This window comes from Canis lupus, chromosome 21 (genome assembly GCF_011100685.1).
Source record: "Canis lupus familiaris isolate Mischka breed German Shepherd chromosome 21, alternate assembly UU_Cfam_GSD_1.0, whole genome shotgun sequence".
NCBI lineage: Eukaryota > Metazoa > Chordata > Mammalia > Carnivora > Canidae > Canis > Canis lupus.
In genome coordinates this window covers 34,245,888-34,317,976 of record NC_049242.1, presented here as the reverse complement: position 1 = coordinate 34,317,976, position 72,089 = coordinate 34,245,888, and the positions used below count along the sequence as shown (strand labels likewise).

Sequence of the window (72,089 nt, the reverse complement as noted above, 5' to 3'; positions counted from 1 at the left end):
AATCAGAACACATTTATAAAGAGGCTTCTCAGTTGGCTGAGCATAGCTGAGTTGAGAACCAAGAAACCACTGAGACTAAGGCTTTCTCTATTGATTCCACAGGCCAGATCCTTTCTTCATTCTGAAAAGGTAACACACATCATCTGGCATGCCCTTCTGAGCCAGGCAAGAACAAAAGAAGGAAGGAAAAGTTCAGCAACTGAAGGCCACAGAGATTCTCATGACTTGAGACCTGATCTCTTTGTAAAGGCTAAGTAAGTAGAGAAAAAGAATGAGGCCAACGATGTTGCCAGCATATGGTCGTTGGTAACTATAAATACAGATAGGGTCATAGTAGTCATCTCTGAATAATCTGAGTTGGAATCACTTTTTAGTGATTTTTTTACTTTTGTAAGGAACAAAAAAAAAATCTCTTACAAATTTTTAGTTTTGGGATCCCTAGGAGGCGCAGCGGTTTGGCGCCTGCCTTCGGCCTAGGGCGCGATCCTGGAGACCCGGGATCGAATCCCACATCGGGCTCCCAGTGCATGGAGCCTGCTTCTCCCTCTGCCTGTGTCTCTGCCTCTCTCTCTCTCTCTGTGACTATCATAAATAAATAAAAATTAAAAAATAAAAAAATAAAAAAATAAAAAAACAAATTTTTAGTTTTATCTGAGAAATTATTACTGAGGAAAACTACTGTGTTAAAAAGCAGTAAAATTTGGCAAACATTTATTGAATATGTTAGGTGCTGGGAAGGTATGACATTCTATAATTGAATGTTATTTATCAAAAACTTGCATAGAGTAAAATGTATGAAGCTAATTTTTTCAATTTTGATATCCCTAGCTTATCTACTTGGAAAACTAATTTTTTACTAAGACTAGTCTATTCATTATTTTCTCTAACATGCGGTCATTATAACCTTAATTTATTATTAACATACCTAAAAAGTATATTATTACCTCTATACACAAAAGCACACTTTAAAAATGTCATTAATAAATGTATCGTCAGTTCTTTTTTCAGCAAGAAGAGCCCAAGAGGTGTAGAGATTTGTGTTAAAAAAATAAAAGTATTTCGAAAATTTCTTTGCTCCCTTATTTACACAGATGAATTATATCTTTCTTTTTTTAATTTAAATTCAATTAGCCAACATATAGTATATACTTAGTTTCAGATGTAATGTTCAATGATTTAGCAGTTGCATATAACACCCAGTGCTCACCACACCATATGCCTTTCTTAATGCCTATCACCAAATTACCCATCCTCCACCCTCCTCGCCTCCATCAACCCCCAGTTTCTTTCCTATAGTTAACAGTCTCTCATGTTTTTCTCCCTTTCTGATGACTTCCCATGCAGCTTGTACTACATGGTTTACAAATATTTGTTTTTCAACAACCAAAATTGTCCCTCTTACTTTTGCAAAAAAACAGATTACTTCAATATTGCATTAAAGTAATGCATTGAAGATATGTGTTATATACCTTTCCAGCATATATATATATATATATATATATATATATATATATATAGTCACAGGTCTACTTAAGTGCTAAAGATAGGATTCAATCCCAGGTCAGAATAACTACAGAGCTCATACTTCTTTCCCTAAACCACCACATTTCTTTTGCAAATGACAATATAGCGATGTCAACTATTCCACTATGTAAGTTTGAAATCAGTCACTTGCCAAAAACAACAATGGTAAAATAAGAAAAACTCAGGAATCCCAACCCAACTTCAGGAAATTTTTCTTAAATCCATTTCACTAACAAGGAAAAGGGGGAACACTAAAAACCTTTGAGAACTGTACCCTCATTGATGCAGACACCAACCTCAGCAAAGACTAAGACTTAACTGCCCCAGCTTATATACTCAGAAAATGTAAGGCCCACAAAGATCCAAGATAAGCTTCTCGAAATTCTTAATTCACAAAGTTAAAAAAATGAAGGATTAATCACTAAAACATAGTGATTAAATAGGACAAAATAGGATCAAATGTCATAGATAGCTAGAAGTAGAGCTTGGTCTAGAGGTCTCCTTCTTCCTAGTCAAATTCTCTTTTATTCTCCATTAAACATAGAGAAATTGGAAGAACATGAGGTATGACTCCAGTTCAGACCTACAGTCCAGCCTACCAAAGCCAGTCTTCAAACAAGGCAAGCAGACAGTCATCTAATTATGTTTCTAGGTGGTACACAGGATCTCCCTGCCCAGAAATGCCTCCTCTTCATGCCAACCTCCCTGGCTCGAATAGTATACATCTACCCCTTTGTAAAACTATCTGCTTTTTATAAAAACCAGGCCAACTATCAATATAAATATGCTGATGTGGTTCCAGTAAAAACCTTATTTCTAAGGATAGAAAGCTAGAGTAAAGAAGATGACTTGAGGCCCAGCGTATGTTTGTACATAGTGGGAGTTTATAAATGCCCATTGGCTTGAATAGGATTGAATCATGTTGATTTCCCAAGCAAAGAATCCAATGTTACTGCCCTTCTCCAGACTTTTAGCTAGTGCCCAAAGCAAAATCAATTGCTCCAGGAAAAAGCAGGTTTCTAAGGACAATAATAATAATATACAAGTAAAAAGAATCAGAATGTTTTTTCATGTTTAGGACCTAGGGAGCTGTACTGAAGCAAACAAAGAAACAAAAGCAAAAAACTCCCAGAGAACCTGATCCAGCTGGTCCCAGGATCAGTAAATGGGAATTGCTGAACTACAGAAAAGAGGGATTAGAGGAAGTAAGACAAAGCATACCAGTGTGAAATGATAAGGGCTTAGACTATGGCAATGAAGATAGAGGACAGAAAATGGATTCCAAATATATTTCTGAGACTAAAATCAGAAATACTGGCTAATTGATGAGATATTAAAGTAACACAAAAATGACAGTGGAATTTTCAATTTGGGCAACTACATGAATGGTTATTTCACTAGCAAAGTTAGAATATGAGGAAAAAGGAACCATATTTGAGATAGAAAATGAGCTTGGCCTGAGTATGTTATTTCTGGTATGGAAACAGAAAATCTCGATGGAAGTATCTAAAAAATAGGTAAATTTTTAGATACAGGAGAAAGCAGGACTAAAGATAAGGATTTTTTAAAGCCATTAACATGCAAGTGTCTTGGAAGGGAATAAGGAGAAATTAGTTTGGAGGTAAAAAATGAAAAATATCCAATAGTGGACAGTGAAAACAGTGGCAAGACAAATATTAACATGCAAACTTTACTTCTCTAATTGCCAGTCTAATTTTCCCCGTGTCTCCCCCTCAAAAAAGGAATGGTTTACTTTGCTGGAGAGAGTCAAAATCAACCTTAGGAATGAGGAGGCAAGAATAAAAGGGAAATGGGGAAAGAAAGAATTACAGGAGGCTAGGTGTCGAGAGAGATTTGGGGGATTTATGGAAGGAGATGCCCCACAGTACGTGGGGGCTATGATGGAAGTAGATAGGATTGGAAGGAAATTCTTACAAACTTTTCTGTGGCATATGTATGATCATAGTTTTTGAGAAATTTTATTTTTTTATTTTTTTAAGATTTTATTTATTTATTCAAGAGAGAGAGAGAGAGGCAGAGACAGAGGCAGAGGGAAAAGCAGGCTCCATGCAGGGAGCCTGATGTGGGACTCAATCCTGGGACTCCAGGATCACACCCTGGGCTGAAGGCAGGCACTAAACCGCTGAGCCACCCAGAGATCCCCAAGATAAATTTTTTAAAAAGGATTATTGTGAAGTTAACTTTGTTTGTTGTGCTATGTTTCTTTCATTTCAGCACCACTCCAAGCCTGAATCCTGGAGACCTATGCTTAATAAAGAATAAAGAATTATTAGACTTGATAATATAGTAAGAAAGTATGGTTTCTGGAATACTATCATTACATTAAAAAAATACAGTCCCTAGAGTAGTATCACTCAGGGTACATGAATTAAGGGACATAAGAGTTTGAATGTGACATTAGATATTAACTGGATTGGAATGAACTCAATTTACTTTGACTTCTCCTTGCTATTTCCCAAACCTGAGCTCAAGCTCTTATCACTTTTCTTCTATTTCATTGCTCTGTTTCCAGTCTCAGCAACCTCTCTGTCACACCTTGAGTCCAACCCCTTACACTACATATATGAATTTTCTCAGATACAGAGCTTATTATGCCACTTCTTGGACCTTTGGGGACCCTTCATTTTTTTTCCAGAAGCAAATCCAAACACATTACTATTCTAAGTGGATATGGTGGGTTGGCATTCAGCATCCATTAAGTGTGTGCCTTCCTAAACCATAGAGGATGAAAAATTAAAACTGCCTTTCCCAGATTGTCTACAGCTGGACTTCCAGAATCAAAAGGGTCTACAAATGAATACACATCCACATAAGTAAGAAGGCAAAAAAGGAGGAGAGACCAACTTTATGCTACTTCAGCTACTGATACAGGCAAGTATGATCATGGAGATACTGGGCTTTCCGGCAGCAAAGCTCCAGAAGCTAGCCTAGCTTCATAGATGTTGAGAAGCAATTATAGTCATAGCAGCGATCAGACTTAGTTTTAAACACTTCTAATCATCTTATAAGTACCTAATTCCCCATATTAAACTTTTTCTGTTTAAAATATGTGGAGAGGGGGATGCCTGGGTGGCTCACCGGTTGAGCATCTGCCTTCGGCTCAGGGCATGATCCTGGGATCCGGGATTGAGTCCCGCATCGGGCTCCCTGCATGGAGCCTGCTTCTCCTTCTGCCTGTGTCTCTGCCTCTCTCTCTTTCTCTCTGTCTCTCATTAATAAATAAAATCTTCTTAAAAATAAATAAAATAAAAATATGTAGAGAGGTTTCTGTTTCTCTTGAAGGGAACCCTGACTGATTGATACAAATTACATTAAAAACATTTTACGGGACGCCTGGGTGGCTCAGTGGTTGAGCATCAGCCTTCAGCTCAGCGTGTGATCCTGGAGACCCAGGATCGAGTCCCACATCGGGTCCCCAGCATGGAGAACTCCTTCTCCCTCTGCCTGTGTCTCTGCCTCTCTCTCTCTCTCTCTCTCTCTCACTCTCTCTCTGTCTCTCTCATGAATAAATAAATAAAATATTTAAAAAAAAACATTTTACAATTTGGCCTCCAATCCTCACCTCAAACGTTGAATCATTCTTATAAAGATACTTCATGCTATAACCACACAGGATCATTTGCCATTCCAGAATTTAATCTATTCTTTCCTCTCTCATCTTTGCAAGTGCTGTTCCTTCTGTTTTCATTGCCCTTGCTCCACTTCCTAATTTATTAGTTATCTATTGCTACATAACAAAGTACCCCAAAACTTAATAGCTTATAACAACATTTATTATCTTGTGTTGTGGGTCAGAAACTGGGTCCTCTGCTTCAGAGCTCTCACAGAGTTGCAATCAGAGCATTGGCCAGGGCTATATTCATCTCAAGGCTCTATTAGAAAGGAATCAACTCCAGGTTCATTCATACTGTTGTTGGCAAGATTTAGCTCTTTGTTTGCTTTTGGCCAAAGTTTGCCCTCAGTACTTTTCCATTGGGGCAGCTCAGAAAATGGCAATTTGCTTCGTCAGAGCAAGCAAGAGAAAAAGCCAAAGATGGTGATAGCAGGATGGAAATCATCTTTTAGATCTAATCTTGGATGTGACATTCTATTACTTTTGCTATTATTCTATTCATTATAAGTATCACTATGTCCAGACCATACTTAAGGGGAGGGGATTTGCAAAAGCATAAATACCAGAACTCAGGGATCACTGGGAGCCATTTTAGAAGGCTGCCTCCCATCACATTAATGAATCTTTCTCATTCCTTCTCTTTGCAATTTGATTATATAATGCTTATTACATAATGCTTATTAACCAATTATCATTGGTTGTATATATACATTATTTTTTTAATCTTTAGTACTTGTGCAGCACATGCTAAGCTAGCACATACTTAGCTGGCTCTCAGTAAATGTTGTTGAGTGAATGAATGTACATATTCTTTGGGATTTCATGAGTTGTAAGTCTTACCTTTATCCAGGTATTTATACTAAGTGTTAAGATCATTCACATAGGGCCAACTGTTCCTGTCTGCCTAAATATTGTTCATATTGATGTCTTTTAGTATAGAATGCAATTGTAAACAAACCAGAAGAATGCAGAAAGGTTATTGTATTTGAACTTTACTCTCTGAGTTGGCTATTGACTCACCATTGGGAGCAATCTCATTAATATTCATTTTAACAAGGAAACTGCAATGTGTTTTGAACCATGGTCAAGTCAAGAAATTGAAGTCCCTCAACAATCACAAAGCCAATAAATATTCACCAAAAAAAAATGGTTTCTTGATGTTTATTTTAGTCTTTGAAGTCTAGGATAGTTTCCTGGCAATCTGGAATTCTGCATACTAAATACTAGTGTTTTCTAGAAGTTAGATCCCTTTTGAAACATTTCCAGACTTTATTATTTACTACTCCAATTGTGTTGTTATTTTCTCTTTTTTAAAGATTTTATTTATTTATTCATGAGAGACACAGAGAGAGAGAGAGAGGCAGAGACATAGGCAGGAGAAGCAGGCTCCCTCAGGGGAGCCTGATGAGGGACTTGATCCCAGGACCCCAGGTCACAACCTGAGCCAAAGGCAGATAGATGCTCAACCACTGAGCCACCCAGGTGCCCCATGTGTTGTTATTTTCTTTGGATTTAGTCTTCAGCTAAGTTGAAGACATTCTTTGTGATCAAAAAAGAAAAAAACAGTTGAGACTAAAATCCTTATGAATATGAAAAGACCTAATAGAATACTCCATGTGCATATTCTTTTATCTGTGAAGATTATCGTTTCATCGAAAGTCAACACCATAAATAATCATAGTAATAGCAAATAATAATAGCAAACTACATAAGACTACTATACCATAACAAAAAAAAATATCTTAAAAGCATATTATGTTAATGTCCATTAGTAGGTTTTTGAAAAGAATCTACTAAAAAGCAGTAAGAGAAAAGAAGACAGTTACATACAAGGGGAAACCCCTATAAGGCTATCTGGGATATTAAGATAGCAGAATAGTTAATATCTATTTTTCAGGACAAACTTTGAAGGCCAGAGGGAGTAGCAAAATACATTCAAAGGGTTGAAAGGGGAAAATCTGCAGCCAAGAATACTCTATCCAACAAGGTATCAGTCAGAATAGAAGGAGAAATAAACACTTCCCCAGACAAAGAAAATCGAAAGGAGTTCAAGACCACTAAATCAGCCCCATAGGAAATATCAAAGGGAACTCTGAGTGGAAAGGAAAGACCATAAGTGAGAGTATGAAAAGTAAAAAATATAAAAGCAGTAAAAATAAGTATTTCTGTAAAAATCAGGCAAGGGATTCCTAGAATAAAATGATGTGAATATGATACCATATACCTAAAACATGGAGAAGAGAGGAGTAAAGAATACACAACTGATAAATTATTGAACACTACATCTGAAACTAATGATGTACTCTATGTTGGCTAATTGAATTTAAATTTTAAAAAAAGAATGGGTTCAAACTTAAGCAACCATCAACTCAATATAGACTGCTATATGCAGATGCTTTATACAAACCAAATGGTAACCACACATCAGAAACCAGTAATAGACATGCAAAAAATAAAAAGAAACAAATCCAAATATATCACTGAAGAAAGCCAAGAAACCATGAAAGAGAGCAAGAGAAAAAAGGGGCATAAAATCTAGAAAAACAACCACAAAACAAGTAACAAAATGGCACTAAATACATATCTATCAATAATTACTTTGAATGTTTAAATGGACTAAATGCTCCTATCAAAAGACATAGGGTATCAGAGTGGATAAAAAAACAAGACCCATCTGCCTACAAGAGATTCATTTTAGACCAAAAGACATCTGCAAATTGAAAGTGAGAGGATGGAGAAACATTTATCATGCAAATGGATGTCAAAAGAAAGCCAGAGTAACAATACTTATATTGAATAGAGTAAACTTTAAAACAAAGACTCTTGGGATGCCTGGGTGGCTCAGTCAGTTGAGCATCTGACTCCTGATTTTGGCTGAGGTCATGATCTCAGGGTCGTATGATGGGGCCTCGTGTTGGGCTCTGCACTGGGCATGGAGCCTGCCTAAGATTCTCTCTCTTCTTTCTCCCTTTCCTAAGGCTCCTCCCCAACATAAATAAATAAATAACTGTAACAAGAGACAAGGAGGGATCCCTGGGTGGCGCAGCAGTTTGGCGCCTGCCTTTGGCCCAGGGCGCGATCCTGGAGACCTGGGATCGAATCCCACGTCGGGCTCCCAGTGCATGGAGCCTGCTTCTCCCTCTGCCTGTGTCTCTGCCTCTCTCTCTCTCTCTGTGACTATCATAAATAAATAAAAATTAAACAAAAAAAGAAAAACAAGAGACAAGGAAAGAAACTACATATAATAATAAATGGGACAATCCAATAGGAAAATTTAACAATTTTAAATATTTATGTATCCAATATGGGAGCACACAAACACATAAAGTAGTTAATAACAAACATAAAGAAACTAATTAATAGCAACACAATAATAGTAGGGGATTTTAACACCCCACTTACATAAATGGATATCATCCAAACAGAAAATCATCAAGAAAATAGTGGCTTTGAATAACACTCTGGACCAGATGGATTTAACAGATATATTTAGAACATGCTATCCTAAAACAGGAAAACACATATTCTTTTCAAGTGTATATGGAACATTCTCCAGAACAGATCACATATTAGGCCACAAAACGAGTCTCAACAAATTAAAAAAGACGAAAGTCATACCATGCATCTTTTTTCACCTTAACACTATGAAACTAGATATCAACAAGAAAAAATATGGAAAAAAGCACAAATACATGGAGGTTAAATAACATGCTATGTATTAAACGATGAATTGGTCAACCAAGAAATCCAAAAAGAAAGAAAAAGTTACATGCAGACAAATGAAAGTGAAAACACAATGGCCTAAAATCTTTGGGATGCAGCAAAAGCAGTTCAAAGAGGGAAGTTTATATATAGGCCTATTTTTTTTAACATTTTTTTCTTTTTTTTTTTAATTATTTTTTTTATTTATGATAGTTACACACAGAGAGAGAGAGAGAGAGAGAGGCAGAGACACAGGCACAGGGAGAAGCAGGCTCCATGCACCGGGAGCCCGACGTGGGATTCGATCCCGGGTCTCCAGGATCACTCCCTGGGCCAAAGGCAGGCGCCAAACCGCTGTGCCACCCAGGGATCCCTATATAGGCCTATTTTAAGAAACAAGAAAAATCTCAAACAACTTAGCCCTATACCTAAAAGAGCTAGAATAAGAAGAATAAACAAAACCCAAAACCAACAGAAGGAAGGAAATATTAAAGACTAGAGCAGAAATAAAGTATATAGAAACTAAAAAAATTTAAAAAATAGAATATCAATGAAACCCAGAGCTAGTTCTTTAAAAAGATGAACAAAACTGGGATCCCTGGGTGGCGCAGCGGTTTGGCGCCTGCCTTTGGCCCAGGGCGCGATCCTGGAGACCCGGGATGGAATCCCACGTCGGGCTCCCGGTGCATGGAGCCTGCTTCTCCCTCTGCCTATGTCTCTGCCTCTCTCTCTCTCTGTGTGTAACTATCATAAATAAATAAAAATTTAAAAAAAAAAAAAAAAGATGAACAAAACTAATAAACTGCTAGCCAGAGTCATAAAAAAAAGAGAAAGAGAGAGAGAGGACCAAGGGCACCAGGGTGGATCAGTAGTTGAGCATTTGCCTTTGGGTCATGTCCTGATCCCAGGGTCCTGGGATCAAGTTCTGTATCAGCTCCCCTAAGAGAGCCTGCTTTTCTCCCTCTGCCTATATCTCTGCCTCTTTGTGTGTGTCTCTCATGAATGAATAAATAAAATCTTTAAAGAGAGAGAGAAAGAGGACTCAAATAAAATCAAAAATGAAAGAGGAGAAATAACAACTAACACTACAGAAATACAAAGAATTATAAAAATTCTTTTATAACTTTTTAATTATAAAATTTGTCCACTTTGCCAACAAAGTGGACAAACTAGAAGAAATGGATAAATTCCTAGAAACATATAACCTACAAAACTGATGCAGGAAGAAATAGAAAATTTGAATGGATCAAATACCAGCAATGAAATTTAATCAGTAATCATAAAACCCCTAACAAGCAAAAGTCCAAGACCAGACAGCTTCATAGGCAAATTCTACAACACATTTAAAGAAGAGTTAATATCTATTCTTCTTTATTCCAAAAAATAGAAGAGGAAAGAAAACTTCCAAATTCATTCTATAAGGCCAACATTACACTGAAACCAAAACCAGATAAAGACATCATGAAAAAAAAGAACTACAGGCCAATATCTCAGATGAATATAGATGCAAAAATACTCAACAAAACATTATCAAACAAAATCCAACAATACATTAACAAAATCATCCACCATAATAAGGTGAGATCTATTACTGGGATGCAAGGGTGGTTCAATATCCACAAATCAAGGATTCCTGGGTGGCTCAGCTGGTTAAGCATCTGACTCTTATTTTGGCTCAGATCATGATCTCAGGGTTGTAAGATCAAGCCCCATGTCCACACCTAGTGAGAAGCCTGCTTAAGAACCTCTCTCTCCCTCTCCCTCTGCCGTCCCCAACTCCCTCTCTAAATATATATATTTATAAATATATATGTGCATATGTTTATATATGTTTATATTTGCATATACATTTGTAAATCAACAAACATGACACATCACAATAAGAGAAAGAATGCAAACCACACGATCATTTCAACAGATGCAAAAAAAAAAAGCATTTAACAAAGTATAACACCCATTCATCATAAAACCCTCAACAAGGTAGATTAACAAACCTCAATATAATAAAGGCCTTATATGTAAACCCATAGCTCACATCATATGCAATGGGGAAAAACTGATAACTTTTCCTATAAGGTCAGGAACAAGAAAGGATGTCCTCTCACCACTCTCATTCAACATAGTACTAGAAGTTCTATCCACACCAATCAGATAAGAAAAAGAAATAAAAGGCATCCAAATTAGTAAGGAAGAAGTAAAACTTTCACTATTTGCAGATGACATGATACTATATAGAGAGAGCCTTAAAGACTCCACCAGAAAACTAACAGATCTGATAAGTGAATTCAGTAAAGTCACAAGATACAAAATCAATGTACAGAAATCTGTTGCATTCCTATACACTAATAATGAAGCAGCAGAGAGTGAAATTAAGAACATAATCCCAGGGATCCCTGGGTGGCTCAGTGGTTTAGCTCCTGCCTTTGGCCCAGGGCGTGATCCTGGAGTCCCAGGATCGAGTCCCACGTCGGGCTCCCTGCATGGAGCCTGCTTCTCCCTCTGCCTGTGTCTCTGCCTCTCTCTCTCTCTCTCTCTCCCTATGTCTATCATGAATAAATAAATAAATCTTTAAAAAAAAAGAACATAATCCCACTTACAATTTCACCAAAACCAATAAAATATCTATGGATAAACTTAACCAAGGAGGTGAAAGACTACTCTGAAAACTATAAAACATTGATGAAATTTAAGATGACACAAAGAAGTGGAAAGACATTCCATGCTCATGGATTGGAAGAACAAATACTGTTAAAATGTCTCTACTGCCCAAAGGAATCTACACATTTAATGTGATCCCTATCAAAATATCAACAGCTTTTTTCACAGAATTAGAACAAACAATCCTAAAATTTATATGGAACCAAAAAAGACCCCAAACAGCCAAAGCAATCTTGAAAAAGAAAAACAAAACCAAAAGTATCATAATTCCAGGCTTCAAGTTATATTACAAAGCTGTAGTAATCACAACAGTATGGTACTGGCATAAAAATAGACACACAGATCCATGGAGCAGAATAGAAAACCCAGAAATAAACCCACAATTGTATGGTCAACTAATATTCGACAAACAAGGAATGATTATACAATGAGAAAAGACAGCCTCTTCAACAAAATAGTGTTAGGAAAACTGGACAGCTACATATAAAGCATGAAACTGGACCACTTTCTTGCACCATATACAAAAATAAATGCAAGATTGATAAAAGACCTAAATGTGAGACCTGCAACCATAAAATCCTTGAAGAGAACACAGGCAATAATTTTGCTGACATCAGCCATAGCTACATTTTTCTAGATATGTCTCCTGAGGCAAGGGAAATAAAAGCAAAAATCAACTATTAGGGCAGCCCGGGTGGCTCAGTGGTTTATTTTTTTTAATTATTATTATTATTATTATTATTATTATTATTTTTAATGATAGTCACAGAGAGAGAGAGAGAGAGAGGCAGAGACATAGGCAGAGGGAGAAGCAGGCTCCATGCACCGGGACCCCGACGTGGGACTCGATCCCCGGTCTCCAGGATCACGCCCTGGGCCAAAGGCAGGCGCTAAACCGCTGCGCCACCCAGGGATCCCTGGCTCAGTGGTTTAGCGCCACCTTCAGCCCAGGGTGTGATCCTAGGGACCTGGAATCGAGTCCCACATCCGGCTCCTCTGCCTTCTCTCTGCCTCTCTCTCTGTATCTCTCGCAAATAAATAAACAAAATCTTTTTTTTTTTAAGTCAACTATTAACACTACATCAGAATAAAGTCTGCAGAGTGAAGGAAATAATCGATAAAACTAAAAGGCAAGCTACTGACTGTGAGAAGATATTTGCAAATGACCTATCCAGTAAACAGTAGCCAAAATATATAAAGAACTTATACAACTCAACACCAAAAAACCAAATAATCCAATTTAAAAATGAGCAGAAGACATGAACAGATATTTTTCTGAAAAAGACCAAGAGACGCATAAAAAGATGCTCAACATCATTCATCATCAGGAAAATGCAAATCAAAACTGCAGTGAGATATCACCTCACACCTGTCAGAATGGTTAAAGTAAAAAACACAAGAAATAACAAGTGTTGGTGAGGATGTGGAGAAAAAGGACGCTTTGCGCACTGTTGGGATACAACTGATTCATCTAGTGTTGAAAACCGTATGAAGTTTCCTCAAAAAGTAAAAAATATCCAGTAATCACACAACTGGGTATTTACTCAAAAATACAAAAACACTAATTCAAGGGATACATGCACCACCCCTATTTTTTGTAGCATTATTTACAATAGCCAAATTATGGAAGCACCCCAAGTTCCAACAAGAGATGTGATGTATATATATTCCCATATATATAGGAATATTATTCAGCCATAAAAAAAGAATGAAGTCTTGCCATTTACAACATGGTTGAATCTAGAGAGTACAATGCTAAGTGAAATAAGCCAGAGAAAGACAAATACCATAGGATTTCACTCATATGTTGAATTTAAGAAACAAAACAAATAAGCAAAGGAAGAGAGAGAGAGAGAAACCAAGAAACAGACTCTTTAACTATAGAAAACAAACTGATGGTCAACAGAGGGAGCTGGGTGGGAGGATGGGTGGGATAGGTGATGAGGATTAAAGAGTACACTTATCATGATGAGCATTGAGCAATGTATAGAATTGTTGAATCACTATATTGTATACCTGAAACTAATATAACACTGTTCATTTACTATACTAGAATTAAAATTTTAAACTTAATAAAAAACAAAAACAGAAAATAATCTATTAAAGATATACTATCAAGTGGAAAAACAACAGAAATTTCTGTGGTAGAGGTAGGGTTAAGAGATGTCTAAATCCAACTAGATCAAGCATGGAAAATACATCTGGGTTGTAAATCTAGAAAGGAGGACGGCAGAAGGTGTATGCCATTAGTAGACAAAAGAGACAATGTGAACTTACCATGGATATTGACTGATCTGTCGAGGCAAACCTGATCCCAATTTGGACTAAAACATGGTTTTGCCTGTGGTGGATCTTGCCCTGTTGCTGACACCCCAATGCAGGTAAGTCAAAGTATTAAGATGCACAATCAAATAACACTTAAAGAACGCTGGGTGCCCTACATCTGCACAGGGGAAAAAGTCATGTGATGCCAACCAGAGCTGTGGAACAATTCAATCTTTAATATAAGCAAGAGAATATTCCCATCCTTGCTCCCACTTCTATATGTCCCCTTTCTAATACCACCCCACCACAGGAAAAGGAGGTACTAACCCAACTGGTAACAGCCAAGATCTCTACTGGTGGGTGGAGCTATTCTGCTTTAAAGCTCATTACCTATTCCTAGCACTCAATGGATGCTTTCTGTCTCAGATCCTGGCAGGGCCTGGTTCCTAGAGGCAAGCAGGACATTCAAACATGCTCACAAGCAAGTATGGTCACCTTACATATGGCATTAAGTTTTTCCCACTGCTCTTGCCCTAATTACACTCCAATGAGTACAATTATGTCTTCTACTAGATGCACTGACCACTTCTACTTGTTTCTTTCCCATGACGCATGATGACGATTTCCTCTAGCTATCAGGTACCATGGCCTCTACTCAAGACCTGCTTCTTCTATATTCTCTGGGAACTGCCACACTCACAAGGTACCACTGACTATGCAAAATTCTTCTGCTGCTTCTCTGGTTATGTTCTAGAATGCATCTACCAAGGAAAAATGCTATCCCCTAGATGATGACTTGTCTACTAGAGACTGCTGCCTTTTCCTTCAGTTACCAGAAAATTCTTCAAGCACTGCCATCTCTGCCAGGTATTACTGTAGTTGTTATTGCCTGACACTAGTGCTGATGCACTGGAATCCTTAAATTCCCAAAGTTAAGAAATGAGTCTAGATAGGCTTGTGAGATTTAGCAAAACAAATACCAGAAAATCCAATTTCAGAAAATTCAGAAAATCCAAATTCAGAAATCTGAATTTCAGTCAATAATAATATTTTATTGTAAGTATATCCCATATATATGTGTGAAGTAATATTTTGTGCATACATACCAAAAATTATTGTTTACTTGAAATTCAAATTTAACTGGGTGTCATGTATTTTATCTACCAATCCTAGTGGATGATAAGAGAATTAGTACTTCTCATTCCATTTGTGCTTAACTCTATTAGAAATGGACCAGAGGGCAGCCCTGGTGACTCAGTGGTTTAGCGCCACCTTTGGCCCCAGGCGTGATCCTGGAGACCAGCATCAAGTCCCACCTCAGGCTCCCTGCATGGAGCCCGCCTCTCCCTCTCTCTCTCTGTGTGTCTCTCATGAATAAATAAGTAAAATCTTTTTAAAAATTTTTTAAAATGGCAAATATGTGAAATAAGCTCACTATTACTCATAATAAGAAAAATGAAAATTAAAACTAATCCCTGCTATACCAATTCTATCAGATTGGCACAAATTCAAAAAAAATATGATAGAATATTCTTTTGACCCAGGTATGCAGAGCACTCTCATCTATTACTTTTGAGAATCCCATAGAGAGGACTTTGGTAATATCTGGGGGGAAAAAAAAGTTAAATTACTTACATAAAAGGTCATTCACTGTTTAACTCTATGGGTAACAGCAACCCAAACATCCATCAAAAGGAGTTTGGTTGAAGAAACTATGATAAATCAATAAACTGGAATTCTCCATACTTGTCAAAAAAAATGAGGTAGATCTCCATTCTTTAATTATACTAAGTGATCTTCAGGATATATTACTAAGTGAAAAAAAAGAGGAAGTTACAGAACACTATACTTAGTGTAATGATAGGACAGCAAACACAAACATTTTTATTTCTATTTATATTTGTGTATGTATTCACTTATATTTACAAAAATCCTGTAAACAAAGACTAAAATGTTTAAATATAGGAAAAGGAGGTAACAGAGTAGAGGACTGAGAATGGGCATGATACTTCTCCAAATATGCCTTATTATGTAGTTCTAACTTTGGAAACATAGAAAACTTTGACATTTCAAAAGTAAACTTAAGCAATTTCTAAAAATAAAAAAACAAACTGAGGAACCACTAAAAAAACAGGAGATTATTTCAAGGAGCTCAATCACAGCTATTTTGACTCTACATTATTAGTGATACATGCTTTTTTAATATTTTATTTATTTATTTATTTATTTATTATGAGTGACACACAGAGAGAGAGAGGCAGGTACATAGGCAGAGGGAGAAGCAGGCTCCATGAAGGGAGCCCGATGTGGGACTCGATCCGGGGACTCCAGGATCACGCCCTGAGCCATAAGGCAGACGTTCAACCGCTGAGCCACCCAGGCATCCCTAGTGATACATGTTCTAAGGACAAATAGAGCAGTAAGTATATATAAATTTCATTTGGTAACCAAATAGCCAATAGTAATATTGATATTTTTATTTTGAATCTATTTTCTTATAATATAAATAATTACTTAATGTTATTAGGTAATAAGATTTGCAATGTGAGATTAAAGAGATACAACTATTAAAATTGGTTATATTTAAAATCTTGTAATATTACATTTAAATTAGGAATAGCAGTATACACTCTAAACTGTTATTTTCTTCCAAATGTATATATTTCCAACAAACAAACAAAAAATATATATTCCCTAGCTCTGTCTTCTGAAAAGGACTAAAAGTAATGACAGTCCAATAGCTATAAATACATCTAGCAACCAAGACTGTGGTCTCTAAATACTATTCCCCATTGAAAGAATACAGAACTCCTTGGAGGAATGGCTGGTTCCAGGTCTAAAACAGGAAATACAGAAGATAAGCCAGGAAGGAACCAAAATGCAAGAAAGCCGTCCTGTCAAAAAAAAAAAAACAGTATGATGTGGTTACCACTTGCCAAATATGGAACTACACAACAAAAGTCATACTAAATGCTATCAATCAAGTATATAAAACCCATAAATTTGCAGTTATACTAAAAACAATTAAATTCCACACATTGGACATCATTGCTAGTAAGTAGGCACTAACTCTTAAAAGAAAGAATTGGCATCTTTCTTGCCTTTCCTGAATGGACAGTATTTCAAGGTAACCAAACAGCCCCAGTTTATACAGAAAAGTTTTTTACAGAAATGACACTAATAAATAAATAATTAGAAAGTCACCATTTTTTAATCCCTAATAAAGTGGATTCAGGCTACCATCCTAATGGATAAAATGATTAGATAAAATATTGATTAGAACCCCCATGATAAGTCTTAAAGTGAGGACAAGCAGATATTGTGGGCTCTCTGATGTAACATGAAGCACACAGTACCACTTATAAAGTATTCTGGCCAGAATAGTCAAACCTCTAAAGCCAAACTGCATTTATGAAAATATGAGGAGAAAAAGCACAAAGTAAATAACCCTATAAGGAAGAAAACAGATAAATCCAGAATATAGGAATAGTCCATATAACCCAATCAACCTAATGTGATAGTCTTTATGTATCAGTGTGGCTAGATTTTAGTCCCTGGTTATTCAATCAAACACTAATCTAAATGTTGCTATGAAGGTATTTTGTATATGTAAGTCCATAATCAATTGAATTTAAGTTAAGGGAGATCGTCCTACATAATCTGGATGGGTCTGATTTGATCAGTTGAAAGAATTTAAGAGCAGAACAGAGGCTGTACAGAAAAATTTTATCTGTGCATAGTGGTTTCAGTTCATGCCCACAAATTCCATTTCTATCTTGTCTTACCAGCTTTCCCAACTGAGTATGCCAATTCTTTGCAATAAATGTCTTATATCTCCCATTTGTTCTGTTTCTCTGGTCAAACCCCAATACATCCAGTTTCTGCAATAACTTAATCGTATGAAAAAAGGAGGGGGGGGGAAGACTGCTTTCAAAGGAAATTTCAAATATAACAGTCAAAATGTAATGAGAGGATCTTGTTTGGATCCTAATTCAAAACAAAGTAGTAAAAATTTACTATCTGTAAGGATAGTAGATAATCTAGGAAATATAATTATGAACTGGCTGCTTCTAAGCCTTGTTTTCCATGTAGCAGAGTGATAAAACTGACCTGGGTTTTGCTGTCTGGAGTAAACTGTGTCATTTCCCATTGGCCTGTCTGTGGCAACAAAGACCCAAACAACCAAGGTGGATAGTTCCCAGCTCTTGAAATTTCTGACTTCATTCCCCCTGGCCCTGTCAGAAAACACTAGCTTGACCTTTCCTTGTTAAACATGATAATGGTAAGGTTTGAGTTTTGCACTTACATGAAGAGAAAAGTGACTTCTTTGATCCTTAGGTTATTAGGCCTAGCTGGCTTGGGGGAAAAAAAATAGACTTACAGCCAGAAGAGTTTAAAGGAGAGAGATGTCTGATTGACAGTATTAAAACACTGATGTGACAGGATGTGACAGCTAGAGAAGAGAATGTTAACTTGTCTCCTAGCCAAAAAGGTTGTCAGGGAAGTGGATTCCTGATTTCAGTAAAATAGAAAGTGTTCAAAGGAAAAGCAAATAATGGTAGAGGTGTTGTTGGCTGGAGAATGGGAATTCCTGAGGTCAAACTGAGATAGCTAAAGCAGAGAGGAAGCTAGCCTGGGGTGAATGAAGGCGAGGCATGCCAAAAGAAAGTGGGACATAAAGAGTTTCAAAGATCAGTGGTCATAGGATATAGCAATAAAGGATTGTAGAGAGAATGGGAGGTGGTATGGAATGACAGGATAACAATGGGGGCAGGTAGTATATACAATGATCCCCAAGATCCAGGTAGATCTTTGAGACAATGAGATGGTAAAATCATCCATTTAAAAGGAGTTCCCCTGGCAGCCCTGGTGGCCCAGTGGTTTAGCACCGCCTTCAGCCCGAGGTGAGATCCTGGAGACCCGAGATCGAGCCCACATCAGGCTCCCTGCATGGAGCCTGCTTCTCCCTCTGCCTGTGTCTCTGCCTCTGTGTGTGTGTGTGTGTGTTTGTGTGTGTGTGTGTGTCTCATGAATAAATAAATAAAATCTTTAAAAAAATAAAATAATAAAATAAAATGAGTTCCCAAATACTGGGGTCCATTTTGTTGATATGACCTGGCTAATACTGAGCACCAGCACCTTTATGATATAGATTTAATAAATATAATGTTTTAAGTTGCTTGGTCTGCCAGCAAGATACAAGATGGACTGAATAGTAAATATGTTTCAGGATAAGTTGATGGCTAAGATGTTAGTATACTAATCTGTCAAATAACAAGGAACTTATACTGAGATGATGGTATGGAATTGACAAGAACAGGTTAAGCCCAAGAGTAGAAATATAATGTATAGCTAAAACTTGAGGTTCTGAAATCAGATGGTAGATTTGAATCCCTGCTCTACCACTTATGAACTAAGTGACCTTGGACAATTTATTTAACCTCTCCAGGACCATTTTCTCTTCTTTAAAATTGAGATGATATCGACATTTTTTAGGGCTGTTGTTAGACTTACAAGTGAGATAATACATATAGAATACTTTTGGTGTCTGACACACTAAAAACTCAAAAAAAATACAATAAAAAAATAAAACAAGGAGAAATTTTTTTTTAATTTTTATTTATTTATGATAGTCACACACAGAGAGAGAGAGAGAGAGAGAGAGAGGCAGAGACACAGGCAGAGGGAGAAGCAGGCTCCATGCACCGGGAGCCTGACATGGGATTCGATCCTGGGTCTCCAGGATCGCGCCCTGGGCCAAAGGCAGGCGCCAAACCGCTGAGCCACCCAGGGATCCCAAAACAAGGAGAAATTTTAAAGAAAGTACAGGATACCATGACAGAATGCTTTAGGAGACAGAAAGAAATCTCTTCATATGATTTAGTCTGAGAGACCAGAAGGAATGCTGAAGCTCCTTTGATACAGAAATTCTTGAATTCAAATGCCCATTATTGTGGTATATTCATTCCTCTGGGAGATATTCTATATAAATATGGAAATACAGGATTGGGACAATAATGAAGGATAACAATTAACGATGTTGATTAGGAAATCATCTGAACACAGGGATGCCTGGGTGGCTCAGTGGTTGAATTGTCCTGGCATATTTGTTGCAAATCAGTAGGACAATAATAAGGATTATTTTAAAAACTGTAATAGAGGAGATTAGAAATTCTGAAATAGGAATTATGAAGTTATTTTGTAGCAGGCAAAGGAAACTTTTATTTTTCTTACATATAAAAAAGATGTAGGAAAATGTTTGTAAGAAATAGTTGTAAGTAGGGACACCTGGGTGTCTCAGTGGTTGAGCATCTGCCTTTGGCTCTGGGTGTGATCTCAGGCTCTGGGGGTTGAGTCCCGCGTCGGGATCCCCGTAAGGAGCCTGCTTCTCCCTCTGCCTTTGTCTCTGCCTCGCTCTCTGTGTCTCTCCTGAATAAATAAAATATTTTAAAAAGTATTTTTGACTGCAAATACAGTGTTATATCTTCCTTTCCAATCTGCATGCCTTTTATTTCTTTGTCTGGTTTTATTGCACTGACTGGAACCTCAAACTATATTTAATTGAAGGAAAATTTTATAGAGAAATATTCCTGACTCCCAGGCCCAGATTAGGCTAAACTATAGGACTTTGTTGAATTTAATTAGATTTCTTTTTTAATTTACTAAATCATTACCTATATCTCATTCTTGGGCTTAGTTTCTCCAATGTTCCTATCTTCATCACATCTTCAAATACTGAACAACTGTACTGCAGGCCAGGCTCTGTGCTAGTTGTCAGGGAGACAATCCTCAGAACCTTCTCCATAAGGTATAAAAGTACACAGACAACACAGACCCTGGCCCTGATGACGTCTTACCATCTTACTGAGGCAGTTTACAATAAGAGTTAAAAGCACAGGCTGATGGTTCAGGCAGCACGGGTCTGAATACAGCTCTGCTCCTTAGCTGGTTGGTTGACCTTGGAAAAGCTAATGGACTTTCTTATTTCTTCAACTGTAAAATGAAAGTATTAACATTACCTATCTCATAGGATTGCTGTGAGGTTATTAATTCATACCTTTATAGTATGTAAAGCAGGGGTGCCTGGGTGGCTCAGCCAGTTGGGCATCTGCCTTTGGCTCAGGTCATGATCTCAGGGTCCTGGGATAGAGCCTGCTTCTCCCTCTCCTCCCCACCTCATGTTCTCTCTCACTATCTCCATCACTATCTCTGTATCTCTCAAATAAAATCTTTTTTTTTTTTTTAAGAACTTAAAACAGACTTTTTTTTTTTTTTTAAGATTTTATTTATTTATTCATGAGAGACACAGGCAGAGGGAGAAGCAGGCTCCATGCAGGGAGCCTGATGTGGGACTCAGATCCCAGGTCTCCAGGGTCAGGCCCTGGGCTGAAGGCAGCGCTAAATCGCTGAGCCACCGGGAGCTGCCCCAACAGGGCTTGTTCTAATGGTCGATAAGTATCATCCATTATTAGAGGGCAGGATTAATGCATCACAGGACACATCTACAAAAGATTGAAGGACAAGTGTCCTCATATGAAGAACCATAAATAGTTTAATTTAGCTGCTAAGTAGCTTAATTTAGTTTAACCTACCGTAAGTGGTTTAAAACCTGAGGTTAAATCCTTGCTCTGCTGTTTACTAGCTACGAATCTTTGAGCAAACTGCTTAAACGAGGGCAAGGCCTGTACGGTGACCTAATCTAACACTTGGCACACAACGGATGCGTACCGGACGGGAACAATACCGCCGACATCCACGCTAATTGCTGCCGCTGTATGAGGGCTTACCGTTTGGGCTGCCGTGCTACCCACTCTCCACGGTCTTTCATGCCTCTTAACCTACCCAGGTTATCAGCGGCCCCACCTCACGGTAGAGTAGCAAGATTACCTTTGTGTAGCTACGACCACTGGGAGGCTGGAGGCCTAACAAGCGGTGGCTTGGACTGTCCAAGCCTCGGCCAAACCCAGGATGTGTACAGTGCGGCCTTTGTCAGCAGCTGGGCCCTGCGCAGCTGCTCGGGAGATGGCGCCAGGGGAGGCGGCAGTCGGCCAGGCGGGAGCCGGGCCTAGAGGAGCCCGCCCGGCGAAGCTCTCCCGCCGCCTCTGGGCGCGGCCCCCTCTCCTCTCACCTGGCCTCACGGGCTCAGGCCTCGTCGAGGGTCCTCACACACAGAGGCGGGGGACACCGCGAGCGCCCTGCGCCTGGGAGAGGCTGGGCGCCGTTTCCAGGCAACGCGCTGGGGGCGGGGCGGGCCTTTGCGTCACTGAGGCGCGCCCCGGGCGCAGGCCGAGCGGGCGTCGTCGCCGCCGCCGCCGCCGCCGCCTCCGCCTCCACCTGCGGGCCTGAGCCGTGGGCTGAGGCGGAGCTGCTGCCGCCGGAAGCGCGATGCCTTGAACCTGGGGTGAGCTGCGCGGAGCCGTCCTTTCGCCGTTCCCCTTCCTTGTTGCTCCAAGACCCCAGGGCTGGGAGGAGAAACGCGGGCCAGCCCTCGGCTGCCGAGCGGCGCTTCACTGGGGAAACAGGCCTGGCCCCGCCACCCTTTCTAGGCCTCGGCTTAGGGCGCAGCGCTGGCTTGGGAGGCGCTTCCGCGGACACTCCGGCCCCAACCCGGCAGTTTCCAGTGGCCGGGGCTGCAGACGGCTCGTCCCGTGGGAGGTGTGATTCCGGGGGAGCCTGGAGAGAGTTCATCCTCCCCGAGGCGGGAACAGCTTTTGAATCTTGCCGCCGGCGCCGACGGTGGGCCAGCGGGCGTGGCTGTTGGCCAAGAGCGCAGGTGCGCTGGCGGAGGGGCCGAGGCACAGGACGGCCCGACGGCGGCCCGCGTGCTTAGTAAACACCCCGAGGCCGCGCTGGGCAGCCCGGGTTAGAATCGCCCTGCAGGGCCGATAGCTCGGAAACGGCCAAGGCGGTCTGCACAGCCGGCCCTCCGTTGCCAGATTACCCTACGCTGCCCATCTTCCCAAAGGGTTTGTTTGTCGAACCAGCTACCTTGGCCCGGTCTGAGACAAAAATATTACCTTGCTGATAATTGTTAGTAGCTCTTCCCAGAAAGGAAGCCTTCTGTGTGACTTCTTCTTTTTTTTTCTGTTACTTGTGATGTGTTCCAAAATGTGGATTAACCGCTGCTACTCAAATTGAACCCCAGTCCTTCTGTTAAGTTTCAGTCTACGTTCTGTCCCATTTCATGTTGCCAAACGGTTTCGTTCTTGCCTCTGGTGTATTTATAAAGCTGCCTTAACGCGTACTATGGTTTGTTAGTCTTGGACCTCGTGCCTAAAGCTAATTCTTTTCCAGCTCTCCTCTGCCCATCCGGATCAACGATCCTAAATCAGTGACCTCTGTATTGAAGTCACTCCTGAGAAGTGATGCTTTCTGAATCCAGAACTCCAAAGTAGTACGGATTTTTCTCCTTTCCTTTGATTCTGCCTGGCTGCAGTTTCTAAGTAGTTTCCTCCAGAAGCGTGTTTTTTGTCATTTGATGTAAGTGAGCTTTATATTTAATGTGTGTAGGAGCCCGATTCTTCTTGCTCCATATGTAAATATTTAACACACTTCCCTTCCCCTTCTCCCAAAAAGGCAGGGAAGGTCCGGAGAGAATTCTTACAAGTCTAATTAGTGAATTTTTCTAGATATGAAATATATTTGTAAATACAGCAATGCCGTCATAAATCCATAGGCTTCATCTCAAGTGCCCTCTTTTTGTAGTTTTTCTTTCTAATTAAGATCTCTGAGCCCAGAACAAGCATTCTAGCTCCTGTAGTAACTGGTCTAATTATTTCCTTATGTATCTGTTAATAGCTGCTATTAATTTCTTGTTTTGCAGAACAGCTGATCCCTGCTTACAGATCTAGAGTTTGAGTAAGCAGTGAGTAATAAAATAAGTAACAGTCTTAAGGATCTAGTTTTTAGAACTTAGTTTTTATCACTGATGTTAAAACTGACTTAACAGTGAAAGTAGTTTGATGATTATTTCAGTTATAAATACCATTTTTGTAAGTACAGTTGATACAAAAATTCATGGAGAACAGGTTTCAGAGAGGTTTTCCAAATATCACAGTACTTGTCAACTAGTCATTTTACTGTACTTTCAGGCTTCTTAACTTTGCTTTAATCCTTTTATGAATGGATATAGTTTAAATGTTCATGGAGGTTTTTTGCTTGGTTTTGTTTTTTGTTTTGCCAGTTACCCATGATGTGGTTTTTATATCTTTGTAATGAATATTTGAACTACAACAATTCATTTGTTAGAAAAAGAAGTGATCAAGTGTATGTTACCACCCACTAGAGAATGTGGCATTTTTGGAATCCTTGATATTCTTATGAATTTCAAAATAACATTTGTTCTCTATTGAGAAAATCCTTCAATCCTGGTTTTTTGAAAGCATATTACAGGCATACCTTGGAGATATTGCAGGTTCAGTAATAGACCACCACAGTAAAGTGAGTATTTCAGTAAAGTGAGTCCAATGAATTTTTTGGTTTCCCAGTGTATTAAAAGGTTATGTTTACACTATCTTGTAGTCTCTTAAGCTTGTAACAGTGTTATGTCTAAAAAAAAATTGTACATACCTTAATTTAAAAAATACTTCATTGCTAAAAAATGCTAACCATCATCTGAGCTTCCTTCCAGCAAGTCATAATATATATGTATATTTTTTGCTGGTGGAGGGTCTTGCCTCAGTGTTGATGGCTGTTAACTAATTAGGGTGGCGGTGAAGGTTGGAACAGCTTTGGCAATTTCTTAAAGACAGTAATGAGTTTGCCTCATCAGTTGGCTCTTCCTTTCAGGAGTGATTTCTCTCTAGCATGTAATGTTATCAAAATTGGAGTCAGTTTTCAAATTGACTTTCAGACTGTCAAATTGACTTCTCAAATCCTGCCACTGCTTTACCAGCTAAGTTTATGTAATATTCTAAGTCCTTTGTTTTCATTTAAATACTTAACAACATCTTCACCAAAAATAGATTCTGTCTCAAGAAACCACTTCTTTTGTTCATCTAAAAGAAACAAGCCCTCATCTGTTGAAGTTTTGTCATGAGATTACAGCAATTCAGTCACATCTTCAGGTTCTACTTCTCATTCTCCTGCTCTTTCCACCACATCTGCAGTTAGTTATCTTATCCACTAAGTCTTGAACCCCCTCAAGTCATCCAAGAGGGTTAGAATCAACTTCTTGCAAACTTCCACTCACCTTGATATTTTGACCTCTTCCCATGAATCATGAATATTCTTTATGACATCTAGAATGGTGAATCATTTCCAGAAGGTTTTTCAGTTGACTTTGCCCAGATCCATCAGAGGAATTGCTATGTGGGGTGGTTATAGCCTCACAAAATGTTAACTAATAAGACTTGAAATTACTTCTTGATCCATGGGCTACAGAATGAATGTTGTGTCAACAGGCATGAAAATAATACTAATCTCATTTTATATCTCCATCAGAGCTCTAGGGTGACCAGGTGCATTGTCAATAAGCAGTAATAATTTGAAAAGAATCTTTTTTTTTTTTTTTTTTTTCTGAGCAGTACATCTCTACAGTGGGCTTAAACTATTCAATAATGTAAACAGATGTGCTATCATCCAGGCTTTATTCTTCCATTTTTAGAGTATAGGCAAAGTAGATTGAGCATTTTTAAGGGCCCTAGGATGATCAGAATGATAAATGAACGTTGGCTTCAATTTAAAGTCACCAGCTGCATTCCTCCTAATAAGAGAGTCAGCCTGTCCTTTGAAGCCAGGCATTGGCTTCTCCTTTCTAGCTATAAAACTCCTAGATGACATCTTCTTCCAAGAGAAGCCTGTTTGATCTACACAGAAAGTCTGTTGTTTAGTGTAGCTACCTCCGTGGCTTATCGGAGCTAGATCTGGATAATGCGCTGCAGCTTCTATATCAGCACTTGCTGCTTCACCTTGCACTTTAATATTACAGAGATGACTCCTTTCCTTAAACCTCATGCTAGCTTCAAACTTTTCTTCTGCAGCTTCAATACACTCAACCTTTGTAGAATCAAAGGGAGTAAGGACTATGCTCTGGATTAGGCCTTGGCTTAAGGGAATGGCGTGACTAATTCAATCCTCTATCTAGACCACTAAAACTTTTTCATCAGCAGTAAGGCTGTTTCACTTTGTGTTTTCCCTGGAGTAGCACTTTTAGTTTCTTTCAAGAACTTTTCTTTCACATTCACAACTTGGCTAACTAATGCAAGAGGCCCACCTTTTGGCCTATTTCAGCTTCCAACATGCCTTAATTTTTACTAAGCTTAATTAGTTCTAGCTTTTGACTTAAAATGAGAGATTTGTGACTTTCACTTAAACACTTAGAGGCTGTTGTGGGGTTATTAATTGGCCTAATTGCAATATTGTTGAGTTTCAGGATATAGGGAGGCTAATGGAGAAGAGAGATTGAGGAAACAAATAGTGGAGCAGTCAGGATATATGCAACATTTATCAATTAAGGTTGCTATTTTATATGGGTGCAGTTCATAGCACCCCAAAACAATTGCAATGGTAACCTCAAAGATCGCTGATCACAGATCACCATGATAAATATAATGATAACAAAAAAGTTTGAAATATTCCAAGAATTACTAAAATGTTACAAAGAAATGAACAAACGCTATTAGAAAAATGGTGCCAATAGACTTGTTCCATGCACGGGTACCACAAACCTTTAATTTGGGGGAAAAAAAAAAGCTAATATCTGTGAAGCACAATAAAGCCACATGCAATAAAACAGGTATGCTTTTATATTTTACCAGAAAGTACTAAATTATAGGTGATATAATAGTATGACAGCTGCTAGTCCTTGAAAACTTTTTTTTTTTTTTTTTTTTTTAAATTCATGAGAGACAGAGAGGCAGAGACACGGGTAGAGGTAGGAGCAGGCCCCATGCAGGGATCCTGATGTGGGACTCGATCCTGGGTCTCTCCAGGATCACATCCTGGACTGAAGGCGCCAAACAGCTGAGCCATCTGGGCTGCCCCCTTGAAAACTTTTGATGGGAGATTTATCTTTCTCTGAATTCTATGCCAGTAGTTTGCAAATTATATTCCTATGCTATACTACTGTTCCATGGTCAAGAGGGAATTATTTTTATAATATCAAATAATGAATATTTCTCAATTTATATACATACTAACTCAGGGATAAATTTTTATGATTTTATATTTTTATTTCGTGTATTTTTAAAATTTCAACCTCTCCAAATAATTACTAGATGAATGAACAAATTAGCAAGAGTCAAAAGAATACTAAGTGAACAATAATAAAACCGTCAACATTTACTGTACCTGTTCATAAACATTTATTGTATGCTTATGTATTTACCAGAAGAGAGAACACAGCTTCTATCCTCAGGAAGCTCACAGAGGGGGATGGTCAAGTGACCTAACTGATGATATGTGCTCTTTTATAAAAGAATGTGCAGAGTCACCAAAGAGAGGGACACTGAAAAACTCGTGCTGGGTGACTAGAGGGTGGCCACAACAGACTGTTTTTGTGAACATGCACCCTTGGTTTAGGTTTTATAATGCATATAGATCACAGAGTTATATTTTTATGCTAGTGATGGACATTAATATTTATCATTATCATTATTTTATGGTATTCAAAATTAACTGTAAATACCAGACCCTATTCACTGAACCAAATTAAGAACCACTGCCTAGGCTTTCTTGTATCTAAATAGTCACCTTTTAATCAGAGGAGCTAGTGATTAGGTTTCCCAGATACCAAGTGCAATACAGGATAACAAGTTGATATGTAACATGTTGCCTCAAATTATAAACCTTATTCAAAGTTAGGGCATCAGATCAAAACAATGCAGAAATAAAAGGGACCATTTTCTAACTCAGTAAGTGCAGCCTCTTTATAAATACCTTTTTGGTAGGCACAATGGTTAAATTATCGTTACATATTTTACACTAAATATTAAGATCATGTGTTTCAAAAGTTTAATTTTTTCCTTGTTAAGGAATGTAGGTATAATATAAAGTTTTCAGTCTGATTGGTTAGAATTTTTATTGCATTTGAATTGGATTGGTCCAGGAAAGCTAGAGGGAATTTAAGTTTCACTTTGAGAATGAAATACTAGGTTAGAAGTCACCCAAGCAAAAATCTTCTCTAAAATTTATTCATTAGATGAACTTCTGATCTTTATTTAAACACCTCCACAGTTTGAAAACAAGCTCACATACAAGACAGCCCGTAATACCTTTGGATAATTATGGATGATAGAAATTTCTTATTTGACCTGAATTTGCCTAATTACACTTACTGGCCATTCTTTCCACTGTAGCTATATATGATAAATCGTACTTCATCTTTTACATGAAATCTCTTCAAATGTTTGAACAAACCTGCTGGTTGTTCAGAATTTTATCTAGAATAAATCAGTTTCATTTTCTAGATCCATAACATCTTGGATACTCTTCCAGTTACATTCAAATGATTAATGCCCTTTAAAAGAGTAACTGCTTAGGGCACCTGGGTGGCCCAGTCAGTTAAGTGGCGGATTTCTGGATTGTAGCTCAGGTCATGATCTCAGGGTTGGGAGATGGAGCACTGCATCGGCCTCCAGGTTGGGTGTGGAATGCTTAAAATTTTTTCTCCCCCTCTGTCCTTCCCTCCTCGTCCCCCCCCCCCCCCCGTAAATACACACACACACACACACACACACACACAGCTTTGACTGCCAAGAGTTGATTACGAACTTCAGTGTGGTAGACCCATTACAGAGCACAATAGGACTAGGGTCTTGCTCTAGACCTCTGCTTTTAGCAAGAGTTTAGGATTATTTTAACATCTTTCTTGTCCTTATTTTCTGTTGACATATTTTGACTGAAACTCTCAGACTTTATATTTTAGCTGCTTTTAAGCACATCTTATCTATGTGCAGTCGGCTTTTCAAAACATTTTCAGGATTTAACTTTTAGTCATTTTTGACATAACTTATTCCATTCTAGAAAATCATTATCAATTTCATTCTTGATCCTAGTATTCAGTGGATGGTATTCATTCATACCAATTTTAACCATCCACTTCCATGAGCAGACATGCAATCTTGTTTCAGGTCATCAGTAAAAAACAGTAAACAGACCATCTCTTGGTGTACCAGTCTCCCTCTGCCTCTGCTTTAGTCACTGTAGCCTTTTTTATTACCTCAAAGGCACCATGCTCCTTGCTACATTAGACACTTTCTATAGCCTCTGCCTGAAATGTCCTTTCCTCTCTATGCCTCTGCCCCTATTTAGCTAACTCTTGACTGATCTCAAATCAAATGTTGCTTGCCCAGGGTCTTTCCTGACACACCACTAACTCAAGCCTCTCTTTTATAGGCTTTTGTAGTACCCTGTACTTGTTTGGCTTAGCTTTTCTCATCTTATAATTATGTATTTATTGGTGTGATTGTGCCTCTTCCCCACTGAGTCAGATGCTCCCATGATAGCAAGAACCATGTCTCTTTTGCTCACTGTTGTATTTCCACAGCCTTAAAAAGGCCATGTACCACAGTGGTTTCCCAGCACCAATTTACAGCCATTGGTTCCTGATGATGATTTTTTTTTAACACATTTGAATTACAATAAGAAAAATAAGGACAAAACATATATATATATATATGTAGTATACATCACTGTGAAGTTACTGCCTTGGGAAAGACTTTTAATATTTTTCTACATTTCAAGTTATAAAAAGTTTTTTTTAATTTTTTATTATGTTTTGGGGATATTTTGTCTGTTTTTAGAAACTGTCTTTACTCAGAATAAAAATAAATGTGCAAACCATGGTACTTTGATATTTTACTAGACTGTGAAATCCAGAAATCACTAATGTTGAATACCCTAGAGACCGTCTCTAAACCAAGATCTTTCTCTTTGGATACAGTTGCTATGAATCCACTTGGCTATATTTAAAATACATAATTTCGCCTTCAGAGATTTTTTGGTGACCTGGATCTTCCTCAACAACTTCTTTCATTTACCTCTCTAATGTAATATATATCACTGCCAAGTAGGCTTAGATTCAAAACAGTAATTGTTGAGTTTTCTTTTTTAGTATAACTGTACTTTTCCTTTGTTTAATGTGACTAAAAGAATAAACCTCAAATACAGTAACTTAAATTGTAATACCAAAAATAAATGTACATATTTAGGGTTACTGAGAATTCTTATTGTAAATGCTTTTATATTTCAAAGTTACGTATATTTTATATTTTATAGTTAGAGCTTTCTTATTTTTTAATTCAAAATAAAGCAGACTTTTCATATAAAATTGTTACTATTTTAACTTGCTTTATATGAATGTTAATTTGTGTGGTAAAAATGATAGTTTTGGTGAGTAGATAAGATGAAATTTCTTGTATTTTTTTTTATTGTAATTCTTTTTACTTCTTTTTTTATTTTTTATTGTAATTCTTTTTACTTCTCTTATTTTAAGATTTAACTTCTTTATTTGAGAGAGAGTGGGTGCGTGCCAGCACGCACCAGTGCATGGAGCAAGAGGAGGGAAAGTAGGAGAGAGAATCTCAAACAGAGTCCCCACGGGGGAGCCCAAGGCAGGGCTCATCTCACCACCCTGAGAAAATGACCCCAGCCGAAATCAAGAGTTGGCCACTCAACTCACTGAGCCACCCCAGCATCCCTGCTTTTTTCTTCTAATTTTTTATTACAAAAAAAAAAATAACATTAGTTATATGACTGTTGTTTTAACCTCTCTGTGCTTGTTTCCTTAACTATCCTGTTTCTTCATCTATGAAATGGCTATTACAGGGATGTGAATGAGTGAATTTGTGAATACCCATAAAGTGCTTAGAAGATTGTGTGCTAAGAAGATCACAATGGGAGTGATAGAAAGTATTAGCTAAAAACAAAAAAAGAAAGTATTAGCTGCTTTTACTATTAGTAATAATAGTATTTGTGTTGAATAGGGATTTTAATATTAAGTTACAGAATAAGTCAGCATAGACAAAAACACTAAAACTTTATTTTCTATTTTAACTATATTTTCAATACTTGATATTCTGATAAGTCATAATTTATAGAATAAACACATTCAATTCTTCTCTAGCCACAGTTCATAGAAATAGATCTTTCAAGACTTTAAGTAGTTGTTAAATAAATGTTTTATAACATTTTTAAGTCAATTCAATAACTTACTGATCTATATTAGTAATAGATTATAAAAGCAGTGATCTTGCCTTTTAGCTGAAGTATCACCTTCATACTTAGAAAACAAATTATATAAACTCTACATTTTGTTTTGTTTTGTTTTGTTTTTTTAAGCACTAAGTTTAAAACACATGAAGAGGGGCACCTGGGTGGCTCAGTAGTTGAGCATCTGCCTTTGGCTCAGGTCATGATCCCAAGGTCCTGGGATCTAGTCCTGCATCAGGCTCCCTGCAGAGAGTCTGCTTCTGTCTTGGCCTCTCTCTCTCTCTCTCTGTGTGTGTCTCTCATGAATAAATAAATAAAATCTTTAAATAAGTAAACTAAATTAAATAAAACACATGGAGAAGGGGTGCCTGGGTGGTTCATTTGGTGAAGCATCTGCCTCCCCCTCAGGTCGTGATCCCAGGGTCCTGGGACTCTATGTTGGGCTGAGTCCAGCTCCCCACTCAGCAGGGAATCTGCTGCTCTCCTGCACTTGTGCTCTCTGCCTTTCTCTCAAATAAGTATTAAATAAATAAATAAAGTCTTAAAAAAAAAAAAAAACCTGGAGAAGTGAGAATGCCAAAGTGCTGTCTTTTTTATTTTCTAAGCAGAAAATGTGAGGTGGTTAAATTATCTAATATTTTAATTCTCTTAGGTTTTCAAACCAAAAACCTGTTTAATTTGCATATATTTTACAATTAAAATTAAGGTGCATATTTACAAATAAAGTAATTCAACAGCAAATGTTATTTAGCTGATGTAATTATTTCATGATTATATATCTTGGTATATCATAGTGGTTAAGAATATGAGCACTAGAATCTGAAAGCATAAGTTCAAAGTTCACTTCAACCACTTACCATTTAATTTTAGATAAGTTTTACTTAGCTCTATTTCCCTATCTATAAAATAGGAACATAATAATGCCTACCTCTTAGGGTTATTATAAGAAATAAATGAGGTACTATATGGGAAGTCCTTAGTTAGGAGTCTGACATGTGGTAGGTAATCAGGAAATGTTCTTGGGAAATTTATATAAATAAGCTTCCTATTAAATACAAATACATAAGTGTGTGTGTGTGTGTGTAATGGTTTTGAGTTGGCAAAATTAGAGGAATTAGAGGTTTACCACCCTACCAGTAATATAAGTGAATTTTATTTTTTCATTTAGCTATGTATGTTCTTAAAAAATAGAAATATAAATCTTTTCTTTAAAAATATAGTCATTTAAATAAATTCCACCTTAGACTTACTTAAGTCTACTGAACGCTCACTTAAAGGTATTCTTAGTTTTTCTTATTTTCTTGAAGGGATGGGTATTTTGCTGTTTTAATAGTGTATATAAAAGTATATAAAAGTAACTTTTATGTATATTTGACAGATAACTATGTGAAGCAACACTGTTTCTGGATTTCAAAAGACATCCTTTCATCATGGGACAGCAATTTTCGGATCAGACACAGTTGGTTCTTAACAAGTTACCAGAAAAAGTAGCAAAACATGTCACATTGGTTCGAGAAAGTGGCTCCTTAACTTATGAAGAATTTCTTGGGAGAGTAGCTGAACTTAATGATATGTAAGGCTTGTTCTTTTTCATTCTATTTTTTTCTCCCTGATATACGCCACATATGCCATGACTATCTAAGACGTAACCAGAAGTATTGATGGTAAGACTGAATGTTTCAGCATCAGTTAGCAAATATTTATTGAGTACCTATGACAAGACTTTCTATGTGGCTATTTTTAAATATATAATAGAAGCAAAGAAACCAAAGAAACTTGAATTTTAAACACAGACTTATAAATCAATTCTTGTTTGAAAGTACTAAAGAGGTACATAATAGAAGAGAATAAGCCAATTAGCTACTCTAGAGAAAGATTCCTGGGATTGTCAAAGGGGGCACCCAGATTTCTATACATCAACCAATTCATCTGGTTAATAAATAAATAAATCTGTGTTCACTGAGCATTATTTTTGCCAGAGAAATATGTAAATAGTAATAATTCATTTGTCACCACTGAAGAATAAGGTATTTTGTTTGCTAATATTTTCTAATTAGCTACAATCTTTAAATCTCTTTAACTCTTGAATAGATTTCTAAGATGGAATTTAAATTTCTCTGCCTTCTTAGTGTGTATCTAATAGAACTATGCCTTTTCTTTGTGATTTAATCTTTATCAATTTTTATACTGATCTGTGTAGAAGCTATTAAAATAGAATCTACTGTTATTATCCAGTCATGAAGAATAGAGAATGTCTTAAAAGTTAGTTATCTTAAAAGATAGTTTTTGTTTTTTTTTTTTTTAAGATTTTATTTATTTACTCATGAGAGACACAGAGAGAGAGAGAGGCAGAGACACAGGCAGAGGGAGAAGCAGGCTCCATGCAGGGAGCCCGATGTGGGACTCGATCCCGGGACTCCAGGATCATGCCCTGGGCCAAAGGCAGGCACTAAACTGCTGAGCCACACAGGGATCCCGATAGTTTCTTTTAGAAAACATTAGATTTCATTAAAAAAAAAAAAAAAATGAAAGAAATCCTGTATGGATGTAATGGATGGATCCTGTATGAATATACATGTAAATGCATAGAAAATGAACTATAAGTATATGTACTGTGTTTCTGGGAAATTGGAAATGGCGGGCAGTGAAGGGAGATTGTACATTTTATTATGTATATGAATTGTCTGATCTTTTGTAATAAAAATATAGTCATAAAACTCTAGCGTTTTACTTTTTTCTTTTTTTAGATTATCCAAATAGTAGTATTTGAGACATTACTTCTGGGACCATACTCTTAAGGAGTAAATATAGATTAAGAATTTAATAGTATCATGAATGGAATGCTTTTTTGAGTTTATTGTTTCGACTTTTATGAAGAGTAATCAATGTCATTTGCCATCCCTTTAGAGTCTTGGAACTTATATACATAAGCCATCTGTTCTATAAAATTTTGCTTTTTGGTCTAAAAATATCAGATATATATGTCATATGAAAGGATGCACAAGCTAAACTTACTGTGTAATACAGAAATGATGGTTAAAAAAAATGATGGTAAAGAATGTCTTCCTTTGATTTATTTAGCATAGGATGTTCTGACTGGATTCAGTTCTTAAAACTGATTTCCATGGGTCAGAGTTGGGCATTTCCCAAGGGCAGTGCTGTCTGAGAATTATAAAGTTAAACCTATACAGAAGAAGCATGGCTTGATTACTAGAAAACAACTGGGAACTGGCACAGACGAATTACTTTCCCTGGCAGAATTTGCTATCTAGGGCTAGTTGCTTAATTTTCAGTTGCCTCTATTTAGCTGTACATCATTTCGTTCTAAGGTGATCTCCCTCCTGGTGCTCAGAATGTGACTAATAATAAAAGGGAGTCTCAATACTTGTAAGTCTATCTTTGATCTAATTTAAATTGGCATTAATGGGAAGATACTGAATTATCCTCTAAAAGTTATATTTTTATGCTAGAATCCTGTGACACTCTAAATTAAAATTGCTCTGCTTGAGGAAAACAGCAAAGGTATATTTAAGGTGTCTCAAAATCTAGGTATATTTAAGGTATCTCAAAATCTTGGTTTGATCCAGTCCCAAGTTACAAAAAAATTTTTTTCAAAGAGGTGTATGTTGTTGCTTAAATTAGGACTCAACAAAGAGCAAGATTTTTTTCATACTTTATACATCTGAGGCAATTAGTCAAAATGTGGATAGGTGAAACCAGCTAAACTTTTAAGTACTTGATTCTTTGGATGTGTTTTTTTCTAGATGTCGTTCTTAGACATTTAAAAACCATTGAGATGTGACATGGAAAGATTTATAAACATCATTCTGTTGATGTTAAAAACTTAGTTGTACTTTTATAATCAAAACATTCTCTATCCCTATGTTTTAAGAATCTAATTATTGCGATCATGTGTGTCCATGTATTTTCTTTGAATTTTCTTCTCTGTTTTAAAGTATTTCTTGAATCTGCTTTCATAGCTCTGTTACTTTGTAAGACTTTTTATAAAATTAACAATTATGTTTGTCTCTTTTCAGAACTGCTAAAGTGGCTTCTGGCCAGGAAAAACATCTTCTCTTTGAGGTACAACCTGGATCTGATTCCTCTGCCTTTTGGAAAGTGGTTGTACGTGTGGTCTGTACGAAGGTGAGAATGATAGGGACTTCTAACTCTGAACTTAAATTCTTTTGGTGATTAAAGCCACATTTGATAGTGTAATATAGTAGAAATAAATGTTAAGAATTAGCAAATTATTAATGTTAATAATCCAATAATTTGCTAATTATTAACATTTGTTGACATTTATTTGTAAAACACAGTTTTGTTAGTGTTATTGCCTTCCAGGTTAACTGTTTGAATCTCACTTGTTATGTAGTTGCCATATAGCAGAGATTTTTATAATCAAAGGAGATGATAGTAACGTCTTATCCTCATATGATTTTGGATTTTAGCTGTCTGTGGAATCCTAAGGTAACACCTATGTAGCTCTAAGATGACTCCTTAAAAATTAATCTTAGGAGATCACTTCTTTTTAAGAATAGGTTTCATTCACTTAATAATTTAAACATCCAAAAAAATAAAAAATAAAAATAAAAAAATAAAAATAAAAAATAATTTAAAAATCCATTAGAAAGATTTGGGTATTTTTAGGTTTTGTGTTTTGGTTTTTGTATGGTTTTTGGTTTGTTTTTGTTTTTGGAAATTTTTGGTTATAGAATGGATTTTTCATCATCAGTACTCTATCTTTTAGTTGGTTTTTAAATTTAGATAATTAAATATATCAACTATGCTGAAAAATATAATGGCAGCTGTCATAGAAGATTCGTCCACCAATGGGTAGATTACATGGATGGTTATTAACCTTTTGGAGGCCACAAACCTTTTGTTGAAAATGAAAGAATGAATTTTACTAGCCCTTCTCCTACCCCAACTCCTGCTCTAAAACAAGCAATAAAACCATCCATATGTATGTAAACAATAAATTGAGCATTCATAAATGCCCTGAATTCCATTCCTAATAAACCCTTAAAGAAAAAATAAATAAATAAATAAACCCTTAAAGAACTACTTACTGAGTAAGGATTTTTCTTTTGTGTCATGACCCTGGAGTTACCCAAATAATATGGCTTGTTTTCCCAGTGGGTCGATTGCCACTACTCTGCTTTAAGATAATAGGATTGATTGTGGATATTTGATCAAATTAGACATTCTAATCACCTTAAGTAGTAAGAGAACCTTACAGAGTTTAGAGAAGCAGAGACAGATGTTAATTCCAGACTTGACTAATGCCTGAAGGTAAATGGTACTGTTAAAGTTTACAGTTGATTTAGAGAAAATACATAACATAGTTTATTCCATTCAGCTATCTGTCCACCCTAAGCATTTAGTGTGGAATGTAGGGTCTATCCACACCAAACATTTACTTGGTTGATTATTTTTAAAAGTCCAAAGTTAAAGAGCAATATAATAACTATCAGAGAAACATCATTAAAAATTTTTGCATTATTTATCAGAGGTAGCTAATGTGGTACTAGTGTGGGCAGCAGTATAACTTCATGCAGTGTATAATGTGTTATAAATCATAGTAACAGAACACACACATTGAAATACCGACAGCTTGATCCAACAGCCTGTTATTTATACTTCAATTCCTAGATTCACAACTTGTACACCAATCACATGTTATTTCCATTTTCTGGTTTTTTGCTTGTCTTTATTTTTGGGTTTATATTTATGTTAAATTCATTAGGGTTTTTCCTTCTTACAGTGTTATAAATACACATACTCTCAAAAGAACTCTGGAAATCTGCAACTTTTGACTTTGCAAAGGAATAAAGTAAAGAAATGAAGAACTGAGCTAAAAACATATAAAACCCATTCAGATAGGCTCAGTATATCCATATTCCCATCATCCCACAACAAATTTATACTGCACATAATGTTCAGGACTATTTGAAAGTCAACTTCAAAGGACACAGGGTGAATTTATAAGAACTCTAGTCACAAAGGTTGTTTCTGAAAAATATACATTCTGACTCCTTTTCTTGCCTTCTGCATAGTAATTAGCTACCTACCTGATCTTGTCAATTTTACCTCTACCCAGGTTTCACTTCCAGTCTATTCATAAGACAAATGCCGTGCCCTCTAGGAGACTGTAACTATAGTTAAGGCTCCTCTTCTCAATCAGATTACCTTGGATTCTGTGATTAATCTCCACACCTCCTGACTCTTCTCCTAATTCTAATTGAGATAACCTTTCTAAAGCACAACTCTCATCAGATGACTTTCCTATTAAAAACTCCCCAACAATTCTTCATTGGCTATAAAATAGTCCCAGCTCTTTAACCTAACATTCAAGATCCTCAACAGTCTATTATCAATCCAAACTAGCTTTTCTGGTTTTTAAAAAATATTTATTTATTTAATCATGAGAAGAGAGAGAGAGAGACAGAGACAGAAGCAGAGACAGAGAAGCAGGCTCCATGCAGGGAGCCCGACATGGGACTCTATCCGGGGTCTCCGGAATCACGCCCTGGGCTGAAGGCGGCGCTAAACCGCTGAGCCACCCGGGTTGCCCCTATCTTTTCTGTTTTATTTACCACTATCACCTTTTGCACTCCACAGTCTGACGAGGCTTTAACTAATTGAAGGCCGTATAGCTGTTACTTTCCCACCTCGGTGACTCTGCTCAGAGTTCCCTCAACTAGAATGTCCATTCCTCTGTCATTTAAGTTGCCATCAGGTACAAGTCAGAAAACTCCTGTTACACTAGTTTAAAGAAAAATGGTATGTATTTTCTCACTTATTAAGAAATCCTGATATAAAGCAGCTCCCAGGGATCCCTGGGTGGCGCAGCGGTTTGGCGCCTGCCTTTGGCCCGGGGCGCGATCCTGGAGACCCGGGATCGAATCCCACATCGGGCTCCCGGTGCATGGAGCCTGCTTCTCCCTCTGCCTGTGTCTCTGCCTCATTCTCTCTCTCTCTCTGTGACTATCACAAATAAATAAAAAAATAAAAATAAATAAAAATAAAAAAAAATAAATAAATAAAGCAGCTCCTGGATTGGTTAATTCAAAGACCTAGCAGATCTTTCTTCTCAACTCATTGGATCACTATTAGCTCATGTCCCTTTCTTACACACTGACCGAGGAGCTGCGGTTACTATGATTGATGTAGGTTAGACTAACAAGGACTGACTTGTGAGTCATTTCAGGGAGTGGTAGACACCAAAACAAAATCAGGGTGCTGCTGGCAATGAAAAATGGGAACAGTGTGTGGGTAATCAGCTAATAGTTTCTGCCACACCTTTTTATTTCTGCATGGCTAAATTTGATGGCTCTTTAAAGGTCCAGCTCAAATCCCATCTCATCCATAAAGTCTTCACTAGCAAATTCTCCTACCTCTTCTAAACTCCAATAGCATTTTATTTATACTTCGTAATTAAATTCTACATTAAGAATAAAATTATTTGCATTCTTAGCTCTCCTAGTAGATAGGAAACTCCTGAAGGCAGGCACTCTATCTAGATTCATCCTTGTATTTCTTATGGCCTGTACTGCTTTGCACATGGTAGGAACTCAGTATATGTTGAGTGAACAAAAATCTATAGAGGAAATACTCATTTTAAATGACTAAGATAGGTTGAAGTTTTCCTTGTTGATTGATATAGTATAATACCAAAATTACATTCTCTCTCCATCTTTACCTCATAAAGTACTCAGCTGATATCAAAGATGCCAGTATAAATTGTAGAGAGCTGTGGGAATACGAATATCTGGTATCTGATCCCTTGGTATTCTGTTGCTCCTCTTTAGCAAACATGGAATTAATGTTTAAGATGTTTAATTTACTATCAGTCGAATTCTTTGCACCTTAGTATCTCTAACCATTACATCGGTGTGTGATAAAATACCTTCCTTAAGATTCTAAATAGAAAAGAACAAGTTTTAAAGATATAGGCAGGGGGATCCCTGGGTGGCGCAGCGGTTTGGCGCCGCCTGCCTTTGGCCCAGGGCGCGATCCTGGAGACCCAGGATCGAATCCCACATCGGGCTCCTGGTGCATGGAGCCTGCTTCTCCCTCTGCCTGTGTCTCTGCTCTCTCTCTCTCTCTCTCTCTTTCTCTCTGTGACTATCATTAATAAATAAATAAATAAATAAATAAATAAATAAATAAATAAAAATAAAATAAAGATATAGGCAGGGATGCCTGGGTGGCTCTGTCAGTTAAGTGGCCAACTTTTGATTTCAACTCAAGTTACAATCTCGGGATCATGGGATCAAGCCCTGCAACAGGCTTCAGACTGAGTGCAGAGTATGCTTGAGTTTCTCTCCCTCAGCTAAGCAACAGAGCTCTCATTTGTGTAGTTTTTCTTGATTTTAGGTCTATTCTAGGGACATCTGGGTGGCTCAGTGGTTAAGCATCTACCTTTGGCTTGAGCCATTATCCCAGGGTCCTAGGATCGAGTCCCACATCAGGCTTCCCACAGGGAGCCTGCTTCTTCCTCTGCCTGTATCTCTGCCTCTCTGTCTGTCTCTCGTGAATAAATAAAATCATAAAAAAAAATCTACTCTAAAGAAATGTTTTATTTTCATTCCCTGGGTTCTTTTTGAAAGAATCTATGAGAAGTCAGTGTTGATATTAGAAAAAAAAGAGTTGAAATCCAACATGAAAAACTGAGAGGAAACTTCATATTTCTTCATCTTAAGCAACTAAACAACTATGCTATAACCTTCTGTATTTACAAAAAGACCTTATCTTGACTGTTTGCCATCTATTATCATGATTATCTTCAAACAATATTTAATTCATTATTAAAAATAATCCAAATGATGTTTAAATGAAATATTTTATGGTAATAATATTAGAAAGATTAATGGGCTAATTAAAATTATGGACTAAGATGGCTATTAAACTTCATGAATTGTATTATTTTCATCCATCTTGTTACTTAGACCAAAATCTTGGCACCAGCTACTCTTCTCTTTTTCTCTCCTATCCCACAGTCAATCCCTAAGTGAATCCTGACAGGTTTTTCTTCAAAATGTATTAAAAATATGGTCAGTTTTCACCATCTCCACTACTACTACCCCCTAACTGGTCTCCCTGCTTCTGCTCTTGTCCCTATTATTCTATCTAGTCTCCGCACAACAACCAGCCTGTTCCACTTACATAATATGAAATGAAATCAAATCATATTACTATTACTCCTTAGCTCAAAACTTTCCAGTGACTTCCCATGCATTTGGAGTAAAAGCCAAAGTTACTACTATGATTAAGTGAAGTCTGTATGTTCTGTTTCCACCTCATCCCCCTACCCTTCCTTATCTTCTACCACTCTCCTTCCCTCTCTCATTCTAGTCCAGCCACCCTGAGCTCCTTGCTAGACTTCTTGTGCTCCTCACTAGGTGCACTTCTACCTAACAGTCTTTGCCCTTACTTTTCTTCCAACCTGGAATGATCTCCCCCAGATAGCCAAATGACTCATTTCTGCTCCTTTTCCAGTACTTAAATATTACCTTCCCTGTGAGGCCTTCTCTACAACCCTTCAGTATGTCCTCTTCTTTGTTTAACCTTCTCCGTAACACTTATTTCCATTTCATCTAATCTGTATTTTGTCTCTCCTACCTATAGAGTAGCCTCCATGAGGGCAAGGATTTTGTTTTATACACACTAGGTCACCAGTGCCTAGAGTAGTACACATAGCAGATAGTTATATGCATAATATCCACATAATGGGTACTCAGTAAATATTTGTTGCATGAATGCTTGATTACAGTAGTTTAGTTGGATAAACCTTGCTATTAAACACCAAGTTTATAGGACTTATTCCCTTATTTCTTCTGAAGTGTGCAGTTATAAAAGAAGACTGGCCTAGTTTCCTCAGCTCTGAAAATCTGTTATACAAGCCTCTGTAAATTCCTATCACCTTTAATTCTATATATTTGTCCTCTATCTCATATATAATCATTTATTACAAAGAATCTAACATTTGGATCTCCATATAGATTTTACCTCCCCCAAATATAATCAGTTTTAGAGATAGGTCTGCCATTTTCACAGTATAGAATCTCATTCATAGTTGATTCTCAATTTTTTTTCTCACTGCCTTCTCAAATAATAAACAGTTAATAAACTTCAGTTACAACTATTATTTTCATCCCAAATATTGAAATGTTGATATAGTAATTTTTTTTAATATGTATCTATCTACTTCACCTTCCCATATCCCCATTGCCATCAACACATTTCAAAACCCTACCTACTTCATGCACAATTTTAAGGCCCTCTATATTTCTTCCTGCATTCATTTCTTTGTAAATATTTTCTGACTTTGCTAACTCTGATATGTATTTCATAGATTTCATTGCTTCTGTTCCCAGAGTATTCCATACCATCCCCTGTGCTAAAATAAAGTCTTTCACCTCACTAATCTGTCACTGATTACTTCAGGTTCTTCCAAGAACAGTGCCCTCTCAATTTCGATCACTTCAAAAGAAAATATATGTCCCACTCTATGACTCCCTGAGTCTTATTAAAGCAGTATTTCTCCTTACCTATTACCTCACGCTTGCCCCAAATATCTCCTCACATTAAGAATATAAGCTCCAGGGGGGGAGAGTTAACAATCTGTAGGCCACTAGTTCCACTTCATATTTTAAAAAGAAAAAAAAAAAGTTTTTTGCCAAAACTCAAAATAGCATTCTGGAAAGAATTTAACCACTTTTTGCTAGGATTTTTTTAATGTAATTTTCTTGCTTTAGTTTGGAAGTTTTGTTATAAGGTAGAACTTAAGATATTCGAGAAAGGAATCAGTTGTTTCAGTTGTAGTAGAATGGCATGCAGGTATTGAATTCAAATAAATCTTTTAGTTGAATTCTTTAAGAAATTAAAAAGAATTGTCAATACTGATCTCTAAAATTCATTTTTTTAGGTCTGGGAAAGTTGTCTGTCCCCATCAACTCTGAACAGGGTGATGCCTAATCAACCCTACAGGTTTATTTTGAGTATCAAATGAGATAAATGTCTGCAAGTATTTTGAATTCCATAAATATAGGAGACATGACATTTATTATTCATTTGCTCAAACTCTTTCCCTCTTGTTAGGTAATTTGCAAACCTTGAAAACTTTGATTTCCTCAGATGTTTGACTAAATATTTGTTCCCCCTTTTTGGGAAAAATTGTTCAGAGGAGGGGGATGGGTGATATAGGTGATAGGGAGTAAGGAAGACACCGGGTGTTGTACAGAAAGTGTTGAATCACTAAATTCTACACCTGAAACTAATAGTACCCTGCATGTTAACTAACTGGAATTTAAATTAAAACTTTGAAAAAATGGCCAGAGAAATTATGAACTTTTCTTTTTTCATTTTCTTTGTATTTTTAGATTAATAAAAGCACTGGCATTGTGGAAGCATCACGGATCATGAATTTGTACCAATTTATTCAGCTTTATAAAGACATCACAAGTCAAGCATCAGGAGTATTGGCCCAGAGCTCCACCTCTGAAGATCCTGATGAAAACTCATCATCTGTAACATCTTGTCAGGCTAGTCTTTGGATGGGAAGGTACATAATGCTTAAGTACTGTTTCTCTTCTTTTCCAGTATACAAACTACTGAAATTTCAGTATACTTTTCCTAGCATTCTTTGTGATATCTTAAATCACATTGCTTTTTATCTCAATTAATACTGTATCCCACATCAGGTTTTTGATTATTCTGGGCCTCAGGGCTCTGTTAGAGTGCTAAATTAAAGAAAAATTAAAGTGGTTTACACCAGGTAGTATTTCTACCAACCCAGTTTCCATGAGTGCACTCTCCATTCTCCATGCTTGCTTTTAATGACAAAAGATATTAATATCTCTCTTATAACAGGTATTTATGTTATTAGACAATTAAAGCCCTTCAGAGAATTAGGTCCAAGAATCTGGCAAAATCATTCCAGTTTTCCTTTAAAGTATCTGACTAATTAGAGCATTAAAAATTGTAAATATTGGCTCTAGGACTTGGCAGTCCATTCAGGAATGAACAAGGAGTTGGTGCACATACTGCATGTACTGAATTAACAGAAGGAAATGAAGTCAGCCAGGATTTTCTTTGATGGTGCTTGTTTACTCAGGCCTAATATATTATTGTTCTATCTAAACTTTCTTTTCCTTCTCTGTAATACTCTTGGCATGTGAAAGCTTCCACCTGTTGCCATTTGACAACTGTGACCATAATTTAAATTTGTAAATGCCTCATTGGAAAAAGTCTTACGTGGGTCCAGACATGTTGACATCCTGTCTTATTGTCATACTGAGTGGACAGCAAAAATCTGTATTGATAGTGTCTTTTACCTTAAAATTAAGAATATGCTTAGTAAGAATTTCTCTTTTATCACTTGATTTACAGTCGCATTTTCTGGTCCATTCTTAACCAACTGGTTTCCAATACTATATTGTAGTAAAATTTTATCTCCATTTATCATTTTCTGTTTCTCTTTATAAGATTATTTGGTTTTCTAGGTTTGGCTGTACAAGTGGTACTGAAATACTGAGTGAATTTTAGAACATGATAGGCAGTGTTTAGGCTTTTCTTTTCTGTATTTTGTAAACATACAGAAAGGTGTCTGATTTTCTGCTTTTCTTCCTCTCTTCAGAATGGTGGTTTTTTTGGTTGTTGTTCTGTTCTACTTAAGTATCTTGAAAGCTGAGAATAGGATTTACCAGGATATTTAAACTCTGTGGCAGCAAATGAAATGAAAGTAATACTTTTTTCTTGTTGTAGTCATCTCAGTGAAAGAAGTAAGGGTATTATCCCTGGAAAGTCAATGCCTGATTGGTAGGTCAGGACTACTTCTTGCCTTTGTATGATTTTTGGTTTTTAGTTATACCCTGATACTCTAGTTCATAGAAAAAGAGATTTTTCAAGTCGAAGGAGATTTTAAGAGATATTTATTTGGTTCAGTCTTATAGACATAAGAGATATTTAAGATATTTATTTGGTTCAGTCATATAGACATACATATTTTTATTAGTGGTTTACATTTATCAAGTACTTGTAGTGTATTAGGCATTTTGATGAGTCCTTTACATGTATAAACTCACTAAATCCTCACAACCCCATTGGGATACAATTACTGGCCTATTTCAGAGAAACTGAGGTTTATTTTTTATTTTGAAATCCATAGGTATATTTTATTGAATCCAACACAACCACTCTTTAACAAATGCCAATAATAGTTAAGAATCACAGAAATACCTCATACAGAAAAGTGGAGGTAAATAAAACATGATTTACTTATCTGAATTATATAAGATAAAACATCAGAGGTATCCAGGAGAAAAAAATAGCCAGATTCCCCAACATGAAGAGACGTAGCTTTCCAAAGGTTCACAGTTGCAGATGACAACATCTGTATGAGCAAGAATCACATGAGCACTCTTGGAAGCATAGCAGTCACTTTCACCTAATCACTACATATGCCAAGGACCTCTTCATCTTGGCCTGGAGCACCCATCACTCTCAAAGATCTGCAATTCACAGTATAAACATGGACTATACAATGTATAGTCAAGCTCTTGTATACCATGCTCGCATTTTCCAGGTTGATTCAAAATTGGTCTAATAACATTCTAGAACCCAATGCTGCAGAAGTAGAAAAGATAGCCTGCCAGACATTGCTGGGAAATGATAATGGGCTCTATTCATTCTATAGGTCCAAATATTGCTTTGTTGCTATTATTACTGTCTTTTTAGTTTTCAATATCTAAAATAAGATAATAAACAAAAATCCAAATTTTCTGTTTCTTTTAAAAATTCAGAATTCAACAGTGGACAGAGCTTCCCCATTGGCTACAAAGTAGCAACTGTACTCTGAAAAGAAAAGATGCATTCTCCCATTTATCCTACTTCCCACTATGTATTATTACATTTCCATGGACAGCTGCATTCACCTCCATTATTTATTCAGCTGCTATAATTCTCTTCCTTTTGAATTCTTATATAAATTTTTTGTATATTTTTTATTGGAGTTTAATTTGCCAACATATAGCATAACACCCAGCCCTCATCCCGCCAAGTGCCCCCCTCAGTGCCCATCACCTAGTCACCCCATCCCCCTGCCCCCCTCCCCTTCCACTACCCCTTGTTCGTTTCTCAGAGTTAGGAGTTTCTCATGTTCTGTCACCCTCTCTGATATTTCCCACTCATTTTCTCTCCTTTCCCCTATAATCCCTTTCACTATTTTTTATATTCTCCGAATGAATAAGACCATATAACGTTTGTCCTTCTCCGATTGACTTACTTCACTCAGCATAATACCCTCCAGTTCTATCCACGTTGAAGCAAATGGTGGGTATTTGTCATTTCTAATGGCTGAGTAATATTCCATTGTATACATAGACCACATCTTCTTTATCCATTCATCTTTTGATGGACACCGAGGCTCCTTCCACAGTTTGGCTATTGTGGACATTGCTGCTAGAAACATCAGGGTGCAGGTGTTCCAGCGTCTCACTGCATCTGTATCTTTGGGGTAAATCCCCAGCAGTGCAATTGCTGGGTTGTAGGGCAGGTCTATTTTTAACTCTTTGAGGAACCTCCACACAGTTTTCAAGAGTGGCTGTACCAGTTCACATTCCCACCAACAGTGCAAGAGGATTCCCCTTTCTCTGCATCCTCTCCAACATTTGTTGTTTCCTGTCTTGTTAATTTTCCCCATTCTCACTGGTGTGAGGTGGCATCTCATTGTGGTTTTGATTTGTATTTCCCTGGTGGCAAGTGATGCAGATCATTTTCTCATGTGCTTTTTGGCCATGTGTATGTCTTCTTGGTGAAATTTCTGTTTATGTCTTTTGCCCATTTCATGATTGGATTGTTTTTGTTTCTTTGCTGTTGAGTTTATTAATAAGTTCTTTATAGATCTTGGATACTAGCCCTTTATCTGATAGGTCATTTGCAAATATCTTCTCCCATTCTGTAGGTTGTCTTTTAGTTTTGTAGACTGTTTCTTTTGCTAAGCAGAAGATTTTTATCTTAAATCCCAGTAGTTCATTTTTGCTTTTGTTTCCCTTCCCTTCATGGATTTATCTTGCAAGAAGTTGCTGTGACCAAGTTCAAAAAGGGTGTTGCCTGTGTTCTCCTCTAGGATTTTGATGGATTCTTGTCTCACATTTAGATCTTTCATCCATTTTGAGTTTATCTTTGTGTATGGTGGAAGAGAATGGTCTAGTTTCATTCTTCTGCATGTGGATGTCCAATTTTCCCAGCACCATTTATTGAAGAGACTGTCCTTTTTTCCAATGGATAGTCTTTCCTGCTTTGTCGAATATTAGTTGACCATAGAGTTGAGGGCCCATTTCTCGGTTCTCTATTCTGTTCCATTGATCTATGTGTCTGTTTTTGTGCCAGTACCACACTGTCTTGATGACCACAGCTTTGTAGTACAACTTGAAATCCGGCATTGTGATGCCCCCAGCTCTGGTTTACTTTTTCAATATTCCCCTGGATATTCAGGGTCTTTTCTGATTCCACACATATCTTAAGATGATTTGTTCCAGCTCTCTGAAGAAAGTCCATGGTATTTTGATAGGGATTGCATTAAATGTGTAAATCGCCCTGGATAACATTGACATTTTCACAACATTAATTCTTCCAGTCCATGAGCATGGAATATTTTTCCATCTCTTTGAGTCTTCCTCAATTTCTTTCAGAAGTGTTCTGTAGTTTTTAGCGTACAGATCCTTTACCTCTTTGGTTAGGTTTATTCCTAGGTATCTTATGCTTTGGGGTGCAATTGTAAATGGATTGATTCCTTGATTTCTCTTTCTTCAGTCTCATTGTTAGTATATAGAAATGCCACTGATTTCTGGGCATTGATTTTGTATCCTGACACACTGCCGAATTGCTGTAGAAACTGAGGTTTGGACAAATAAATGACATGGCTAGAAATTGGCCTAGCTGAGATTCACATTCAAACCAGGCTGGCAATACAGCCATGCCCTAACTTCTGCATTATTACTCTTTTATGTGTGCTAAGCACTGTATGACAATGCTTCTTAAACTTTGTATTCAGAGGAAGAGCTTGAGAGTCCATCAAGTTCCCACATGGTGTCACTGCTGCTAATCTACCAATAACCCTTTGAGTAGTAAGACTCTTGCCACATTTAGCCAAGTGGTAGTCCGTCTTATACACCTGGAGGTATGTGGGACTCACTGCCTCAGAGATGCAAGCCTTTTCATACACAAATGGCTCTAATCACTATGAAAATTTTCCTTTTGCATTATATTCCTCACAGCAGCCCAAATCTGACTCTTGAGGCAGCATAGCCACAGACTCTAGAACCAAATTGCCTGTATTCAAATCCTGGCTCTACTCCTAACTGTGTGCCTTTGGACAAGTTATTAAACTCTTTTTCTGCTGTTCCCTCATTTTTTTTTTTTTTTTTTTTGAGGATGATGACAATAGTATCTGTTTCATAGGATTTTTGAGAGTTAAGTGAGTCAATATATGTAAAATGCTTACAACAGTGCCTGGCATGTAATAATGTCTATAAGAGCTCACTTTCATTATTTTTAAATTATTACTGTATTCGACTCATTTCAGTGGCAGTAGCCTCTGAAATCCCACCAAACAAATCTATTCTTTCTTCTAGTCCTTCTAATATTTGTAAACATTATAAAATTATCACTGATCCTCTGTTCTGCAGGTTGAGCATCTCCAGTTCCTTTAGCTTTTGTTACATGAGTCTCTTTTATATCTGGGAGGCTTTCCTGGAAAATCCTTTATATCACTATCTCTTTCAGTGTAGGAGGCATAGAACTGAATACTCCATTCTACAAGTGGTCTAACAAGGACAAATAGAGCAAGACCTTTTCTCCTTCCTTCTTCTGGCTACTGTACTACTAGCACAAAATCAAGTAAACATAGTACAGTTTCTACTGGCTGCTTCTGTGTTTCCTGTTCTTTCTTTTACTTCTGTCCAAAGTGATGCTCTTCTTCATAGCCCTCTGCTCCTCACTTTTAAATTCTAACCTTCAGAAGTCTGTCCCTCTTTATGGGTTCAGTTATAGTCTCTTCTACTGACACCTTCCTTAGGTGTAAATTGTAAGCTCCTCAAAAGCAGAGACTCCAGTTTATCTGGGTCTGGTACAGAATGTAGCACCTAAGAGATGCTTAAACATTGAACTGAGTATATCTAGAAAATGAGATGCAAAAAAAAAAAAAAAAAAAAAAAAGAAAATGAGATGCATGTATATCTAGGTTTTCTCAGTTTCCCCACTTTGATTCAGTGGCTATATTCTTTTGTCATCAGTTTAATCTCTTAAAACATCCTGATTTGTCTTTTGCAATGGCCCTTTACCAGGCCCTAATTTTCTCCCAGGTGAATTGCTGCTGAAGTAAGAATCTGATTGGTTTTCCTCCCTCTAGAATGTCCCTATCTGCACTCCCAATTAATCTTCCTGAAGTATTATTTCAGTGGGGGTTCACTTTTCTTTTGATCAACTCTGATTCTAGTTTGCCTATCAGAACAAGTTTAAACATATTATTTTGACATTCAAGGATCACTTCATCTCTCCTATATTTAAGCAACATTTGCTCTCAGTTTTCTCCCTGGAGCATCATGCCACGTCTTTGTTACACACATGCATCAGAGGTTTTGGGATTTTTTTTTTCCTACCTCCACAACTTTATTTATTCACCTAGAATGTCCTCTGGCTATCAAAGTTCTGTCACTTTTCAATCTCATCTTTCCAACAAATTTGAAATACTCATTTGTTCCTTCTTAGCACTTACTACTTGTATATTTGACATTTGCTTATATTCTTTTTGTTCAAATTGACAAATTTTAAAGTGGAATATCAATGTCTTGTATAAGCACAGCAGGGAATAAAAACATATTAGAGATACCTCCTTCCTTTAAGAAGTTTATAGTTAAGTGACTATACTTTTGAAATATTTAATTTTTTTAAGATTTTTATTTATTATTTATGAGAGAACAAGCAAGGGGAGCAGCAGAGGGCGAGAGGGAAGCAGACACCCTGATGAGCAGGGAGCTTGATGCAAGGCTGAATCCCAGGACCCTGGGATCATAACCTGAGCTGAAGGCAGACGCTTGACCGACTGAGCCACCTAGGCACACCAAAACATTTAAATCTTGCATAATTATGAAAGTAACACATGCTTGATGAAGAAAACCTGAAAATTGTAGAAGAGCATGAAGGATAAAAGCAAATTAACATCATTGTAAGAAACATTTACTGAGAACCTAAGACAAACTGCTTATATTCAAAGAACTTAGAGTTTGTAGATAGACCAACCAATTAACAGCCAATTAAAATTCAATATTTAAGTCCTTTAATTGAGGCAAATGTTGGTTTTTAGAGCACAGAGAAGATATTTTGAGCTGAGTTACTGAGGTTACAGTTTACCAAACTCACAAGGATATTCCAGGAAGGGAAACAAGGCACTCGACTCACTCAGGGGCACCCTACACTGGGGCTGAAGTAGAAGGCTCAACATCCTTTTCTTCCAAAAGGGTTCCTTAAGGACAGAGACTTCCTACCTTTTGTATTTACTGTAGCACCTGATTATTAAGACTAAGTTATTCTTTCATTTATATGCCCATTATCAGCATCAGCATGGTAAGATCCAAGGGCAAGGTCCATATTTTACAGAGCTTTGTATCCTGCATGACAAGTAAATCTATCAGTTGAATCTATTTATATAAATGTGATATGATTAAAATGGGCTGTTACTTTCAGAAAGAGAAAGTATTTCCAATTTTTGTTTATATATTCTTTTTAATCTTCACAGTATTATCCAGTTTTTCTTTATGAAATTTGTACCTCTTCATACTTCTTCCCTAAATATATGTGTTATCCCAAAAAATTGTTAATTTAGTCTGATTTTGCATGAGTCATGTTTTGCTTTATATTGAAGGTACATAGATGTTTGATAATGCTTTCTAAGGCAATGGAGACAAAGTTTAAAGCATGATAACAACAGAGAATATTATTGCTCCAGCTCAGTTTTCACATTGCAGGGTGAAGCAGCTGACTGATGAGGAGGAGTGTTGTATCTGTATGGATGGTCGAGCTGACCTCATCCTGCCTTGTGCTCACAGCTTTTGTCAGAAATGCATTGATAAATGGTAAGTTATCTGCTACCCTCATGGGATAGGCAAAGGTCAAATGGGAAAGTGTACATGAATAAACTTCAAAAAAGACAAAAATATTGTGGTTAAGTATAAGAGATTTTGTTCTTTAGTACTTTGAAATGTATGACATGCTTCCTCCTCCAGTTAAAAATATTTTTGTATTTAAAGTTTATAAAATGTGGCAATGTGTCTTAGTTTTTAACAGTTTACTTTTGATATAAGATTTGTGCGTGACTTGTCTAGAATCACAAACTTCCCTTTTTCTTCATTTTCCTCATTTCTATATTTTTTCCTCTGTATGTGATGAAAAGGAATAACATGAATCCTTGAATACTGATTACTGGACCTGGAGGGAACTTTAGAGATCAGCTAGTCAAGTTCATTATTTTACAAAATAAGAGTGAAGCCTTTAGGTGGCTTTATAATTGACATACAATAAACTACATATATTTAAAGTATAATTTGATATGATTTAACACATGTATACACCCATAAAAAAATCACAGTCCAGATAATGAACAAATTGATCACCCCAAAAGTTACTTTGTGCCCCACTGTAAAGTCTCCTTCCCAACCCTTCCTTCCAATCTCTAGACAACTAACCTGCTTTCGATCACTATAAAGTAATTTGGATTTTCTAGAATTTTTATAAATGAAATCATATAGCATGTGCTCTTTTTTCATTCAGCATAATTATTTTATCCATATTGTAGCATGTTATCAGTAATCCCTTTTTTAAAGATTTTATTTATTTATTTTTAGAGAGAATGAGCTTGAGCAGGGGGTAGGGGCAGAGGGAGGAGTAGAGAGAGAATCCCGATCCCACGAACCTGAGATCACGACCCCAGCCAAAATCAAAAGTTGGATGTTCGACCAACTAAGCCATGCAGGCACCCCACAGTAGTTCCAGGTTTTTTGTTGCTGAGTAGCATTCATTGTATATCATAGTTTATCTATTCACCTGTAATGGATATTGTGTTGTTTCCAATTTTGGCCATTATAAATGAAGCTACCATATACTTTTGTGGACAGGTCTTTCTATGAACATATATTTTGGTTTTTTCTTGGTTAAATACCTAGAAGAAGAATGTCTAGATCATATGGTGGATGTTTAACTTTTTAAGAAACTGCCAGCTGTTTTCCAAAGTGCTTGTGCCATTTTGCACTCCCATCAGCAACGTATGAGAGTTCTAGTTGTTCTACAACTTTGCCAATACTTAGTAGGGTCAGGCTCTTTTTTTTTTTTTTTTTTTTTAATTTTAATTCCAGTGTAGTTAATATCAGTGTTAGCTTTGGATGTGCAATATATAGATTTAATAGTTTCACATACTACTCAGTGTTCATCGAGATAAGTGTACTCCTAGTCCCCTTCACCTCTTTCACCCATCACCCTACCCACCTCTTCTCTGGTAAGTATGGTCAGTCCTTTTAATATTAGCCATTCTAATAGATGTGTAGTAGTATTCATTCTTATTGTAGTTTTAGTTTGTATTTCCCTACTGACTGATGATGATGAGCATCTTTTCATATGCCAAATCTGTATGTCTTCTTTGGTGAAGTGGCCATTCACATCTTATTTCCTTATTGAGTTGTTTTCATATTAAGTTTTAGAATTCTTTCTATCGCTTCTTGGCCTTTTGGCTAAGATCAGGTGAAGTTTTAGAATTCTTTCTATATTATGAATACATGTCCTTTATCAGATATATGACTGACAAATATGTTTTCTCACTTTGTGATTTGTCTTTTCGTTCTCTTAGGAATCTCTTTGAAAGAGTAGGAGTTTTTAATTTTGATGAGGTCCAATTTATCAGTCTGATTTATGATTTATGCATAGTGATTTTAGTGTCATATCTAAGAAATCTGTCTAACCCAGCGTCACAAGGATTTTCTTCTATTCTTTGGGAAGTTTTATAGTTTTAGGTTTTACATTTAGGTCTGTGATCCATTTTGAGTTAATTTTTTATAGATGGTGTGAGGTATTAATCAAAATTCTTTTTTTGCCAATGGCTATCCAGTTGCTCCAGCACGTTTTGTTGAAAAGACCATCTTTTCTTCACTAAATTGCCCCTTAACCTTTACTGGAAATCAGTTGCTGAAATATATGTGGGTCTGTTTCTGGACTCTTATTTTGTTCCATTGATCTATTTATGTCATACCAATACCATGCTACCTTGCCTAATGTAGCTTTCTGAATCTGAATCTTAAAATTAGGAAGTGTAGGCTCTCCAACTTTGTTCTTTATCAAAGTTGTTTTGGTTATTCTAATTCTTTGCATTTCAAAATGAGTTTTAGAGTCAGTCTGTCAGTTTCTACCAAAAAAAGCTGTAAGGAATTTGGTTGGAATTGCATTAAATAAATAGATTGATTTGAAGAGAGTTTTCTTAAGAATATTCGGTTTTCCAGTCTATAAACACAGAATATTTCTTCATTTATTTAGGTTTTCTCGCATTTCTCTCATCAATTTTTGTAGTTTTCAGTATGGCATATCTTTGACAGATTTATCCCTAATTATTTTGAATTTTATACAATTTAAATAGTATATTTCAATTTCTGATCAGTGGTTGCTAGTATCTAGAAATACAATAGATTTTTATGTATCAATCTTACATTCTGCAAACTTATTAAACCCATTTACTAGATCTGATAGCTTTTTTGTAGATTCCATAGGACTTTCTTGAATATCTGAACATCCTTTTTTGAAAATATTTTTTCTGGATATAGAATTCTAGATTGATACTATTTTTTCTCTCAGTACTTTAATGATGTTGCTCCACCCTCATTTTTCTTACCTTATTTCCCATGAGAAATATGCTATCAACACTTATCTTTTTGGCCCTGTAGGTAATGTGTTGTTGTTTTTTTTTTAATTTAAGATTTATTTGTTTGAGAGAAAAATCATGGGGCAGATGGAGAGGGAGAGAAACAAGCAGACTCCCCACTGAGTGCAGAGCCCATGTAGGACTCAATCCCAGGACCCCAAGATCGTGACCTGAGCTGAAACCAAGAGTCAGAGGCTTAACGAACTGAGCCACCAGGGAATCCCTGGTAGTGTTACCATTTTTCTTTCTGGCTGCTTTTAAGGATTTTTTCTTTATCATTAATTTTGAGCAGTTTGATTATGATATGCCTTCCAATAATCTTCATGTTCCTTATGCATAGGGTTCATTGAGCTTCTTGGATTTGTAGGTTTATTGTATCATCAATTTTGAAAATTTTTCAGCCATTATTTTCTTAAGTATTTTTTTCTGTACTCTCCCTTCTTCTGGGACTCAAATTACACATATATTAGATCACTTCAAGCTGTCCCATGGTTCATTGCTGTTATTTTCCTTTTTGAAATAATTTCCTCTGTGTTTCATTTTGGATAGTTAAAATTACACTCTTTTCAAATTCACCAGTCTTTCTTTCTGCAGTGTCTAACTTATCATTAGTCCAATCCAGTGTATTTTTTGCTTCAGATATTACAGTTTTCACATCAAGAAGTTCGAGTTTTTAAAATGTCTTCCATGCCTCTATTTCATGTTTGTTCTGTCTTCTAGTGTTTTTAGCACATAGACTACAGATATGATAACTGTTAATCTTCTTGCCTGCTAGTTCTAACATCTGTGTTCACTTGGTTTTGATTGGTTTTGATTTTTTTCCTCTTCATTTGGGGTTGTATTTTTGTGTTTCTTTTTATGCCTGGTAGTTCTTGACTGAGTGCCAGACATTGTGATTTTTACCTTTTTGGGTACTGGATATTTTTGTATTGCTATAAATATCTGTGAGCTTTGTTCTGGAATATAGTTACTTGGAAACAGTTTGATCCTTTTGGGTCTTGCTTTTATGATTTGTTAGGCAGGACCAGAGCAGTGTTTAGTTGAGAGCTAATTATGCCCCCCTAATGAGGCAGGACCCTTCAGAGTACTCTGCTCAGTGCGGGAGTTAGGAAGCTTTCCAGTCTGTCTGGTGAGCAGGCAATACTCCAAGCCCTGTATGAGTTTTGGGTACTGTTCCTTCAAATCCTTTTGGGTGATTCCTGAGCCTCAGGTAGCTTCCTCACATGCACATATTGATCATGACTGCCGAATATACTCTAGGGGGACCTTCAGTAGTTTCCAGAATTCTCCCTTTATGCAGCTTTTTGCACTTAAGTACTTCAGTACTCTGCCCTGTGAACTCTAGCTGCCTTGGCCTCCTGAGAGTCTCAGCTGTGTCTCTTCAACTCAGAGAGTTTGCCAGGCTCCATCTGGACTTCTGTTTACTCTGCAGCCTAAAAACTCTCAAGGCAATAAGCTGGCAGTTATAGGGCTCACCTTCTTTGCATCCCATCCTCAGGGATGATTGCCTTGTGTTGTCTGATGATGTGTTGAAAGCCTTGTTTCATGTATTTTTCCAGTGTTCTAATTAAGTCGGAAGATAAATCTGGTCTCTATTGGCCAGAAGCAGAAGTTGACTCTTAGAATCGTGACTTTTGTGCACAGAAGAGAACATGTAATTATCTTAATAAAATATCTCTGAGGAACCAGAAATGAATCTGAATAATATATGCCAGCTCTAGCTTTCACATTTAGTTTTTGGAACAGATTTCTAAATTTTTGTACAAAAGCCAAAGAACAATTGATATAATTTAATTACTTTGGTCTCACTTTTCACTGAGAAATGAAGAGAAAAACATTCTCCCTGCATCACATGTTTCTGGCTCAAATGTGGTATTTTTGAAATTTCCAAAATAATATTTGTCAAGACAAAAAAAAATCCCTTCGGAAAACATAATCTCATTCAAGTGTTCATATATAAGTTCTTTCTCTATCAGAAAAGTTATTCTGCATGTAAGGTTCATCTTCTGTTCTAAACCTTGAATGCTTCCATTCCCTTGTTTTTAGCTACAGAAGATAGGGAAAAACTCAAATGTCCTCTCCCGGAGACTAATTAAATGAATTCTGCCCTGTCCATACAGTGTTCTGTTTAAAAAGAACAGACAGCTCTAGCATGTACTGCTACATAAGGGCCTATAAGATATACTGACAAGTAAAAATAAATAAATAAAAACAGTAATGTATATATACACACAACCTTAATCATGCTTAGCCTATCTCTAGAAGAATATGTAAGAAACTAGTAAAAGTAGTTGCCCCTGGGGATAAGAATTAAAGATTAGGGTGGAAAGAGATTTATTTTTCACTGTATACTTTTATTGCTATTTACTTTTTTTAAAGCCATGTACATGTATTACTTTTCAAGCACACCTATTTTTTAAAAAGAAGAAAAAGAAAACAAACTGTTCTTTATTTGACTCTCTGATAGGAGTGATCGACACAGGAATTGCCCTATTTGTCGCCTACAGATGACTGGAGCAAATGAGTCTTGGGTGGTATCAGATGCACCCACCGAAGATGATATGGCTAACTATATTCTTAACATGGCCGATGAGGCAGGCCAGCCCCACAGGCCATGACCTTGGGGTGAAGGTCTTCTGTTGCTATTATGAGCTACAAACACTTTGGTCATGGGAGAAGAATGCAGGGATATTGTGGCACAGACACAGAGAAATCAATTTTCCCTACCCTCTTATTTTCGCTATTCTGACAATTTGTTCCATTTCTTTTGATAAACTTTCCATGTCTTCCATTTATAGTAAACTAAAATTTGCTACTGTTTTAGACCATATTTTTCTATTATTTATCTGTTCTAATATATATTAGAACTAATTGCTCTTGAATCCTTTGCTGAGGTAACAGCAACATTTCCAGAGGCTTCTGAAACACTATTTTTCAGGGCAGGAGTATTCTGGAATCTATTTAGTTAGGTTTAAAATAAACCTTGAATGTTAAAAAGTTGTAGCCATCTGAGAGAAAATTTGAAGTGACTGAAAATGTAGAATATATCAAAGTGCATGTTACTACTTAGTCTTTCTGCTGGAATCTAAGGAGTGTGTATGCCCCCTTGTGGTTAATTATTGCTCCTTTAATAATTTTTACTTGAAATGATCCACAATTATTTCATAACTTTAACAGTGTGTTTTGGAACTACATGTTTTTTACTTAAAAGCTTCCCCCCCCCCATGCTAATTTGGGTGAGAACTATAAAGCTGGGTGTGACTTTGCCTTGTAAATGGATTTCTGCTGGGGAATCTTCTTGGCTGTTTGGGATATGGCTTTCCCACAGCTGGGAAAGTGTTCTAAATAGCTTTTGAAAAAAAAAAAAATAGCTTTTGATAATGCTCATGCATCTTGGAGTTTCAGAAGGAAATTTTTCTTCATCACAAATCCTGAATTTTGTATTTCCAAATTATGATAAATCATTCAGTATTGGTTCGTGGTGCTTTTATTTTCTTAACTTGAAGGCATCTTTCTGATGTTTCAAAGTCTTCAAATTTCTTACATTATTAAGAGAGAAGAAAATAAGGTATAGCCTTTTAAACACCTACAATAAACACCTCTGAAAATTAGGAGATAATTTGGCTTTCTACTATTTCACTGTACTTCCTTTGAAATACTCTGAGAAAGTGTAGTCATGATGGAATTATGATTTTCAGTGACACTTCATTTTTTTAAAATCTTGCTTATAAAGTAAAATTTTTGTTTTATGTTAAACATTAACATTTTAGCATATAATAAAACTAAAACCTGATGTCTCCTTTAAAAAGGTATGTTAACATTCCATGTAACTTTTCTGACTTATTAATGGTAAGTTGCAGATATTACTATTTTCCAAAATACCAAAGTACACCTTTAAGTTGCTGCTTATTGATGGAATTTTTGGATACTAGGATTTTAATAGGCATGCAAATTAAATAATTCATTTCTATAAAAAAATGTCTGACCAAAGGTAGCTTGATTTGACCCAAAAAATACTGATAATTAATAGGCTGACATTCATGATGGAGAGAGCTCAGTACCAAATAGCTAAACACTCACTATGGATGTTTATACAGGCAAGGTATCAGGGAATCTGTCGTATCAACCTGGCAATACATTTGATGGTTTGTGTGACCTTGAAAAAGTCCCTTCTGCTAGTTTGTTGGTTCCTTCTTTAGAAATTGAGATTTTTCTGTGGTTTTCATATTTTATTTCAGCAGTAGAACCTTTTTTTTTTTTTTTTTCAGGTAAAATCTTACTCAGAACCCCTACACATACATGCTACCTACCCTGTCCCACACACGCATACCATCCCTCTATATGAAAGTCATATTTTATTTTATTAATATAAATGTCCTTATGGAAACTTTATATGCCATAATATATTTTATAAAGTCAACCGAGAAAAACATGTATAATACATTGGTAATATCCAGGATATTTGGATTTGGTGAGTAATACAGCTACATGATGGCAGTTGTTTTTTAAGTTAATTTTTTTTCAAAAAACATTTTTTTAATTAAATTCAAGTCAGATTTGCAGAACCTTGAATCTCCTCCATCTGTCTTAGTATTCCATGAAACATATTTTGAAAACCTTGGGATAGATGATGTCAGACTTTTCCAGCTCTGAGATTCCAAACTGTCCTTTTGGATTAAGCTTGCTGAGTTTAACTCAGATTGCCTAATTGAAGACTGTTTCTGAAAATGAACAAAGTTGCCATACAGGGTTTTGGATCTTTCCAGGTATAGCCGATGATCTTATCCCTCAAAATCCTTCACCTTTCAAGGAATTATTTGACAGTAAACCCAGCGACTTGATGTTGCCCAAACCTTTTTACTTTCCAATATGAGCTCCAGGTCACTAACTGATCTACTGTGAAATAGAAAGTGTTTTTATTAGTCTTATTAAATAAATGAGCACAGTTTTTTTGCCCACTCCATTATACTGGGTGGTAATTCTTTAGATGTGAATGTTAGGTAGGTTCTACTATTATAACTAATCATAAAAGTTGTAAATTTGCTTAACGGATGAAATGTACACTTTTTGAATACTGTATAGCTTTGTCTTTTTCAAATATGAAGTACTTAAATGCACTAAGATAGGAAATATGATGTGTGCCTTGTAGGATCTGTGAAATGTTTTCATGAAGTCTAAGGAATTTGTTTTATAAGTTATAAAGTTAACTCTGTAACAAGAAGTTTACTCATATTGTAATGCTATAGAACTTTAATTTGAGAAAATGTACTTGACTAGGTACTGAATTTAGAAGTTGAGAATAATAGTATCTGCTTTATTCTTAGGGCAAACTGGTATATTGTGCAATAATCTTTAGCAAGTAAATTTTAGATTATTGAAGAGACTTTTTTCTTACCTAGTTTCACATTCTTATATACTAAATGTTTATATTCCTTAGAGGACTATTTTGTATTGTGCTCTGGGGAGTTGTGATGTTTGTGTGCTATGTTTTAAAGTTCATCTCAAATTGGATTCAATTTCCTTATACCTAATATATATCTGAGTTATAAGGCTGCTTGAAAATACCTTTTGGTTCTGTGATTTTTAACACTGGAAAGTTGGGATTCATTAAAAGGCAGTCTCCAGAATTTGTGTTTTTAACTGGTTTTTCTTTCTTTCTTCATTTTCTTCATTAAGTCAAACTTACTTTGTCTATCCAGGAATAAGAAAACTAGTTGGAGATTAGGGAAATCAGCTAATCACCCACATTATGATGGGCAACATAATGACAATATGATACAAATAGTAAATAGTTGACAACATACTTTAATTTGTTCTCATGTCTTTTTATCCTGTTGGACAGTAAAAAGTAATAGATAAAATACTCCACCCTATGGTAGTTTTGATGTTTACCTTGCAAAATCATTTCCAGAATTAAGGAATATAATTAGAGAAGCCAGTTAGAATCTTAGTGCTGGGAAGAGGAAAGCCATAAGAAAGAACAGTAGTTTATCATTTAATTTGCTGATGTACATCATCTGTAAGAAGTACACATTTTAGTATCAAGAGACATAAAAGCTTCCTCAGAGATATAGTTTGATAATCTTGCAGCTGTTTATAGCCTTACTCTCTGACATCCTTGATCTTTCTGATAAAATACTTAAAGGAAAGGTTGAAGATTTTTAAATTTCCAAGAAACTGTTTTTCTGATTAATGTTCCCTCATTGCGGTTAGTTATATTTGTTCTTTATAACAGTCATAGTTCTGGTATCGAGTACTTAGTTGTATTACCAACATATCCCCTTCAGTTCGGTCTACAAGCCCCAAAAGAGGTGAGTATTGTTTCACCAATGCAGCACTCAGAAACAAGCAAAGAGAAAGCCAGAGGGTTGTGCTTTCAACTCTGCTTTATTCCAAGATAAGAAGAAATAAAGGCCCAGAACAGGCCTTGGTACATACCCTCCCAGGGGCTGTGATTTGTTTTCATGTGGCAAAGAGCAATGTCGTTAATCATTTCAACAGCACAGTTTGAAATAATATATACATGAACTTGAGCCTTTTAGAGTAAGGGATACATGCCTGAAAATGTGTTCTTTTAGAAACATGAGCTAGTGTACACTTGCCTTTGATTCCAACTGTGAACAAAAGAAAGTGGAGATTTATCACCACCACCCCCAAAAGCCAGTCAGGTACAAAGATGTGATTAAAGTGCAAAGCACTATTCAAAAAGGTGTCTGAAAAGATTGCAGGACACGTAAAATCAAACAAGTTTTGGCTAAATAGACTCAAGTAATATCCAGCTAAAAGGAACACGTGTGGCTTTGCTCAGGAACTGTAACAGGGCAGAAGTTAGAGGAAAAAGATAGCAAAGGTTTACCTTCTGGGTCTACTGAGCTTCAGTTTAAAAGTTTTGAGTATTTCTTTGAATGTCATCCATGTCTGAGTATTAGTAAAAGATAAATTAGTAGTTATTATTGATAGCTTTTCATGATGCCCGATCTTTTTTTAATGTTTTTATTTCAATATAGTTGACACACAATGTTACATTAGTTCAGGTGTACAACGTAGTGATTCAATTTCTCTATACATTATGCTCTGTCGCCACAAGTATGGCTAGCCACGCTGTCACCATATGACACTATTACAGTATCATTGACTCTTCCTTATGCCTTTTATTCCTGTGACTTATTCATTTCATAACTGGAAGCCTGTTATCTCCCCCTCCCCTTCCTATGTTATCCATCTGCCCATCCCTTTCCTCTGGCAACCAACAGTTTATTCTCTGTAGGTCTGATTCTGCTTTCTGTTTGTTTATTCATTGGTTTTGTTTTGCTTTAAACAGTATTAACTTGAAATAATTTTAAATTATTGAGCCATAGTCCTAACAGACTTTATTTAATAATTAAAAATAAATACTTGGTACAGATAAAATGACAATGAAAAACTATAATAATTGCTATGTTAGGACAAATGTATACAAATGGGGGCTTTTCAAAAATAATGCCTAAGGTAAACACTGGGTTTTCAGTTAATTTCATCATTAGCTGGAAGAGCACACGTCTGCCTAATAAACAGACTACATTTACTGTCCTGTATGCTAAGTTAACCAGTGGAGGGGATAAGCATTATAAAGTCACAGGACAAGACCATCTAAATAAGCATTTTCACAAGCAAAAATAGAGTTCTTCTAAGTATATAATAATTCAGAAGAGCTTCTCATAATCTGCACTTGCCCACAGAGATAGAAAGGTCCTTGAGCGGCTTGTTGAATACTTGGAGCACATCTCCTTAAAAAGTTGCCAAAAGAGAAATTCATTCAGTTATTCAATGTACATTTATTGAGCACCTACTATGTACCAGGCACTAGTAACACAGATGAAGAGTACATTGGTAAAGCTTAAATTCAGATTGGTCTTCAAAAATGCTTTCTGATGAATCACTAAATTCTACCTCTGAAACTAATAATACACTATATGTTAATTAACTGATTTTAAATTTTTAAAAAATGCTTTCTACCTGGCCCCCTGGGACCACTTGTATCTTCTGAAGAAGTCTACATGTTAGGTAAGGGAGAAATTCCTTAAAGGTGGAATTTACCTTTAAAAAAAAAATGCGGAGGTTATAGTGATTAAAAAAAAATCTAACATCTGTGAGGCCTAATGGAATAGTGGGGGAAAGGACTGGATTAGGAGTGGGGAAACTAGTTCTGCTTCTATTATTATCTTTGTGACCTCAAGCAAATTTCACCTCTCTGGCCCTAACTCTTCATAATAAAATGGTAAGTGGGCTACAATCAGAATATTAGAACTAAAAGGAACAGAGATTATCTAATCCTATGTTTTCCAAGTTCAAGTGAAAATATGTAGAAGGCCCAGTGTAAAAGTGATGAAAGCAGAGTTGCTTGGAAGAAGGCAGCACCCAGAATCTCCCCAACCCTGGAGGAGGATTCACAGAACAACATTTGAAAACCACTCATCTAGTCCAAACTCTTTTCAGATGAGATAACCAAGACACAGAATAGGAGCAATTGGTTCAGTGTGCACATTTGTTTTCCTAAATAGAAAGGAGGGCAGTGGGCTAAATAAAACTGTAAGAAATTCATAAAAAATGCAAATTGTCAATAAGGATGTTTTCTATTTTAATTCTCTCAAAGTAGTTCCTTTATGAAAGGGAGCTTTGAAATTGGTTTTGTTTAAGGCAGCCAGCCAGCCAGAGGCTGAAATGAACAACTACCAACTAGCCTGCAGGGTCGATAGCGGATTTTGGCAGAAAACCACACAGACCTCGTGTCAGTAGGCACTGGACCTCGTAAGATCCTGGCCCCAACAATGCAAGCACTAGCAGTTTCAAGGGAAATATTTGGAAAATTTGGAAGGAGTACAGACAAGTGTCCAGCTCCCAGATCCCCAAGGAGGAGTCACCATCTATTACTCAGAAATACTAAACAGAAGTGGGCATGTTAGATCTTAAAGTGAACAGTGCAACCAAAATCACTAGTTTGAAAGTTCTTTAGAGGCATCCTCTCCTTGGAGGACAGTCCTAGTTTGGTATCTTGATCACTGTTAGTCACAGCTGACTTGAAATTAAACCAGAAAGTTGAAATGCACGTCCACTGCTGGACCTATTTGGTCAGAGCTGTGATTTCTTCTGATTTCATGGCATCAGACAGGAAGCTGAGCTCATTGCATAAGGTCTCATATCGGAACGCCATCCGGATCTGAGCAACATTTGTCTTTCGAATATCATTTCCTTCAGGTCCTTCTTTATAATAATTTTGTCCCAGAAACTTTTGCTTCTCCTGTGGAACCAGAGAAGTACAAATGAAACCATATACCTTAGGTTCATTTTCTGTATCCACATGGCGGCTTTGACATAAGCCACCAAATCAGACCAGTCCCCCTGAAGTTGATCCTCCACCAGGACATCATTCCCCACAGAGTTCTTAAAAATTCCTCCTGGCCTCTGTCCTCAAGGATGTCACCCTGACACCCACATTCATTCCCTTCATTTCTGACTATGCTTTCCTTGCTCAGAAGGGAAAAATAAGACCTCCAAGAGCTGCTGGCAATGAAGAAGGCAAGATTGAAGGCGTGAAGACTCTTAACTCCCACCTGAGAGTTGACACAGGTGTTTCTGGGGAGGCCCAGTCTTAGGAAGCAGGTCTACATAATTGAATCTTGAGCCTTTAACTCTTCTCTGCATCGGCATCCAATAAGAACAGCACGAATGCAGCCTCTTCCTGTACCAGTGACATCACCCAGGGGAGGTACCCAGGAGAGCCTAAGACCCTGTGTAGAGCCATGGTTCTCAAACCTGGCTCCACATCAGATCACCTAGGAAGCTGTTAAAAAAAAAAAAAAAAAAAAAAATGCCTGATGTCTAAGTCCCTTCCCTACAATTTTTTTATTCAATCTAGGTATTCTTCACTATCCAAGAAATACTGAGTGCCTTCTCTGTGCCAGGGACTATTCTAGGCCCAAAGAACAACAGTCTAATGGAGCTACTGTAATGGAACTCACATTCTAGAAGGAAAGACAGGAAAACACATAACCACATATTATAATATCGATAGTAATAAATGCTATGAAGGAAAACAGATTAAAGGGACAGAGACTGATGGCAAGTATGTGGCTACTGTAGAATGGTGATCAGGGAGGGCTTCTCAGAGGAGGTCATATTTGAGGGGAGGTCTCAGAGGGTATGAGAGCAGCCTTGAAAATTCAGGGGTCTCCCCAGGTTTCTCTAGGACATGAGTTTCAGTGGAAAGATACCCTGCTTGTCTTCACTGATCTCGGCACCTGGAAAGTGCCTGGCATGCAGCAGGCGCCCACTATACATGTGTTGCAGGGACAGGAGGGACAGAGGGCAGCCAGCACCATCACACCCCATACCTGATGCGAGAGGCCGCTCTGCAGCACACTGTTCCTGGCGATTTCACAAAGGTCACACGTGCTCAGCTTCCACACTTGAGCTGCAATTGCATATTCTTCCATAAGTGCTTCCTAGATCCCCCCCAAGAGCAAATGTATTAGATAGTAGGATATCCCTTTCAATCCTTCACATATTTCTAAAGCTAGAAACATCAGACAGACATTGCAGATTTAATCTTTCTTTAATGTCTGGCACCTGGATAACCGGACAACATTCCCACTGCCTCCCTCTTAAATGACGAACTCGTAAGAGCATTTCTGGCAAATTCTCAGGTTTCTGAAGAGAGATATATCAAAGAACACCTACACATGGACTTGCTGAACAGCACATGTCTGAAGCCCTGTGTCAGTCATACGGATGCCAGCCTCTGCTCTACTGCGACAGTCACCCTGGTCACGTACACGTTAAGTACGTGCTCTATAGCTTTACTCTTTATTTAACACCACTTTCTTAAGATTGTCCAAAAATAAAAATTAATCTGAAAGTATAAAGAGCAGGGATGGAACATAAAATAAGAATGAGAAATGATCAAGTAGTGAGACAGTAATCCCAAAAGGACTTAGGTTTGGATTGTGCTTTCGCATTATCTCCTAGGATGTGAAATGTCTGCCGTTGATCACAAGCTCTTCCACTACCTGTTCTTGGACATGCAACTGCCTCTGTAACCTAGAGCAGCAGTTCTCAAAATAATGAACCAGGGTCCCCAAGGCCTTTTAAAAGGTCATCCCTCTCCCAACTATGTATCTTTGTGAGACAAGATTTTCTTCATACACTTTGATAAAAACAAGGCATCACAACAGATTGAAGGCAGATGCAGATTTGAGAGTCCTACTGTCTTCTATTAAACCAGACATTAAGGAGATTTGTAGAAATGTAAAACAATGCCATTCTCAATGCCATTTTTCTGTTTGGGGAAAATACGACTATTAAATGAGTTAATATTTTTCAATTTTGCATGAGTTAAACATCACTAGATATGTAATCAACAGCTTTCTGAGACCAAAGCTTAGAGAGCCTGTCCTAGAAGACTCAGGCACTTCTGTTTTTACTAACCAATGGCTAGTCCCCAGGCATGACTTTACCTCTCCCTTCCCCTTCCCCTGCTCCACAGATCCAGAGTATAATAATAATAATAATAATAATAATAACAGTATTAAAATGTTAGCTAACATTTTGAGTACATGCTATATTCAGACACTCTATTAGACTCTGGTTCATTTTCTTAATGAATCCTCAACAATAAAGTAGAGGTAGACATAGAGACAATTTCATCCCTATTCTACGGATGAAGAAGAAGAAGATACAGAGATCAAGTAACTTAACCAACATGACAGAGATAGTAAATGCCAGAGAAAGGGGAAATAGAGAAGGCAAAAAATTAAACTGTGTCTTTAAGGGCTCAAGAACTCCAAAGACAGGACTCCTGGAAGGAACACCTTTCACTAACCAGGAACTTACCCGTTGCCTTCAGTGGGCACCAACCCCCGCCCCAAAGGCAAACTGAGCGTGTGCTCACCTTTGTGTAGTGGAATTGCATGGGGTCATCGGTGGAGAGAGAAACATGCAGTCCCTTGTGCAGGAATTCCCTCAGAGGGTTTTTGGAATATTCAAGGAACAGACTGTTGTTGCTAAGAGGAGACATGGCAATGGGGATCTGAGCCAGGTAGTAGAGATACTGCAACACCGGACTCTGTAAAAGAACCACCAAGCTCAGGTGATGGGTGCCAGAAAGAGGAGGGAGGAAGGGAGGGCAGGAACATTCATCAGTGGAAACCGGGGGTCTGGATAGTGTCTGTGCAATTCCCTAACCAAGTGTGAGTACCCCAAAGCCAGGGCACCCAGACCTCACCTCCCCTTCCCCACCTCTACATTCACCTCATATATCACATGCCCATCTCTTCCTGGGCTGCCCTCCACCCCATCTTGGCTCCAGACAAGACCCAGCTCAGGGCAGAAAGGCAGCTGCAAGGCCCCAGGCTACCCCTAGCCTACATAATTTGCTCCCTCCTTCAGGCATGCCCCCACTGGGTCAGCCCAGGAGATCCCCATTTTTGTTGTTGTGTTGCTTTGACCACAAACATTCAGGTTGAGTCTGTAAACATTCTGGCTCCTCAGAGATCGGAAGGGGCAGACCTGACTGGGCTAGAGTGGTGTTCTGATGTAACACTCACCCCCACAGGATTGTGACACACCATTAGACCTTCCCAGGATCAGGGCAGAAGAGGAGTTTGAGCAAACATCCTTTATGGAAGTGATCCAAAATATGGAGAAGACAAATGGACAGAGTTTATGGTTGCATTATTTACACAAGCAAAAAGTTGGATGGACTCTGTCCAACAATTGGAGACGAGTTGAATCAATTATAGACCATCCAAGTGATGGGCCATCCTCCCAACAGCCTTTAGAATGAGGAGCATAGCAGATACTATGTTGCAGCACAGAAAAATGCTTATTCAGAGGTAGGAAACAGAAACAAAAACATCTGTGCTCATAATAATAAGCACATTAGAAATATGCTCTGGTAAAAAAGATGAGCATTATAAATACCAAAAAGCTAATAATGGCTATTTCTTTTAAAGTAATAGCAATAAGGGGCTTTTTTTCCCACCTCTCCATCTTTGGGAAAATCCAAATTGCAATGTGTTTGAATATATTCCTTTCATAATTAAGTACAAAACCAAGATAACTACAGACAGCCCAACCCAGAAAAAGGCCCCAGCCTTTTAATGTCACTGGCCAGAGCTTCTCGAGGGCAGAAAGGAGTCCAGGTGATCCACTCCCCCCTAGGGAGCCCAGAGTAGGACCATCCTTGCAGGGTCAGCTTCCTTGAGTGGCCTGGTTACCTTCTTGAGGAGCAGCCCGTGGGAAATGTTGTCAGCAGTAAGGAAAGCAGACACCAGGTGGGTGATGGAGCCGGCCTCCCCGCAGTGAGGCCGGAAGAGGAAAGTGCTCAGGCCTCGTTCCCTGCAGAAGTAAGGCTCTTGGTCAGCAAGGACCCCTAGTTCAACCTACTTCGGCCCCACAGGCCTAGGGCCCACACCCCCAGCTCAGGACATACTCGAGGGGAGACGGTTGCCCATGGCAGAATGAACACAACTGACGTGGGGGGCACGCTGGAAACTATTCCTCCCAAAATACAGAGAGCCAGGTCCAGAGATCTTCAGAACCAAGAGATATCATCCCCAAGGAAGAGAAGGGGGGGACCTAGTGGTAGAAAGAGACTCTCCTCTGTCCCCATTCACTCCTCACCTACCCCTTGGAGACCAGGTGCACAGACCTTCAGTGCAGCAAAAGCCATGAGAAACCATCAAGTCCAACTACTTGGTCATAAAAATGAACAAACCCAGAGAGTAGAGTCAGGCATTGCAAACCCCTGGGCAGGTCAGCAGCAGAGCTAGAACCCAAGCCCCTACCTCCAGAAGCTCGGCCCAGACTGCCCCTCCCCAACACCAAGCCATCCCTTTTTAATCATGGTCCATCCAAAACCTTCCTACTCACAGACTACACTGGCTTAGGCTGAGCTAGCAAGGCCCCATGGCCCAGCGGGGGCAGGAGGGAGGCAGACTTGCAAGGGGAGAATGAACAGTCGAGTGCTGGCTGCCCCGGGCACCCAACTCCCGCCATTACATGCCCCCCATGTAATTTGCATTGTTTGCATTGGTGGGAGTCCGTGCAGGTAAGACCATGGGACATGAGTTCCGTGTGGGCATGGACTTAGTCTGTGTTGTTCCCTATTATATGTCCCGTGCCTAGGACAGTGCCTGTCACATAGCAGGTACAATCATGTGTTACATGCATAAGTGCAGGTATGAGCACTGTTGGTATAGTGGAAGGAACACACCCCATTTCCGCGTCATATCAGAGATGGACAGGTACACATGTAGGTATTGGTATGTGTATGCACACGCGTGTACAGGCAGAAGGTTTTGCTGCACTGTGTGTACGAGCTTGTCTGTGGTACAGTGGCGTGCCTGCATGTGCATGTGGCTCTATGAATATGTGCCCTGTGTTGTGTGCTGGGGCATATCCCTGTGTGTGAGGTCTGAGGGCACACAGACATGTGCAGGGGCTGGGTGCACCCACCTGCGGAGGTTGTTGAGCACCATGATGTTGGCATACATGTAGTACAGGTAGTAGCTGTAGGGCGGGTTCTGTTCACTGGTCCAGATGTCTGGGCTGGGGCTCTTGTCTGAGAACATATGGTCGCTGTGCTTGGACTCATCATCCACACTGTCAAACCCTGTCACCTGGGCAGAAAGAAGGGTCCTGCATCAAGCCAAGGCAGATGAGCTGCCAAAGGCCTTGGCGTCCAGGCCTCCCGGGTTCATACCTCAGCTGGGGACCACAGAGCCTGAGGCCACATTTCTCCCAGGGATGGGGAGTGGGCACAGTGCCCCAGTCTGTCCCTCCGTGGCTTCTAAAAGTATCCAGGAGACCAGACTGGAGAGTGCCAAGCCCCGGTGTGGTAGTAGTGATGGGTAAGGGAAAACTCAGGCTGGACCAGGTGGCCAGTGAAACAGTCATACCCCCTGCCCATCTCTCTGCTGCGCCAAGGAGGCAGCCAGGGCTGTAGGGTACAGAAACAGCTGTGAGGGGAAATGGGCCTACTGGGCGGCAGGCCCTAAGCACTTACCACACATCAGCTAATATAACACTCAGCCATCCTGTGAGGGAGGGCCTGGCTGTGAACAAACCAGGCCCAAAATGCTTAGGGAGCCTGCCTATGCAAGACAACAGGCTCTGAGCCTAAGTGGGCTCTGGGTCTCTCGACTGGGGCTGCAGGTGGAGGCTGCCCCTGGGATGCACCTTTGGGGCCACAGGAAACCAGCCTGGATTCCTCACAAGTCAAGGTGGGCCCCATCCAAGAGGGCCCCTTGGAAGGATGAGCTGCGGTTTCCGGGAGGGAGATACTCTGCTCCCTGATTCCTCCCTAGGAAGTTCCCCGAGCCTCCTGTCCCACCACAGCAGCTACACCTCAGCTGGGGCCCAAACTTTGCCCCTACTCACTAGCTTCCTGGTCACCTGGTCCCAGACCTTAACCAAAGACCTATACCTACAGAAGATAGGGCGTCTCAGCCAGCACATGGGGCAGTTCTGCTAACATGTCTCCCCCTTTCACTCAGCCACAGCAGCACTTTGGAAGGGGCTTCTGCAAGACTGTCCACCCTGCTCCACAACTGACCCAAACTGGGGACCCCAGCCAGGTCTGCCAGCGTCTCCCATTCGTATATGGGCAGTAGGTGCCCGGAGGAGCAAGGGACCATGAAGGTCTCGGCAGAGTCTTCCTGTCACAGAACCACGTGTCCCAGGCAATAACCGAGTTGCTCCCACAGCTCCCAACTTGGCCTGGATGGGTCTGGGGCCAGGGAAGCCATGCCTTAGCCCCATGCCTTAACTGAACTCTCCAGGGCCTGGCCTGGAGGTAACAGCCCCTCACCTGAGCTCTGTATCCAACAGATGCAGGGCCTCAAGCACAAAATTGTTCAACCTCCAACTCCTCCTCCTCCCCAAGGCTGTTCTTCCCCGACTTGTGACAGTGACCTCTGAAGGCATGCTAGACCCTTCCCTCTGGCTCACCTTCAGGCCTTGCCCAGGTGCTGTCCGTGCTACAGCTATGCCCACCTCATGCCCACAGGCCCTAGGCTGCCATCCACATATGCCTCACTTGTCCTACTTGGGAGGGGCATGAGGATAATAACACCTGCTCGGGAGTCAGGCACCTGTCTACATAAATTCCAGCTCCACCACCTCTTAGCTTCATGTAATTTCCTCGTGTGTGAACTGGAGTTAGTAGCCTCATAGGGCTGTTGTGAGAATTAAATGAGATAATCCACGGAGAGCACTTAACAGTGCTTAACACACAGCAAGCACATGACGATTCTGCTTAGCATTAACCCCAACAAAATGACATGAAATAAGGTAATCATGAGGCTGAAGTGAGATCATGTCACAGCATAGATCACAGGGGCAGGCAGCAAACACTCAAAAGCCATGAGCTGTTACCACCCCCCAGCATCTCTCACTGCTGGAGGAGGGCCCCGGACTCTCATCTTGCCCCTTTCTGCCCACCTCCAGCCACCTTCTGTTCCAGGCCTTTTTCCCCACAACACCCGGAATGGTGTTTGCCTAAAATATAAAGTCAGTGATTTCCCTCCGCCTGTTCAGACTTTTCCCGGCAGCCCCCCAGCTCTCTGGAATCTTCCCTACCACCCTCCATGTCAGACCCCCAGAACCCCCACAGCATACTGAGCCCGCTTCTCACAGTCTACAGCCATCTCTATTCTGAGAACCCAAAGGGACAGATCAGCTCCTGCCCCACTCCTACCTTTTCTAGGTAACCTCTCCTCCATCCCTTCTTCCCCTCTCCCATAACTAGCCAGATAAATCTGTGTTGTGGGGCTCATGTACTCAACCAAACATGATGTGAAAACTCTTATTCCAAGGTCAAAGCAGGAACACTGAAATGTCTGCATTTCTAAAGACCTGGGGCTGCTGCGGGGAGCTGTGGGGCCAGGAACTGGTCCTTCCAGCCCCACTCAGGCAGGAACTGACTCCTCAGTCTCTCCCCATCTCCCCACCACTGTCCTCTTGGCACCCCACCCACGCCCCAGGGCTGCCCCCGAGGAGAAGGGGACTCCCCCCACCTGGAGCCAACTAGTTATTTTTAAAATTCTGTTTCTTGGGACCAGTCACACCATGCCTAGGGCACAAGACGGAGAGGATCTGAGAAGAAAAACCTGACCCAACTCTCTTGGAATCCTCACTTCCCTTCACCACTGTGCTCATCGCTTGGAGCACCACTCACACTTACATATTTAAGGAAAAGATGAAGCTCCTGGTGATCTTGGGGGTTGATTGTGGCCTCAAAGAGGGGCAGGAAGATGTTCTCCAGCATCTTCCCAAAGCTTGGCAACAGCTTCTTTGACCTAAATATGTCACTGGGGGAAAGAAGAGACTTTATTATTAAAGTGAACCCAACAGCCTCCTTGGCCTGTGGGAGAGCAGTCCCATCCCTTTCTCAAGCAGCTTGTGTTCCCATCTAAACACCCGGAGTAGAACTAGAGATGTGGCTTGAGCACAGGTCCTTCTGCTCCTCTCCAGCTCTCAGCAAGTTCTGCAATACTGGGCATTGGTTTGCAAATTCAACACCCACCCATGCCCATCAGAGAGCTTTCCCAAGCTAGAGGCCATGCTGAGAGTGGGGTATTGGCACTCAGGCTGATGCAAGGTCTGAGAGATGAATTAAATTTCTCAGTGATCCAAACTCTGCCACTCAGCTCCATTCCCCTAAACCACATATCCCAGTCCACTTAAGGGACCATGAGCCCCACATTGGCCAGATGGGAAAGGTCAGCAGTCATCTGAGTCATAGCCATGGAGAGGGCCAGCAATGTGGGCCACCACCAGGTTACTCATGCCCGGGGGCTCACACAAAAAGATAATCCCTCCTCAAACCCCGATGAGAAGATGGGTAGTAGTTCCTACTAGGTTTTGCAGTTTGCTCTTCAAGCCCCCAATCCCCGCTAAGGGAAGGAGAGGCCCGAGGTGGCACCAAGACCAGCCCCACCAGCAATAGTACAGACTCAGCAGCCCATGAGGAACAGGCTGTGTCCCCAGAGGGCATGGACAGACAGCAAGCAGCCACCCCACTTACTAGATCCGGGGCACCTGGATGATCCAGCGCATGTTGGGGGAGTAGACCTTGTGCTGGATGAACCAGCGGGCCAGGTTGGGCCACTCCTCAGGACTGCGGCCGTAGATGGAGAGCCGTGGCTCCGAGTACTGGTACTTGCTCTCCTCCAGCTCCCTGGCCACCTCCTAGCACCAACAAGAGCTCAGGTCGGCCCAAAAGCACCCAGCTGCTGGGTCCTGCAGCTCCCTCAGCCGCCCGATGCCAGGCCGGGAAGACCCGATCTACGTCGGCTCGCTGCCGTGTAACCAGTCCCCCACCTCAGCAGAGGCCCCTTCCAGGGGAGAGGGAGGCCTCTGCAGTCACGCGCATAGCCAGGCCAGGCAGCAGAAGCGTCTCCAAATGGAGCTAACCTGCCCCCAGCCAAACACAGGCCACAAACGGACAGGGCAGTGAGCCTGGATGCTGTGAGGGCCGGGGGTACACCCCCCCCCCGCCCCTGGGCTGCAGTCAGCCCCGGCAGCACCACGGCACAAGCCCCCTGGGCACCCCGGCCTTGCCCCAGCGGGATGGTGGACCGACAGGGCGGGGGGGGGCGGGATCAGGAGGCCATGAGGCGCCCCCACCCTGCTGGCAAGGGGGTGTCAGCTCTGCGGAGGGCTTGGAGACGCCGAGGGCTCACTCGCCTTGACCATCCGAGCAAAGTACTCTCCTCCCAGGTAGTTCTCCGTTTTCAAATACAGGTCGCGCAGCTCGCTGGCCCCCACAGGGTTGTACTTGGAGTTGAACTTGTCGAAGCGATGGAATGTCTGCCGGCCCTGGAGAGAGACCGCCGGGCAGATCAGCGACCATCCACGCACATTTCCCTCTCCAGGCCTTTACAAGGAGGCCATGCTGACAGATGCAGGTCCGCTCCCACACGAAAGCTTGGAAAGTCCTGGAGCCAGGGCGCCTGTCCTCGCCCAGTCAGCCTGGGGGTCCTTTAGTGAGGCCCTCTGTGAAAGATCCAGGGGCCTCGCACCCCAGGGCACCGTGGCCAGGGGCACAGCTGACCGAGTGAGCTGAAAACCCCCAACTACTGAACAGTCGGGAATAAAGGGTCTCTGTTCCTGCTTGGACTTCATAAGGCACTTTCTCCACATGACCTCATT

At 38.7% G+C, this 72,089-nt stretch overlaps 2 protein-coding genes, 1 non-coding gene and 1 pseudogene across 3 annotated transcripts in view; 2 read left to right on the top strand and 2 right to left on the bottom strand.

The window, feature by feature from the left end:
• The window catches only part of LYVE1 (lymphatic vessel endothelial hyaluronan receptor 1), an 11,288-nt gene extending 10,220 nt beyond the window's left edge, over positions 1 to 1,068 (top strand). The window contains exon 6 of the mRNA XM_038569036.1: positions 1 to 1,068. This exon is cut by the window's left edge and continues 492 nt beyond it. The gene's annotated coding sequence lies outside the window, so the exon portion shown is untranslated.
• A 20,975-nt stretch (positions 1,069 to 22,043) lies between these two features.
• On the bottom strand, positions 22,044 to 28,884 carry LOC119864865 (annotated as a pseudogene).
• On the top strand, positions 22,118 to 56,143 carry RNF141 (ring finger protein 141). The gene is given in 6 exon segments (NM_001048019.1): positions 22,118 to 22,184; positions 32,313 to 32,508; positions 34,970 to 35,080; positions 42,322 to 42,503; positions 49,966 to 50,073; positions 55,366 to 56,143. Coding segments are annotated over 5 exon segments (696 nt in total). The 5' UTR covers positions 22,118 to 22,184; positions 32,313 to 32,364; the 3' UTR covers positions 55,517 to 56,143.
• Positions 56,144 to 71,598: 15,455 nt separating this feature from the next.
• MIR8810 (microRNA mir-8810) lies at positions 71,599 to 71,707 on the bottom strand. Its single transcript, NR_128750.1, has one exon. It is a non-coding gene; the product is annotated as a microRNA mir-8810 (primary transcript).
• Positions 71,708 to 72,089: the final 382 nt, after the last annotated feature.